Source organism: Notolepis coatsorum, assembly GCF_963971535.1.
Source record: "Notolepis coatsorum genome assembly, chromosome: 11".
In the NCBI taxonomy this organism is placed as follows: Eukaryota; Metazoa; Chordata; class Actinopteri; order Aulopiformes; family Paralepididae; genus Notolepis; species Notolepis coatsorum.
In genome coordinates this window covers 131,159,290-131,231,378 of record NC_140175.1, presented here as the reverse complement: position 1 = coordinate 131,231,378, position 72,089 = coordinate 131,159,290, and the positions used below count along the sequence as shown (strand labels likewise).

The 72,089-nt window shown below is 41.7% G+C and overlaps 1 protein-coding gene across 1 annotated transcript; it reads right to left on the bottom strand.

Moving 5' to 3' along the window:
* Positions 1 to 11,664: 11,664 nt before the first annotated feature.
* On the bottom strand, positions 11,665 to 64,394 carry LOC311237575 (uncharacterized protein). Its single transcript, XM_084325527.1, has 3 exons — positions 64,133 to 64,394; positions 38,872 to 39,004; positions 11,665 to 14,990 (listed from the first exon to the last, which is right to left on the bottom strand). Exons 2-3 carry the CDS (start codon positions 38,990 to 38,992, stop codon positions 14,104 to 14,106), a joined length of 1,008 nt encoding a protein of 335 aa, XP_084181653.1. The 5' UTR covers positions 38,993 to 39,004; positions 64,133 to 64,394; the 3' UTR covers positions 11,665 to 14,103.
* Between the last annotated feature and the right edge of the window lie 7,695 nt (positions 64,395 to 72,089).

The window sequence follows — 72,089 nt, the reverse complement described above, 5'->3', positions numbered from 1 at the left end:
TGGTGGTAATGCCAGTGTCTGCTTTCTGTTGGATGAACTCATTCAATGGGGGAGGGGCAAGTCCATGCAGAACCTTGTACATGAAGCAAGTATATTTGAAAACTTGGAAATTCTCGAAAATTAGCATGTTATGTTTTTCTAAAACATTACAGTGATGAAATGAAATTGGTTTCCTATCAAATACTTTTATGGCTTTTTTGTAGAGTAATTATATTGGTGTAAGAGTAGTGACATATAAAAGAGACCAGTTGATAAAACAGTAGGCCTACTCGATGTGTGATAAAATCATTGAATGCAGAAACATCCTTGCAGCATTAACTGGCAGGCAGGGCCTGATCTGCCTGAAGTTTTCGATGTTAAACTTGACTGTTTGTCACTTTCTTCACATGACTTTTTGAAGGTCAATGTAGAGTCCAATGTGACCCCAAGATACTTGAATTAATGTACAATGTCCAGCTCCGCCTCTCCCAGAAACACATTAGAGTGAGTGACCTCTACTGGTGACTTTGTGAACATCATACACACTGTTTTCTTGGTGTTAAGTGAAAGACATGCTTTTGTTAGCCAGTCTTGAATGAGACATGAGACATCAGTGAATGAGATTCACGTTTCCTCCCAACCGCGAGTAGGCCTAGAAGCGCAGAAATGGAGAATGCAAAAAAAGAAAGGGTGGAGCTGAAAAAGCTAGAATTAAAAAACTAAAATTGCTAGTAAAAGACGCAGAACAATGTTCTAAAATTACAGACATGTTTACCCGCTGCTGCTGCTAATGATGATGAAGTTCAAGTGGAAGGAACCAACAGTAACATGACAGGTGCATGCAGTAGCCTAGTGCATATTCTACTGTTGGTGTCTGCCGGTTCATGAGGGCTAGCTAGCCTATACTAGCTCTTGCAGTGATTTCAGTCATTCTATTACAAGACAATGTGCTTTCCGTATTCCTGATTCCTTACAGCACGTGGACGTAAATAGTTGTGACTCGTGACGTTTTTTCTCTGACTAAAAGTTTAGTTAGCAATGTTAGGACTAGTGCCCACCACAGCATCAGAAGCTAAAGTGCTAACCTAGAGAGCCAATCAGAACCTAGGACGGGCTGCAAATTAATCGGCTACTAATATTATAATAGTAAATACTAAAATAAAATACTATTATGTTCCCTTCCAAATTTTCATGTTGATATAATATTGGTAATCTAATTGATTGAATTGATTAGTTGCCATTTTACATGCTTAAATAAGATGTACCTTAGAATTCCCAACTGTTAGCCATGTTCTCGATCTGTATATGATTAGTCTCATCTACATGTTTGTAAATAACCACAGCTAACTAGCTTAAGCTAACAACTAGGTCAACTACTACCCCGTAGTTAAACATATGTGATTGCATATAACAGCTAACTGCTACAGCTAAGTTGGTAGTTAGCCTATTCCATTAATGTTGAATGTATTTATGAAGGTTGTTGATGGTGGTTGGCGCTGATTAGCAGACATGATTCCGTCAGTCTGCCACAGGGCAGCTGTGTTTGCTGATGCTGCTCACAACCACCAGTAGTGTATGACTGTGTGAGTGTGAATGCTTGATGGTTTCTGTGAAGCGCTTTGTGGAACAATGCTGATATACAGTTAAGAATGAGTAATTCGCTTTTGGTTTTTAAGAAAAATTTGTAAAGCTATTTTTGAAAACTACAGGGGTGAATAATACTGTTTTCTTTTGCTATTTTCTTTTAGAATACTGTTTTGGAGTCTTAATTTTTTTAATCTTTTTTTTTTTTTATCCACTTTTTCTCCCATTTTCTACATTTTCTCCCATCCCAATTTCGTATCATCCAATTCAACCCTCCCCTGTCACGAACGCTGTTTCTTGCCTCCCACAAGCCGGCTGCAATGTGGACTAAGTCATACATAGCACAAGTCCCCTCCGGTACTTGAGGTAACAGCAGTCGCATCTTTTCACCTGCGCAGCTCGATCTCTCAGTGGCGAGGAGTAACGCGTGGGAGGCTCACGCTGCCCCCGACACTTCCTGATTCTACTGCACAGGCACACCAACCGACCTGTAGGAGTCGCTGTCCACAACGCCCAATCCCCACCCATCAGTTTCCCACCCCCTAATACGGCCAATGTGTATTAGTATGAACGACCAGCTAAACTGAAAGCAATGTGGAGCGCTGGGCTCGAACAGGCGAGCCCAGCGTCTCCAGTATTTGTGGCGAGCGCCTTGCCCACTACGCCACGTAGCCGCCAATTTTTTAAATATTTGTTAAGAATATAGGACAGGCATATATAAGCATTATGCTTCAGTCTGTACCTTTTCAGTCACTGTAAAATCAAATATTGTTAAATGATGGGGTATATTGTATTGTGTGAGATGATGACTGAATAAACTACTACTACTACTACTACTACTACTTTGGGTGTTTTCAAAAGGCTGAAAAACGCTGTATGAATTCAAGCCATTATTATTAATTGCTGATGTTCTTCTTATGCAGTTGACTCTGAGGAAAGAGAGAGCGCCCAATCCAGCACAGCTGACCCTGAGGGGAGAGAGAGCGCCCAGTCCAGCACAGCTGACCCTGAGGGGAGAGAGAGAGCCCAGTCCAGACAGACAGACAGACAGAGAGAGAGACAGAGAGAGAAACAGAGAGAGACAGAGACAGAGACAGAGACAGAGACAGAGACAGAGACAGAGAGAGAGAGAGAGAGAGAGAGAGAGAGAGAGAGAGAGAGAGAGAGAGAGAGAGAGAGAGAGAGAGAGTGGGGGGTCTTTCAATGTTGATTAAACGGCAAGCAACTAATGTCATGAGTGCCAAATTAAAGGACAATAAATCCAATCTAACTGAAATTGTGTAGCACAGACCTTTCTATTAGGGATGCTCGATATTGGCTTTTTTACCGATACCGATATACCGATATTGTCCAACTCTTAATTTCCGATACCGATATCAACCGATACCGATATATGCAGGGTTTCCCGCCCCAAGAAATGGAATAATTTCAGGTAATTAACATTACATATCTCTTGTTGTGGAATTAACACAACATTATGCATACTTTTGACAATAAATAAAATCAGAATTGGTTCTTACTTGCTTGCCTGGGTAAATAAAGGTTATAGAAATGTAAATAAAATATTATTTCTTTAAAACCGATACCAATATTTTTCGATATCACATTTTAATGCCGATATCGGCCGATAATATCGGTAGGCCGATAATATCGGACATCCCTACTTTCTATGGATCAAAACCTCAATATTATTATGGTGTAGTTAATACTTCATGTATCCTTAATCCCTAGGCTAATGAGGCACTAAGATGTTAGTAAAAAAAAAACATATGCCAATGACGGGAAGTAACGGTATATGTATGTGTGTGTCTGTGTGTGTGTGCACTGTGCATGAGTGCACATCTAGGGGCGGTGTGTAGATTTGGTCTCCCTGATGTTGACTCCTTAGCCACAGCCTTGGGTTGTTTAATACTGGACAAGTGTTTCATAACGCCCGTTGTGTGGGCCGGTTTCGGGGCCGGTGCGTGGGCAGGTGCGTGGGCCGGTGTGTGGGCTGGTGCGTCTGAATGTCCCGGGCTGAATTTGTGTCCCAGTCCGCCACTGCTGCCACACCACGTCACTCCCAAATAAGAAAAACAGCTCAAAAATGTATTTTTGACTGTCGAAAACGAAATAAAATACTGCATTCCGCCTGCATTATGAATTTATGATGAGATAGTAACGAAATAGTAATGCACAGCCACTTGGACAAGTAACTGCAATCAGATTACTGGCTTTTAAAGATTAACGCGTTAGATTACTATTTTCGGGGAAAAGTAATCAGATTACAATAACGCATTACTTAGTAACGCGTTACCGGCATCACTGCTCCGTCCACAGTTCTGTCTTTGGATGCCATGAAGGCGTTTGACAGACTAGAATGGTCATACCTGTGGAAGGTACTTGAGGTTATGGGTCTTGGAAAGAATTTTATTCATATGATTAAAGTCCTGTATGCCTCGCCGTCGGCAATGATACTGACAGGCAAAAACTGTTCCACACTTTTTCCAGTCTCCAGATCTTCTAGACAGGGTTGTCCTCTGAGCCCAGGACTATTCACGCTTTCCCTCGAACCATTGGCCCAATTTATTAGGCAATCGGAGGACATCGTCCCCATAATGGTCAATAATACACCACACAAAATTGCTCTCTATGCAGATGACCTACTGATTTTTATGGATGACCCCTCCCGGTCGGCCACAAAATTACTGGGAATAATCGATGACTTTGGTAAATTGTCAGGCTTTAGGATTAACTGGAACAAATCAGCCTGCCTACCTCTTAATGAGCTGGCCAAGGCGGTGCGACTACCAGCTGATATCCCCATAGTGGAACATAAATATTTAGGCATAGAGATATTCCCCACGCTAAGTCAAACTACTAAGTACAACTTCACGGGTACTTATGATAAAATACGCCAGGATCTAGACAGATGGTCGTCCCTTCCTAACTCCTTACAAGCCCGGGCTTCCATAATCAAAATGAACGTCCTGCCCAGGATAAATTATGTTAGCTCAATGCTCCCCCTGCCCCCTCCAATAGACCACTGGCGCAAGGTACAATCGATGGTATCTAAGTTTATCTGGAATAACAAACGACGAGAATCAAAAGAGCTACTACTCAACGTAGGAAACAAGATGGGGGCCTCGCAATCCCTGATTTTAAGCTTTATTTCTGGTCCTTTTCACTGAGACCTCTGATGTGCTGGCTAGACCCTGTAGATGCTGTATCTTGGCGCTCCTTAGAAGCGGCGGCGGTCTCACCGCTAAGATTGCAGGATGTAGTGTACTCCACTGTCCCTATTGCGAAATGCCGACTGAGGTATGGACCGATCATAACTCACGTGATCCAAACATGGCGGAATGTACAGAAGTCGTGTGCGGTTAAATGCCCATGGCACCTGGACTCTCCAATTTTTAATAACCAGCAACTACTTGTTGGGCACAAGCGGTTAGTATTCCTCAATGGCAAAGGAGGGGAGTTCATACTCTGGAGGATATTTATGATAAGAACGGCCTTTGTGCGTTTCAGGACTTAAAATAATTTTATGATCTTCCCGGCGAGTCTTTCTTTCTTTACCTTCAACTAAGGTCAGCGCTGAGGGCGCATGGCGTGCCGTGGGCTCAAGCTTTGCAACCACACCCCTTTCTCAGGCTCATAGTGGACAGGACGACCTCCAGAGGGTTTGTCTCAGACTTTTATACGCTCTTAATTCAATCCACGTATAAAAATTTATCATTGGATACAATCTGGCGTGGGGATATCCCGGAGTTGGACCCCGAGTTTGACTGGGATGATGTTTGGGCAAATGTGGCATTGTCTTCCCGCAACCCCAATCACCAGCAAATTAATTTTAATTATATTCATAGGACCTATCTTACACCTAGGAAGCTATTTGCTATGGGACTGGTAACAGACTCTCGTGCACTTTGTGCTCTCAAAGGGCCACTGGCACTTATATGCATATGTATTGGGATTGCCCACCAGTGGCCCGCTTCTGGAGGTCAATAACGGACAAACTTTCAGATCTGTGTGGCTTAACTATCCCATTCACAGCTGTTACGCTACTCCTGAACGATATAACAACACTACCCGCGTCCGTACAACTAAAAAGGGTTGTCCTAGCGGGCGTCACAGCAGCGAAGAAGCTAATAGCATTGAGATGGAAAGAGCCTGAGAAGCTCACAGTGATTAACTGGTCCCTAACACTGTTGGATGTGATTTATCTTGAGATATCCACGGCGCGGGTGATTGGGGTGGGGCAGGCTGGGATTGACCTGTGGTTCGCAGCAGCTGAGAAGGCCAGGACCGCCGTGTGCGGCTGAGCGGGGTTGGGGTGCTTGTTCGGGGGTGTCCGGCGGTCTCGTGGGAGGGGGAGGAGGAAATGTCTTGTCTGTCTTGTCTTTTGCTGGAATCTTGACTTTAACTGGGGATTTTATTGGGGGGGAGCTATTTAGCTATTTCTTCACTATTTGGACACTTTTACACGGTTCCTGTGAGTCTATGGAACACCTCTGTAGGTTTTTGTTTTTCATGAAGGTTCATTGTTTTGTTTTCTAGTCGTGTACTCAAAAGCTGCATTTTCTACCTCAGGACCTTAGGCCGTTTTGAGGCGGGGCTCCAACCACTGTGTGACCCGGTGGCATCTGCCACATTGTTATGCAGCTGGGAGATCTCTGACATCACTGATATGCACATTTTGTGATAACTCAGCTCGGTGAGGGTGAATGTTGTGAGGTGAATTGGAAGAGTGGGCCTTTTTGAGATTTAGAGATATACGTTTTATTAATATAGGGCCACACGGCCGGGAAACGGTGCTGAATACTGGGAAAGGCCATTTATTAGATAGTACCCCTTGAAATTTAAAAGGTTGAACTCTGTTTTCTTTTTTGTCCTTATAATTTGGTATTTCTGTATTATTATTGTTTCTGTTATTTTCCTGTGAAGTTCTGTGTATTGTTATTGTGGTTATTGTGTTGTCTTGTTTCATGTAAATAATAATAAAAAAATTTGATCAAAAAAAAAATAACTACTTAGAGTCACCAGCCCTGTTACATTTGGTGCCCTAGGTGAGTTTTTATTACATTTATTTGAATAGGGACAGTGCACATTATTCAACAGTAATGAGACAAAGTACCACCACTGTAAATGAGACGCTGAACACTAAAAAGACGGTGGGACTCTCATGTCGGGGTGGGAGCACCTCGCTACAGTGTCAGCACTCTGTTGGATGTTGGGGGGAGGGATCGATCGCGATCAGTTAGGACCGCCGGCGATGAAGACAGACAGACAGCGGCCCCCAGGTTCCTGTTAGTGTTGAGGGGAGGCTTAACCTCCTGGAGCCAACCATCCAATAAAGATGTATCTTTGTACCCCGGTTGTGCATTTGATTATTTAAGGGCTTTGACAAACATCACTTTCTTCTGCTTGTGGTGTAACCCACTTTTTATTACAATATTATCCCAAATCAGCTTACTGTTTCCATTTGCTTCATTGATTATGCCAATAAAAACAGATGCCTTTGCCTGTGTCTCAGTTATTTGGTCACCTTATTTCTTAGGGTTGTAAACCTACATTTGTTGTGTTCCATGTTGGACTTAAGGGCTATGTTTAGGGCATGATCTCTTTCTCTAATTGACTTTCTTATATTTTCATTTATCTAAGCTCTTTTGGACACATTTGGATTTTATTTCTAAAAGCTGTCCATTGTAGATTTGATAGTGGAGAGGAACAGGTGACAGTTTCTACATCAGTCCCTGATAGTATGTCACTCCAGTCAATTCCATGTATTGCTGCTTCAAAGTGACCTTGGTCAGCCTTAGGGATTCTGAGGTAGGTCTGCTTTTTGGTGGTAGTCAGATTAAATAGATTCTTAGACAGTTTTCTAGATACAAGCGTTAAGGTCAGATAGGCCAGTGACTAAATGTAATGATTTAGTAATCCTCTCTGGCTTGTTACTAAACACTAGGTTGATTTGGGTCTTATCCTAGTTGGCCCTTTAATCATCTGAACAAAATCTAATTTCATTGTAAAATGTTTGAGGGCTTTTCTACCACGTTTATCCTCCCAGTTTATGTTGAAATCTCCCATCAAAAGTACTTCTTTATCAAAGTTGCACTCTCTAAGTATGGTGTTCAGCTGGTCAGAAACTATAGCTTTGGAATCTGGTGGTCGGTACAGCCCTAGGAGGGTAAAGGACATTTGAGGAGACACATTCCTCATCTGAAAAGTGGATCTGGGTACAGTGGATGTTATCTTTAACATAAAACATCACACCTCCCCATCTCCCTTCAGGTCGCTCTAAATATATTATAGCCAGGGCCCCGTTCCCCGTACCTGGCTAACTGAGTTAGCCGGATAATTTCCAGCATAGCTTGAAATTTCTAAATCACCATGGTAACAGATCAGAAAGTTTGAACCTGGTCCGGAGCAGGGTTAAGTTCAGTTAGCTGGATAACCTGCATGGCCACGCCCTCGCAAAGAAATGCCAGCTCGCTTCCTGAAATATTTCTCACAGTCTAGATCCCATTATACCATTCTGAATTATGTTTTTGTGCTTCGTTTTCCTAGAGGGGGCTTTTGAAATGTATAATAATAGAACTAAATGCTGATAATAAATCATATTCAGCCAATAGATTTACTTTGTCCTAAATAAAATAATGCACGTCATATACGGCGCTCGGAGTCGCGATACACGCTGCATGTGGTTATTTTAATAACGGCGCATTGCAAATGTGAATCCCGCGGGGATATTTTTAATGAATGAAACCGGCCGTTTTGGCTCTGATTAGTTTCATATATTCTCCGCTGTATATTTGCTTAACGGAGCGCCCGGATTGTGTTTCATTCAAGCATAAAATTGAAGTGTCTATGCGTGGATTGTGGTCTTTGTGGATTATGAATTACGAGGAATCTGAGGATTGTTGAATTGTATCATCACTCACACGTTATTGTGATATTGTAACTGGGATTAAAATGTCTGATGAGATGCGCTGTTTGACGGATTTGAGCAATTGAATGAGCCGTTGACGTCACATTAATGCATTTGAGAATAAAGAGATAAAACTTCATTCAAAAGAAAAATATTCGAAACACGGGTCTCTTGTCCATTGACGGATACACAATGGATATATCCCGTCTGGCACAGTGGTGCAACGGCTAGTCCTCACTCCTGTCAAGCGGACGACCCTAGTTCAAAACCCCGCGTTTCCAATATAATTTTTTTGGAATGTAATATTAATGAATATACGCAAAAGTAGCCTAGTTTTAAGTTAAAATATTATAAATCTACATGCATTGAGGATGTCATTCTTTATATAGCTCTCAAAGTGCACCAAATTTAAGCATTTACATTGAAAAAACAAAAACAAAAAATAGAAAAAGGGGGGGATTCGAACGCGGGTCGTCCGCGTGAAAGGCATAAGGACCAACCATCAGACCACGGTGCCAGATAAATAAAACATCCACCATACATCCATCAATGGATAAGAGAGCCGTATCCTTATTCTGAGAGTTGAACTAATTATTTTCGCTAGCAAGATCTCATTTGATTATTCAATCCATAAGCCTACTGCCAGCAGGCACGTTTAAAGAAATATAATCTGATTGATTGGGGTAATGAGTAGAGTTGTTCCGATACCGATACCAGTATCGGAAATGCCGCCGATACTGCCTAAAATGCTGGTATCGGTATCGGCGAGTACCCTCTAATGTTGCGCTCCGATACCATATGACGTAATTTATCAACAACACTGCGGACGTTGGGCTCTGTAGATATACCCTACTCGCTGAGTGAGCATTATAAAACAAACGTGTGCTTAATCGACCGTGAATTAAAGTGTCAATTGCCATTTTAACAGCAGAGCAGATATTCTTAAAATGCCATCGTCCCGGCAGAGCGCTGTTGACGGGGAGCTCTGATGTTATTAGCATTAGCTGAACAGCTAACCGAAAGCTAGCATTAACTAATGTTAAAGGTTTAGCCATAGCGTTACCTTGGCTAAAGTTGGGGCTATTCATAATCCAGCAATAATGGCTGCAGACCTGCAAGCAAAGTACAGCAAGTTGGCAAAGGAGTATTCCAAGTTAAATCACAATGTCACCAGTAACGTTAGTTTTTCCATATACCGGTAGCTCTGATGCTAGCTAACCTAGCTCACGGTAATTGCACAATTGCACGTCGCGTACACAATTAATGACATGTTGCGGACAGCCATATCGGCGACAATGTTTAGCTTTTAGTGCCAAATGATAAGAGTCTGAGGCGGAGTCTCAAAAGAGAATGTTGAATATTTATTGTGCAAAAATCACAACAACAGAGCCTCTGCTACTAAACGGAGCCGTCTTGTGGAAGCAAGTGCAGCAACGAATAATGTCCATGTGGAACTAATGTGCCAACAACCTTTCCGTGGGTGAACTCATTGAGATAGTTTTCAATTACTGATACTAATACTAATCTATACAATCACCTGTTGTTGAATAAAACTTTATAGTTATTACTAAAAAAAAACAGTATATAAACAGTAGCTGTATTAAAAAAAAAAAAAAAGTTTTATAATTTATATAATTTTTTTTTTTTTTATGTATGCACTGGTATCGGATAAGTATCGGTATCGGCCGATACCCAAAGCGTAGGTATCGGAAAGGAAAAAATGGTATCGGAACATCTCTAGTAATGAGGGACTTAAAATTTGCCTATAGATTATGCATTTAACTTGTCGGCGAGGCTATTGAGCCGTACTGCATTGTACCCATTCTGCAATCTGTTAATAAAGTTTTAAATCAATCAATCAATCAATGCCGTTAGAAAATCAGGATTTCTGCGATCGACATCTGCTGTCTTTTCAGCTGAAGCGGCCGCGCGCAATTATCCTGAGTCTCAAGTCTGGTTCAAATGAACGAGACTGAATCAGCGTTCGAGGAACAGGAAAATCCCGGATTCAAACATCGGGTTAATTGAATCTGGATAATGGGACTCTTGATCGACTTAGTTGAACCAGGTACGGGGAATAGGGCCCAGGTAGTCAGAGCAGCAGCTGGGGAGTCATCATGAAGCCAGGTTTGATTCTAAGAGTAGTTGTTTAATCCGTTCACTTTTAGGGGTGATACTGCGTATGTTTAGGTGTCCCCCTGGGAGGCCTTTAGGCTTGGCATGGGGGTCCCAGACCACTCTGGCATGATTATCAGACTACATTTTTAAAGTTTTTTTAATTGCTTCTTCATATTGACAAAACAATATAATAAAAAACAATCTGGACATCGTGCAAAAAAAATTCCCAGCTTTTACTTGTGAAAATGTCTCAAAAACCCCTCTTTATCATCAATGCATATAGATACACCATAAACTCTCTTAATGCCCCATATCTCTAGTTTCAGAGTAAAGGTTCATGAAGTCATTTTATAAATATATATATGCAGCTCATGTATCTCCATTACATGAAGGTGGAGGTAGATGTGACCTAAATAACTATGGACCAAACTGTCCTGTCTATTCAATGTAATTTCTAAGACGACACTTCTAACCAGAATTCAAGGTTGAACCGTTTTAACACTATTTTCCTAATCCCCCCCCCCCCGATTTTAGATTCTACTTTTCTACTGGATTCTACTTTTGCTTCATGTATTTTGTCTCAACTTTTTACCTGGAGCAATCTTTTCAACTGAATGTACATGTTTGACCTTGTAAGGGATTGTTTATAAAAAATAAAGAGAAAAAAGTAATTTGATTTATTTCTCAGCAACTCATCAGGATAAATGACAATGAAGTTTTGAATTATCACATTTTACAGTTCAGTCATTTAGCTGAGGCTTTTATCCAAAGCGACTTACAGATTGTGAACAGCATGTCACCAGGAGGTACATCGGTGGCAGCTAAGGGTCAGTGGCCTTGTTCATCAAATAATATCAATTATTTGTTCCATCATCAGAAAGTAAACAATTTTTTTTTAGATTTTAATTGATTGAATTGAAAGTAGATTCCAACCCTATAACTGTTTTGATAGGTTCATCAATGCTACAGCCATTACTCGTCAATATACACAATAACGACAAAATAGTTAGTAACAAGCAGTTAGATGGTAGAAACACCACTAAAGATGATAAATTCATATAAATAAACATCCATTCAGATTCAGACAACTTTATTGATCCCGCGTGGGGCAATTCATATTTGTAGCTTCACGAGTAACAAAAACAACAAACAAAAACAAAACATCTCAATGACAGCACGGCAACAACAACATTCCATGCAATGCACAATCCAGTAACAGTAAAAACAGACAACTAAGTGTAAAAGGCTACTTAAAGTGACTACTGTCTTTAATAGAATACCAATGAAGACAATACATGGAACATTACTCTAAAATAAACACTTCTTAGGAATGTTGACAATATGTGTGACATTAGTTCAATACATCACTAGTGTCCACATAAAAATCTAGAAGTCAACACCAGAAGCAGTTTCCCCTCCAGTGTGTACACACCACATGTTTGTTAACTAGCTTGGCTTTTGGATGGTGCCCCCATACTGAGGTCAGAAAGTTCCTATGATCCCAGTATTTAAAACACTAGAACAATGTGTGTTAACTCTCATACCAATGACATATTGTCCCAGGAACATCCACACCGTCTGTCTCACTCCTCAGAGCGACAGAAACTCAACGGTTGTCGTCAGTGAAAACCGTGTCTATGCTACTGCTTCTCTCTGAGGCTTCTAGGTCAAAAGCTCAAATATTATTCTTATGATTGTTGATGGACTGATAGCTGTAATGACGTACTGAAGCGTTTAACACTTGGCCACACATTCATTATGAGTAGGGCTGTCACGATTTGTCAACCCAGTCGGCAAGTAAATTTCGTAGATTTGCATATTCATGATCCATGCGTCGTATTGTTAATTGTATGTGCCTTTTGCGGTGGAAATGGCAGACGTTCAAAGTCATAACATGCGCAACGTGTAATCTAACTAATGCAGTGAATCACGTTCAAAATAGAATTAACTTCTCTTCGACCACTAATGGTGATTCTGCCGAGAGCCAGGACTCGACAGTCACATAACTTCCGTGTTTCGCTCCAGCTGGAAGGGAGGGGCTGCTGAGCCTTTACAGTTTAGAAGCAGCTTGGCAGCTTTGGACATTTACAGGGGCCAGTTTCTAATTGCAGCCTCCCGTAGGTGCTCTTTGAGAGCGGTTTTGAAGGTGGGTAGGGATTCACAGTATTTTACGGCTGTGGGTAGGGCGTTCCACATTGATGTGGCATAATTGCGAAACGTGTTTAGTCCCTTGTTTGAGCCGAATCTGTGTTGAACATGATTTGCGGAACTCCCTCTGGTGTTGTGGTATTCACTGACCTTTGGGAAGTATTTCGACATGTACATGGGTACCTTAGTGGTGTAGTGTATCTTGTAGACCAGGCCCATTGCTGTACTCATCTACTCTAAGCCATTCTAGGTTGTCAAAGTGGGCAGAGGTGAGGTGGGTTCTAGGAGTAAGGTCAAGTAGTAGTCTGACCAGTTTGTTTTGTGATGTTTGTAATCTTGTTTTTAGTGCCTTTGAGGTGCTTTGGTACCATGAGGTGCAAGCATAGTCGTAGTACCCTTGAATGAGTGCTCCTGCCAGAGTCTTCAGGGTATTCTTGTTTACCAGAGAGGAGATCCGGTACAAGAATCTAGTTCGTTGGTTGACTTTTTTTTATTACATTGGTTGCCATTTTGTCACAGGAAGGATTTGCCTCTAGGATGGAACCCAGGTATGTAATTTCATCTTTACTTGTGACAATATTGTCACCCTGATAGTTGATAATAAATATTTCACTTCATTAGCAAAAATATTGTAACATCATTAAGCCTGCTATAAGCTATTCTCCCTCTCATGTGTGTGCATACATTTACTATATGCTACTCTTTTTCACATGGATTAGGCTAATTAGCTTTAACAATCCTGATTCCTGAACGCCTATTTTATTCAAAAGGAGGATATTGATTTAAATATGTATATAGCCTATTTATAAAAAAAATACATTTTAATCGTATCTCCTATGCTGGCACAAGCACACAATACATATAATAATTCATGGAAATATACCAAAAAGCTATTTATGGCCGGTAATAATCTCTGGCTGGTAGTTCTTTTAATTTTTTAAAGCTAAAAAGGACGAGGATACTCATTAAACATTTTGAAATATTCAATTAAAATTGATTTTTCTGGTAAATTAATGGTTAATGATGAATCAACTAATAGATAAAATAATCAACTGATTAATCGATAACAAAATAGTCGTTAGTGACAGCCCTAATTATGAGTGGAACTCTTCTAACACTGGCTACAGCTGTAGGGGTTCTCTCCTCTAAGAACATGCAGGTGATTTGACAGGTTTGACATTTCCCTGAATCTTCACTCCCAAGTGAATTTTCTCATGTTTTCTGAAATATGCTAATGTGCTGAATCTCTTATCACACAAACCACACTGATGTGGCTTCTCTCCTGTGTGAATTATCTGGTGTGTTTTCAGATGAGACAGTCGACTAAAGCTCTTCTCACACTGGTCACAAAAGTAGGGCTTCCATCATGTGTGAATTCTCTGGTGTTTTTTCAGATTACTCAGATGAGTAAAGCTCTTCTCACACTGGTCACATGAGTAGGGCTTCTCTCCTGTGTGAATTCTCTGGTGCGATTTCAGACTAGACAAAAGACTAAAGCTCTTCTCACACAGGTCACAGGAGTAGGGCTTCTCTCCTGTGTGAATTCTCTGGTGTATTTGCAGATTACCCAGTCGATTAAAGCTCATCTCACACTGGTCACAGGAGTAGGGCTTCTCTCCTGTGTGAATAATCTGGTGTGTATTCAGATGAGACAGTTGACTAAAGCTCTTCTCACACTGGTCACAAAAGTAGGGCTTCCATCCTGTGTGAATTATCTGGTGTGTTTTCAGATGAGCCAGTCGACTAAAGCTCTTCTCACACTGGTCACAAAAGTAGGGCTTCCATCCTGTGTGAATTCTCTGGTGTCTTTTCAGACTATGTTGCTGAGTAAAGCTCTTCTCACACTGGTCACAGGAGTAGGGCTTCTCACCCGTGTGAATTATCTGGTGTGATTTCAGATGCTGTTGAAGACTAAAGCTCTTCCCACACTGGTCACAGGAGTAGGGCTTTTCTCCTGTGTGAATTCTCTGGTGTGATCTCAGATGATGTTGAAGACTAAAGCTCGCTCCACACTGGTCACAGGAGTGGGGCTTTTCTCCTGTGTGAATTCTCTGGTGTGTTTGCAGATTACTCAATTGACTAAAGCTCTTCCCACACTGGTCACAGGAGTAGGGCTTTTCTCCTGTGTGAATGCGTTGGTGGTTATCGAGGGTCATCTTTGAACTGAAGCTTTTTCCACACTGGTCACAGCAGAGACCTTTTCTTCCATCCAAGCCTCTTGGTTTCTTCCCAGGCCTGACCGGACAGCTCTCTGGATGGAGAAGTGTCAGAGGAAGGAGAGATTTGGTGATTTTATTCAGCTTTAATTTCCATGTAAGAGGTTTATAATGGTACGTAGCTGGGTTTTATAGTTTAACCTCTTAAGCCAGACGGGTCCGGTACCGGTCCCAAAATGACATAATGTCAAAAATCAATCTCTAGACTGTATGACACAATGTTTCGTTTTTTCCCTTCAAATGTATTCAAGAGTAAAGACCATAATCCTGTCAAAACAGCAGTCAGTGTATATTTTCAACAATACGTTTGTTTACCAATAGGGTAAAGTGTTATTAGTGAGATTTTAGTTTATGGAATAGGTTTTATAATTTAGCGAATATCCGCCATTTTGAATGAGCTAAAACTACCTTTCCCAGCCGATTCCAGCTTCCTGCAAGCAAATTACTTATGTAATACTTGTGATTTTTTTTGTATTTCTCTTATTTCCCTGGATTCTCCATCACAAGACTGAACGCTATTGGCATAGTGGAGCGCAGTTAGTGTGTCTACCTTCTGTGAACATTTAGCAACAATCCCCGTTGCCATCCGATCCAAAATGGCGGAGCCATATCCATTATAAGAATGGAACTGTACATACAGTAGATTTCATTCTTGGTTCTTCCTGGACGCCTGGTGATACTAAATCAAAATTTAACTCTGGCATTGGAAAGAGTAGATTTGGCCCGATCCATAGATGTGCAAGTTGGCTATAATAAGGTAATTTATAGGCCTGATATTCTATAATAATATTTCAAATTGCCGTCGACTAAAGACGCACTTCTTCAACCATTATCTGAATTAAAAAAAAAAAAAATCTAACCTTAACTAACCGTACTGTCATGCACTTGTCCTAATAAACTAACCTACACTGTAGCACTCAACACTTTGATGAACATTGTTGCTCAGCTGATAGAGTTGTGCCCTTCCTGATGGCTTGTCGTACAGAACTTGTAAGTCGCTTTGGATAAAAGCGTCAGCTAAATGACTAAATGTAAATGTATAATAATATTTCAAATTGCATGTGTCCGGATGGCAGAATTCAGTACTGTATCTACAAAACCTTCTGTTTAATCATATTCCCTTTATTAATCTCCTTATGATTTTTTGTACACGTGATCTCAAGAAGGTGCTGAACGAGCTCAGTGGCAGTTTTTCATGTCTGGTCATTTTTAGCATAGTGTTATTCACTGTCAAAGACGCAAAGAAAAATCATAATTTATATTCTCCTTTGTTTCATCACAATTTACTGAAGCCTAGTAACAGACACAATATTTCTGACACTGGGAATACATTCCCTGAGATCCATAGATGTCCCTAGAAGAACATGCGAATGGACCTTGTAGAAGTGGAGCAATCTTCCATTTACTTAGGTATGTATTTTCAGAAATAGGGCTTAACAGGTTAAGAACACAGTGCAGTCCAGAGTCGTCTACAGTTCTAGACTTAAACCACTTTGTTTAAAGCACCAGTTAGTCAACAGTTTCTGGAGAAGGAGTGGTTACATCATGGCTATGGTTAAGGTCCGTTTAAATTTAGTCCGGGACTAAAGCCCCTTTAGTCTCAGGTTATGACAGATTTAAGTGTCACCTTATGGATCAAACCTTATATCACACTATGGGTGGGAATCACCAGTCTCATCACAATACGATTCTTTGGACAACGATACGATATTTGCAGATATCACAACGTCTGCCACGATACGATACGATTCGATTTAGGTGCCTGCGATCGATATGAGACGATATTATATGCCCATTTAACACAATCAGTAACATTTAGATCAACTCAAAAAAGGCAACGGAAATATAATTTTATTTTTATTTTTGAGCTGTTCGACATTTAAATGAAAAACAATCTATTGTTTTTAATACAAATACCTCCTGTTCACTGTAAAGTGCCACGTTTTGATATATTGAGCTTTAAACTTTAAGTAAACATTTTTGGAACTCGCAACACACAACCTAAAACCCCTCCTTCTCCCAAACCGTTCCTACAATTGTTTTATGTTGCATGATGATCATGAATACATTTATTATGTATTGTATGTTATATCACGCTATGGGAAATGTCATATATCTGTAACGATATATCTCACTATATAGTATGTTTTCTGTAAATTAGATGAAACATATTTACAAAATGACCACATAATCCATGACTACTTTTTAATAATCCTTGAGTGTAAACTAAATAAAAATTAAAGGCACTTAAGTCTCTTAATATGGCTAGGGCTCAACAGGTCAAGTGTCACCTTATGGATACAATCTTATATCAAGCTATAGGACATTTCATATCTCAGTAACAATATCACGATATAGTACAATTTCTGTAAATTGGATGAAACATGTCTACAAGATAACCACATAATCCATGACTACTTTTTAATAATTCCGAGTGTAAACTAAATAAAAATTAAGGCACTTTGTCTTTTCTCCTTTTATATGGAAGAAACGTATGTCAGAACCTATGCTGAATACCTCTTCACCTACGACTGAACTCCTGTACATGGCACCGACACTAGGGATGCAACTAAAGATTATTTTGTTATTGATTCATCTAAACCAGTGGTTCCCAAAGTCGGGGTCGCGACCCAAAGGTGGGCCGCGAGCAGCCACGGATGGGCCGCGAGATGATTTAAAAAAAATAAAAAATAAATACATTTTTTTTTTTTTTTGTCAGGCCACTGAACTTAGAAGCAGGCCAGGACAGTGTTTCTAGTTGTATTCTAAAATTCTATTCTATAGTATTCTAAAATGTGACTATATGGTTTTATATTAACTTAATAAATAAACAAAAACGAAAAATCTACTTATTTCAACGAACATTTCAAACTAAATAACAGATTATGCACATAAAACGCTGAAAACAACCGAAGCAACAATAGTATTTTAATGAGGCTATTATTATTATCATTATTATTTTGCAACAAGTTAGCCCTCTCATAAATAGCACATATAAATGAATAACTAACTTGAACTAACTTAATAGGATTGAAGTGATATTTGGCTTAAAAAATCGGTCGCATGAAAAAAAAAAAAAAATTAAAAAAAAGCCAGACGATGTGCATTGGGCCGCGGCTCTCTGACGCCTTATTTTCTGGGCCCCGGCCTGAAAAGTTTGGGAACCCCTGATCTAAACTATTGTTTTACCAGAAAAACAACAATCGATTCTATTTGCAATTCAATATTTCAAAATGTTTTACTAGTATCCTTAGGTCACATGGGTAGTTGCCTCTTCGACACCACCTACTGAATACCCAGAGTAGGAGATGAGCCATGAAGTATATGTCTGTAAATGCAGATGCAGCGGATAGTGTGGATTCCTACTAGGGATCGGTACTGAACCCGGTACTTTTAAGGGTTACAGACCGAATTACGTCGGTACTACCGAGTACCAATTCAAGACCAGATGAGGTCAGAGTAGGGCCCTATGGAATCCGCAATTGCGGATTCGCGGAAATAAGATATTAACCTCTTCCACCTGTGCGGTCCGGTACCGGACCGTAGATGACATCACGTCATAAATCAATCTGTCTAGAGACTGTATGACAGTTAGTTCTTTCCCCCAGATGTATCCAACAGTAAACATCCTAACCATGTCACAACAGCAGTCAGTGTATATTTTCAGCAATACGTTTGTTTACCAAAAGGTTAAAGTGTTATTAATGAAATGTGAGTTTAGGAATTGTATTCAATAGATCGCGAATTTCGACCGGAAATAAATCCGAGCGGCCATTTTGCTGTAGTCATTATGATGAAGGAAAGACAGGGCTTTCAATGAGCGTTGAAATTTCGAAAAACTACATCTCCTAGGGTTCTCCAGCTTTCAGGAATCAAATGACTTCCTGATTATTATTTTTTATTTCTCTTATTTCTATGGATTATATACCACAAAACTGAACGTTATTGGCATAGTTTGGAGCGCAGTTGGTGTGTCTACCTTCAGTGAACATTTAGCAACAATCTGCATTGCAAACAGATTCAAAATGGCGGACCTGTCGCAAAAATAAAAAGCCGACTGTATTTACAGTAGATTTCATTCTCCATTGTTCATGCACGCCTGGCGATACTAAATACAAATTGAACTCTGCCATTGGAAAGAGTAGATTTGGCCCGATCCATAGATGTGCAAGTTGGCTATAATAAGGTAATTTATAGGCCTCATATTCTATAATAATATTTCAAACTGCATGGGTCCGGATGGCATAATTCAGTACTGTATCTACAAAACCTTCCGTTTAATCGTCTTCCCTTTATTCATTTCCTTCGAGTTTTTGTACATGCGATCTCAAGAAGGTACTGAACAAGCTCAGTGGCAGTTTTTTATGTCTGGTCATTTTTAGCATGGTGTTATTCACTGTCAAAGATGCAAAGACAAATCATAATTCTCCTTTGTTTCATCACAATTTAAGCAAGCCTAGTAATGTAGACACAATATTTCTGACACTGGGAATACATTCACTGAGGTCCATATATGTCCCTAGATACCAAGAATATGTAAATTGACCTTGTAGAAGTGGAGCAATGTTCCATTTACTTTAGGTATGTTAGGCGGATTTACAGAAAATAGGGCTCCGGGCTTAACCCTTTGGGTGCCGTTAACGTAGAACTATGTTTTTCTCACTATTTCTTTTATTCGATATTGCCATTCATAATTCACACCTTGTGCATGCTGTACTGAATGTGTCTGAGCTGGCAGATGGTCTTATACTATAACGCCTTCGGCCGCTATTGCACTCCATTCGAAACGATGTAGTTTCTTTTCTCTACCGAGCTGCGGTGTGGGGGCGGGTCCTAAACACTCCGGCAAAACATGCGCTTGTAGGGATGGCTTGGGACAACTGGCCCCACCCGCCCATTCATGTGCAATGCCCAATAACGTCTGAGACAGGATCGCTGTGGATAACTGGAATGGCGATCAGATAATTGCATTATTTTGTTTTCATTACATCAGAGACCAGGTAAGGACTCTATATATCCAATCTTGCGCTGATCTGATATTATTTTCTCCCGCGATTGAAGGGCCCATTTCATGTATGCACGAGGAGACATAATAATGATAATCTAGCGATTATTTCAGGAAAATTCGATAATCAACGTGATAAGTGGATTCCACTAAAACGCTATTTTCGCAAATTTTTCCTGAAATTAGTCAGAAGCCTAACCCAAACTATATTCATATTCAAAACGGTATAAAGGGGAAATGTACGGATGAAAAAAGAATCTGTTTTTTGCAAGTTGACCAGAAGCAACTCACTGACAATCTACGGTGTTATTAGATCCATAGCTATTAGGGGTGTAACGGTACACAAAATCCACGGTTCGGTACGTACCTCGGTTTTGACGTCACGGTTCGGTATTTTTTCGGTACAGTGAGGGGGGATAAAAAGAAAATGCTTTTCATTTATCTATTTATTTAACTGTATTAAACAATATAAAACAAATTGGCCATAATTGACTGAGCAAACTAATGCTTACTGCTGTAACCTACTAATAACACTTAAGTAAATCTGAAGATTATTATATAGCAGACAGATGCCTTGGAGTTTAAGTCGTGGACAACTGTAGCGTGTGCTTGTTTATACATAACCCCTTTCATGACTGTGATGCTTGAATACAAGGGCAGGGCTTGCATCACAGCCATGAAAGGGGCTAGTTTATAGAGCTGGTGGTATAACTTGCTGGTTGAAATACGGACGAGGGAATGAATTAATGAAAACTGTATTAACAGATTGCAGAATGGGTACAATACAGTACGGCTCAATACACACAATTGTTAAGGGGATGCAGACCAGAGAAAGACGTTTGTCTTGTTTACATCAGGGTCCCCCATTTTCAATTCATAGTGCTAGGTAGCGGGGCTATATTACTTTTAACATGTGCTTAAACCCAGTGTTCTCGACAACGGAGTACGGTCGGAGATCTGCTGGTATAAAAACACATATGGCGTTTGTTATTGCGTTGGCCCGGTCTGAATTAATAGCGAGATGCTTGAATGCAACGGGGAGCTGGGTTTGCACTAGGATCCGTTTCTTCCTTGTACCAGTGATATTCACATTCGGGTGATGCCGTTTCAAATGAGTGATAAAGTTCGCAATAAAGTTGAACAATGACATGGCTCTGGCTTGTCAGTTAGTATTGACTGGCCATACTAAGGCTAATATGCTATGCTGAATTACAGCTCTCGTTCAGTGTAGCTGCGCGCTGCGTGGAATGAACAAACAACATCCGGTTAGTTGTGCACGTTATATTAGGGCCGGGGGATTTAAGTTCTGCAAAAAGGTTCCATACCGTTGCAATCGCTCGGTGCACAGCGCGTACTGTACCGGAGGACCACATTGAGGCGGTACAGTACGTATCCGTGTACCGTTACACCCCTAATAGCTATAATATAAAATATAGGTTTAGCTCAAGATTCAAGATTCAATCGTTTTATTTCAAACCACAGTGTTAGTTTGGCTACATTTACCATTGTCCGGCAAAACAACATTTGAAAATAAATGAAATGGGAAAAGAGGAACCCCCCCCCCCCCCCCAAAAGTTTAAAAATAAAACAGCCAAAACTATACACTGTTTGAAAAGGAGATGGAAGAAGCAAAGCTTATATGTTTCCATCCCCCATCAATAACTATATACTTCAGCAAGTATGACACGATTACCAATACATATAATACCATACAATTTGCAAATACTTCAACTACACACAACACAATCACACATGCACACACACACACACACACACACACTAGACTATACTCTCATGTCACCCTTCAAATCATTCTCATATAATACGTTGGTCTTCCTCCCTGGTGTATTTTGTGAACACCATCATTTTGAATTTCCTCTTTAATATATTTATGGATTGACTGGATTTAATCTCCTCCTCCAGATTATTCCACAAGGTAACTCCACACAGAGAAATACACATAGCCTTCCTGGTTAGTCTTGAAGATTGCTGTTCCAGTTTGAGTTTCCCTCTAAGGTTATATCTTTGGAGTCCAGCTCTCTCACAGAACAATTTCTGTATCTTGTCAGGAAGGCTGTGGTGAATGACTCTGTACATGAACTGGGCAGTTTTGTAATCCACCAGGTCCATTAATTTCAGAACTGAACGTTTTAAAAACAAAGAATTTGTATGTGCTTTGTAGCTCTCGTTTGTTACAATCCTAATTGCTCTTTTTTGGAGCATAACCAAAGGAAGTAGGTTGGTTTCATAGGTATTTCCCCACACCTCAACACAATAATTCAAATAAGGAAGGACCAAAGCATTATATAAGATAACAGAAGATTGTTGGTTCAGCCAATACCTTGACCTCCACATAATACCCACACTCTTTGAAATCTTTGTTCTTACATGGCTTATGTGAGGCTTCCAACAATTTTTTTCATTTATGATCACTCCTAAAAAAGTGGTTTGCTGTACTCTTTCAATAACGGTATCATCTATCGTAACTTGGATCGGTGTGTCATAATTACGATTTCCAAAAATCATTCGTTTTGTTTTGTTCAAGTTTAGAGACAATCTGTTTTTGTCAAACCACTTTTTTAATTTGACCAATTCAGTCATGGTTTCATTCAGAATCTGTTGTAAACTCTCACCAGAGCAAATCATATTTGTATCATCTGCAAATAGCACAAATTTCATTGTTTCAGATACTTTGCTGATATCATTAATGTACAAAAGAAACAAAACTGGACCCAGAATTGAACCTTGTGGTAAGCCACACCTAATATTCCTGTTTGTTGAGATGGCACTGCCCATTTGTACAAATTGATTCCTGTTACTCAAGTAACTTTTAATCCATTCCAATGCTATACCCCTAATGCCATATCTTTCCATCTTTTTAATTAAAATACTATAGTCAATCGTATCGAAAGCTTTTTGAAGGTCAATAAAAATTCCCAGTACATGGTGTTTTTTGTCAATTGAAGTTGTTATTTCCTCTATTAGCTCAATGAGGGCCATGGTAGTGGATCTATTCCGCCTGAAGCCATATTGGCTATCAATCAGCAATTTGTGTTTCTCAATGAACTCTTCAAGTCTTTTTACATAAATCTTCTCCAGAATCTTAGAAAATTGGGAAAGCAGAGAAACCGGCCTATAATTTGTAAACTGGTGTTTGTCCCCCGTTTTAAATATTGGTAATACTTTTGCAGTTTATCAAACGAGGAAATATTCCCGATTGTAACGACAAATTACAGATATGTGTGAATGGTTCTACAAATCCTTCCGCTACGTTCTTAATCACAGTCATGTCAATATCATTCCAATCCGTTGATGTTTTGTTTTTACAGTTCCTGAGTATGGCCATGATTGCATTTCCATCTGTTGGAGTAAGAAACATGGAGCTTTGATTTCTATGGATTGAGTCTTCTACACCCCCTATCGGACCGCTTTCTGTGATTTTTTCAGCTACACTAGGTCCAACCCCTACAAAGAACTTGTTAAAGCCATCGGCCACTTCCTCCATATTACTAATTTTCCTGCCGTCATCAATGAAGTAATTTGGATACAGTCCACCTTTTGGCCCTTTTCTTATTATGTCATTAAGCACTTTCCAAATACCCTTACTATCATGTTTATTCCTTTCTAGTAAGTTGGCATAAAAAACCTTTTTACAATTCCTCATAATATTGGTTAGTTTGTTTTTATATAGTTTATATTTCAATTCAGACTCATCCGTCCTATTTGTAATAAATTGCTTATACAAAAGGTTTTTCTTTTTACTGGCGTTCATCAGACCCTTGGTTAACCAGGGTTTTGTACAGTAATTTTTCCTGTTACACTTGACTAATGGGCAATGCTTATTATACAGATTCATGAATATATCCAGAAAGGACTCATAAGCAGCATCAGTGTCTTGTTCTAGGTACACAGTTTCCCAATGCTGGGCCATTAACTCATTCTTAAGGGCATTCATTGAACTATCAGTCTTGACCCGTATATATTTGGGTGCAGTGTCTGTTCTATTCTTTTTGTAATTAACTTCATACACCGTAAACACAGGTAAATGGTCCGAAATGTCATTGATTAATAATCCACTAATGGTGTTACCAAAACTGTTACAAAATATGTTATCTATTAGAGTAGCGCTATGGGAAGTTATTCTACTGGGTCTGATAATGTTTGGAAGCAAACTCATACTGAACATTGAATCAATAAATGCTTCTGTTGTTTTATGATGCTTGGCCTTTAATAAATCAATGTTGAAGTCACCACATAAAAATAAGTCCTTTTGACCGTGACTTGAAAATAATGTCTCCATCCACTCGGTAAATTCTCCAGCGTTCGTCCCTGGCTCCCTGTAAATACAACTCACAATAATGTTTTTTCTTTTTTCCATTTGGATTTCAACTGTTACACATTCAAATAGATCGTCCACGGCCCTTGACATATCGTTAACCTTTTTACAGCACAGATTAGTATCAATGTACAATACCACCCCTCCTCTGTCTTTGCTGTTTCTATTTACCCAAAACATTTCATAACCACACAAGTTAAAATCTAAGTAATTGTCAGGCTTCAGCCAAGTCTCAGAAATAGCTATAATACTGAATGGTTTTTCAAATTCCTTTAGATAACTTTTTATGGAATCAAAGTTTCTGGGAAGGCTTCTACTGTTAAAATGAATCAGTGATATGTTGTTTGCCACATTGATCTTACTGTTGAATTTACTGGCGGTGTAATATTGGCATTCGTTATTTGACATTGTAAAAAAATTGTTGTCCGGGTCTATTTCATTGACCTGTGTATGGGATTTATAGTCTGTGTACTCAAAACTGTCAAATTTAGCTTCAAGGCAATCAGAATCAAAATCAATAATGATGGGAGTATCGTTCTCTATGTCATCCCCTTGCGAGGACGGGCAATCACTGTCATCTGCACTGGCCATGATGTAAAACTGAACCAATGCACATGGGGAGAGTAATCAGGGAGCGTCTCTGACTAGTACCGAGACCGAGAGTATAGCCTACACACTTCACACACACAAAACAAAAAGGAAAATAAAAAATAAGACTGCTTGGTTACTAAATGAACCAGCCATGGCTTAGGTGGTCTAAATCTTACCACCACTTCTGCTCAGTCTGAATCGATAAAAGGAAAGGAAATATAGCTAAACGAATGACGCAATATAATGCTCAAATTAGGTTTAATTAAATTAAATCAATTTAAATTAAATCGCCCCTTTATAGGCTGAGCTCATACAGCTTTGAAAGTTCGGGACAAGGACTGTCATTTACAGCTTTGAAGGGAAACTTTAGTAAACACTCACTGAGTCAGGAGGACGAGTACACTTCAGGTCTCTGGTTTAACTTGTTGAATTTAGGGAAGAGTTCGCTGATGTTGGCAGCAAGACGGCCTCTGCCTCCTCGTGAGAGTTGAATTTCTTCCATTTGCCATCCATCTTTACTTCAAGTGTACTGCCGCGCAGGGCGTACTCGAACCCCCTTTCCCGCAGTTTCTTCTTTACGGTGATGAAACTTCGGCGTTTGTCATGCATTGCCTTGCTGTAGTCGGGAAAAATATAGACACGATTTCCCATGTAAAGCAAGTCCTTCTTCTCTCTAGCAAGACTCATGATCCTGGCTCTATCCTGGTACCTGTAGAATTTAATGAGGATGTGCCGATGTCTGGGGTTGGTGTCTCTCTTGCTGTGACTCTGGTCCCTCTGGCTGTCGGATCCCGCGCCGCGTCTGTTCCTTGCGGCCCCGTCGTCGTCATCTTTGGACTCCAGCCGACCAATTCGGTGTGCCGTTGCAATGGCCAGGGGCTCCGGAAAGTAATTTTTCCCCAGAAGCTCGGGAATCAGTAGCGACATAAACTGGGTGACGTCTATACCCTCGCGGCCCTCTGTAATGTTCACAAAGCGCAGATTCAGAGCCCTGCTCCTGTTCTCAGAGTTCTCTCTCTCTGTGAGCAGATAATCCACCTTTTTTTCGAGCTGTTTTATGCGCTTCATTTGATCCTGTGTATTGTCTTCAGTGGCACTGACCCGTGTCTCCAGCTCGGATACGTGATCCCCCAAAGTGTCCAGTTTTGTCTGGATTACATCCAGTTTGTTGTATATGGGGTCCACCTTAGAATCCAATTTGGTGCTGAATCCCTGAATAGCCCTCCACAGTGTCTCCAGGTTGATTTCCACCGGCACTGCCACCTCCATCGGGCTCGTCATGACGCCGATTGATTACAGGTGAGCTCGGTGTGTGTAGGCCGACAGCCGACGCGCCCCTGTCAAAACACTGGCAGATGCAAGAAAAAAACACCGTTTTGCTTCAGACAAGGAAGACTATTGAAGTTCAAATTAATTCAGGATCAAAATTAAAAGAGTGAATGTCAAAGTTTGGCTAAAAGTTCATCATATTCGACTGAGCATTTTCGTGCTGCCTCACACCGCCACCATCCACAGACACAGCTGTCTCCAATCAGTGACCCCCCCTCTACAAACAAGGTGAGCGTTTACATGGGGTTAATGGACGGCAAGGCCAGATGCACTTCCCGGAAGGGGCGTGGCACTGAATGTGTTAAGAGGTTAACACGGAATTCTTCCAGCACACCGACAAGCTGTGTAGCCAGCTACCGTTAGCTTGCCGAGGTTCCAGCACACAGACAAGCTGTGTAGCCAGCAGGCTGAATGCTCCGCGACGCTGGTTGAAGTGGATCTAGGTAGCCAGCAGGCTGAATGCTCCGCGACGCTCCCGGTTGCTAACGCCGGTCCCCGGCTGGTGCTGCTAACGCCGGTCCCCGGCTGGTGCTAACCAGCTAGCCATCGCTCCCGAGAGCTAACGCCGGTCTGTCTGTCGAAGACCGAGGGAACCGCATCAGGCTTCAGCTGATTAGTGGTCTTCTGGACAAACCTTCCACCCCCAACAACATAATCCGAGGCAATGAAGTGTTCTCTGGGGATCTTCATTCCCTGTCCAACAGGCTGATCACGCCGCCTGAGTGCAGCCAGCCTGAGCCAACATGCCAACAACACTGTTTTTTTCACAGGTAGTTTGTGGAAATTAACCAACTTTCCTCTCTCTCACATGGTAAAATTAGTTTGAACAGCCAGGAGCAATACAAACAGAACCACCGCGGTCCCGTTGTTTTGTAGGCAACATTTTATTTACCGACTGACCCATTCACTATAGGCAGCTAACCAGCAGTGTATACACCAAACAAGCCCCATGACGTCAGCAACAAAATGGCCGCGCCCATAATGATAAATGCTTCAAAAATGCACATAACAAATCGTTTTTTCTTAGAAACTGCTTATTTTTATAACGTGATTTTTTCTGTGGCTTATCTAAATACTAATGTGATGATATGAATATGTATTTATCGCACTGCTTCATTTCCACTTTAAGTTAACTTATTCTAGTCTTACCAATAGCAATAGATTTTAGAACACCTAGATTTATCTATAGTGTTGTGAAGGGCCAGATTAAAGCTGAGAATCTACATTTATTGTTTTATATACCTTGTATATTATTTATATATACACGGTATATCCCTTTAAGCCTGCGTTTGAATCATAGTAATTGGGGATGCCCCGATCACGTTTTTTGCCACCGATAACCGATCGTCGTGAGCCATATCGGCCGATACCGATCCGATACCGATCGTTTTTGATTAAAAAGAAATTAAAAATTATTTTATATCATTTTTTTTATATATAAAATATATATTATATAATTAGACTTGTACTTGTATTATCTGCGAGACATCGCCACCACGCAACAAGTCAAAATGCTCGCTATCTGCAAACCGCGCCACTGTCTGTGTCAGCGTTTCCGTTAGGCGGTAATTACCGGTATTTGACCGGCAAAATCTGGTGAAGTCCGACATATCTAATCTCTCCGGTCATAATGTCCGGTGAAAATAATTCCCTCTAAACACAATTAGATTATTTGAATTGTATTAAAATAGGCTAAAATTAAATAGCCTATGCGATGAACGAAACAATCATTACATTTGTCGTTGCTTCACCAAGCAGCCGGTCAATGACATCCTGTGTCAGAGAGCTGGCAGCTGATATATTTACGTGAAGCATGGCTTGGCAGGGTGCAGTACTCAAATTCAGCCATTGGCAATTCAGCTGTTGGGTGGGGGCGCTGCTGACACCGCTGCTCTGCTCTGTCTGCTCCTGCTCCATGCTTCACGTAAATATATCAGCTGCCAGCTCGCTGACACAGGATGTCATTGACCGGCTGCTTGGTGAAGCAACGACAAATGTAATGATTGTTTCGTTCATCGCATAGGCTATTTAATTTTAGCCTATTTTAATACAATTCAAATAATCAAATTGTGCTTAGAGGGAATTATTTTCACCGGACATTATGAGCAGCAGCACCAAGTCGTTGGGAGGTGGAGATATACATCACGGCGCAAACCCACAATAATGTTGCCGTCTCTCTGCCAAATTTCTCAGTTCTTCGCTTGATATAATTAATACAAATGTCCAATATAACGGAATTCGTTAGCTCATAAAAATGTGATTATAACAGACTGCTGTTTATTAAGGTCGGGCAGACTGCCCACCGACACCTCAAGTCGGCAGCAGCACGCAGTCTCGAGGGACTTATTTTATTTGGAATATATTAATGACTGTATATACGCAAAAGTAGTCTAGTTTTAAGTTAAAATATTATAAATGCCTTGATGATGTCATTCTTTATATAGGCCTATCAATTGTTTTTAAGCTCAATAAACTCTGACCGGAATTTATCCCATTTGTCCGGTAGATTGAAATCTACCGGACACTCAGACCTGCAAAAAAAAATTCTAACGGAAACCCTGGTCTGTGTACTCTAGTAGCCTCCAGCTCCAAAAAGGATTCTCCGGCGCTGCAGCTGGGCCCTATTGGTATAACGTTACTACTGTCACATTCAGCAAGCCCTCAGCTCGAATACGCATTCAATCGATGTTATAAGACATTGATATCAGGAGCTATCTGTAGCTACTGCTAGCCGGCTAGATGACGTTAAGACAACTATTTAGTTCAATCGGACATTTCGTTTTGAACTGTGAACTAACGTCAGCTAACGCAAGCTAACGGAGATATCAACATGGACTACTAGACTTCCTGGGGCATTTGTTGATATCCGGAGCTATCAGTAGCTAGCCGGCTAAATACCGTTAGACAATGCCTACTAAAAGTGAATAGTTGACTGGGTAATTTTGTTTAAACAGTAACGATAGCTAGGTAGCTAACGTTAGCTCAGGTCGAATGCACTATCTAGACTCAGCAGAGGAGGTCCGCCTCCTCTGTGTTTACAAACTCTACACGGGTACGGGCGGGGCTAGGGAGGAGGAGCAGTTTGCAGGTCCTGTGCGTCTGAGACAAGCGAGTGAGATATCCACTTGATCAGTTTCCGCGATCGGCGAATATGACTAATTATCGGAATTCCCCGATCGCATATTTATACTGATTATCGGCCGATAACGATCGGTGGCCGATCGATCGGGGCATCCCTAATAGTAATATTCACTTTCCTTATGGATAATGCCCCCCGACGGTGGCGCCAGGCAGTCTCGCACTCAGACAGGTTCAAGGGCGAGTCTGGGCAAGTCAGGACATGCCCTTGGCAGCGCATTGATTCCGGGCAAGTGGTTAGGTTTGGCACTAGAGAGCCACTTAAGTATATATATGGCGGCAGATCATCGTTCATCCACTAATGTAGTGAGAAGCAGTTCGTCTAACAGAGCGTTGAGAACCACGTGTGAAGTGAATAGTAAAAGTGTCAGATTTAATGCAGTAACGTCAAGTTCGACTTAGCTTAATGTGAAGTAAAGAGTCGTTAATTATTGTGTATCGTGCCAACAGCAGTTCGTTCGTGTGCAGCATTACCCAGCAGTTCGTTCGTTTAGCTAGTGGACCTTAGCCAGTGCGCGTGGACTAAATACATTGGTACCAGCACACGAGGAGGCCTAGTCGGAGAACCTACTGGACATGTGCACAGGAGAACCGACGGCGGCGATTGCAGAACCAGTATTGGTTGGATTATATTGATTGTGGAACGTACTACCCTTGGAGAAGAGCATCGTTAATCTCCACTGTCGTTTGGATTTAACCACCTTGAGGATCTACATTCGGGCTGGCCTCATGGACCGAGGCTAGCTGGCTATCATCATTGCTATCGTGCAATTGGATTACAGTTATTGCTTTGATGCTGAGCTTTGGATTACAAGGACTGGATTCTGTACGTGAACCCCCTTCTTCGTCAATTGATCAGACTGAGTATCCGAACATTACTCTCTCCTCCAGAGCTTACATCTCTGGGAGGAACCTCCTTGTCTGCAGCGGTACCAGCGTTTCCCCTTATAATTGCCATCCTACGCCAGGCGGCGTTAGCCTAGTACCCCATCGTAGGAATTATTCTATTCCCATTGACTTATGCTACTGACTGACTTATGCATATTCTTCGCCATACAAGCGCGACCCTAATTCTCATATCTGTACCATTTACTGCATAATAATAAATACCCTCAATGATATTTCTTTGTCCCGTGCCGTGTAGGGATGGGTACCTTTCACATTTGAACCGATACCGGTACCGGTACCTGTGAATCGATACCGGTACCCAACGGTACCTTTTTTTGGTACTTTAGTCTCAAGAAATTTAATTTACCTACCTCAGTCGTAAAAAAAAAATCCAAACTTCAAATAACTACAATTTCGACAGTTTTCGGCTTGTCATTGCTCCGACTGCTTTGTTGTTGAATCAAGTCAAATGCTAGGTAAGCATATATTGTGCGTGTGAACGTTGACATGAAAAGAAAAAAGTATAAAAAAAAAATAAAAAAAAAATCGGTTTCTCACTTGATTCGATACTCTGTAGTACCGACGTGTTTCGGTTCGGTGCCTCAAAAGTACCGAATTCGGTACCCATCCCTAGTGCCGTGTTATTATGAGTGTCTGCCATATTTAGATGTACTGTCTGGCCAGTAATACTAAGTAATAATAATGGATTGGATTTATATAGCGCTCTTCTCTGACCGACTGTTGCTCTGACTCAGAGCGCTTCACAGAGTCCATTATTCTTTCATACACAGTCATACCGGTGGTGGTAAGCTACAATTGCAGCCAGAGCTAGCAGTGGTTTAATCTATCACAATCTTTAATACAGTCAGGGTTTTGTAACCCCTCAGTTACATATAGCAATAGTAATATAACGTTAATGCAACAAAACGAATGCCTTGCTTTGTAAATCATAACATGGTTGCAGTAGCGTATGTCGTTGTGTTGACTGTAACGGACATGACAATAACATCGATTCTAACATTTTCAAATCGATGCAGTTGAATTTTCCCCTTAGGATCGATGCATTGCGATACATTGTTACACCCCTAGGGCTGGGCGATATAACGATAATTATCGCGATATATTTTAATAATCTTATATAAAAAAAATATTGAATTTTTTTTTCTGATCTGCAACAGGTCAGTTTTAAAACCAGAGACAATGGACAGACTTGTCTTTCTTGCCTGCAACTTAAAGTAATGGCATTGCTTGTCCAAATGACAATACTGACCGAATTGAGATATATTTTTCTCTTTTATTTTGTTTGCTTTCTAATTTAAAATACAGTTTGAAACCGTCTGTACACAGTAGGCTATGTGTGCTAGCAGAGCTAGACTCCAGTCACGAGTCACGGTGGTTTGTCCACCAAAAAAGCGCCAAAAGATCGAAAATAAACTAGCAGAGCCAGAACTGTTCAACTCCCCTGGAGCCACAGCCAGCAGAGAAGCTGGTTTACTTTAGCTTTCAAACCAGCTGCAGCCTGAGAACTGGAGTGTGAGGGGATGTAACACTAAAGATGGCGGCAACGACAAAGAATTGCTGCAAAATAAACATACATCTGTTATATATATATATAAAAAATTAAAAAAATTAACATTAGCTTTTTTTATCGTTTTTTTATAGTTATCGATATCGTTATAGCGTTATCATTTTTGGCCATATCGCCCAGACCCTACACAAGTCACTGGCCCACTGTGCGTGTGTGTGTATGCTAACTTGGCTAGCGTTATCAACAGCAGAGGTGGGTGAAAGCGGTGTGACGTAATTGGCAGAATCGACTGTCAATCAATGGTCTACCTGACACGGAAACTCATAAACAACGTTTCTGTACTGGAGGTGTAAAGTATTTCAATAGGCAACCCTGAAAGGATTATTTTTCTAGAAGAGCAACACTAGCCAAAACATAGGCATTGTATGCATAAAAGGGGCAAAAGCTAAAGTTAAGTGACTTACTTTTGTAGCAGTAGTTTGATTTGATAGTTTATTTGATAGGGACAGCACATGTTACTGAACATCAAGTACAAAATACAAAATGTAAACATGCAGGGTTGTAGCAAGAGCTAATTTACACCAGGAGACAGCAAAACTCTTTCAATAAATAAATAGCCTGCTTAGGGTAAAGCATTGTGACAATCAATGATAAAAACAATAAAAACAAGAAACAAGTTACATAAACTAAATCAGATTAAAAATGATCACAGTTCTGGTTTGCCTTAAGATGCAGTTTAAGAGGAGTCTTGAACATGGAGTATGTGGGGCACTCTCTAATCACAACTGGTAGGCTATTCCAGTAGTTACCACCTTTAACAGAGAACAGTTTTAGCAAAGGTAGTATACCGAAAAGGCACCTTACAGTAGGGCTGGGCGATATGACGATATTATATAAATATCGGGTACAGTTCATTAACGATACACTTTTTTAACGTATCGTGGATATCGTGATGTTTTGCCCAAGAGGATTGTGTCGCGTCAATCTGGTCCACCCCGTTCAAACTTTTGAACAACGCCGCTCCCACACACACACTACTGCATCAAAGTTAGTACGTATGATTAACAAAGGCATTCGTTTTGTGGCATCAACATTATATAGTTACACGTTATATAGTTACACATCAGCGTATTTACCCAAACATAGCAACGTCCAATGACGACATAGATAGCAAGCGTTACTGTTCATATCTCAGTCCGTGCCGAGTTGTGCGTGCCCATTCTGCGGTCTGTTAATAAAGTTTTCAATCAGACAGATGTATGGAAAGGCTTTTATTATAACATTTGTTGCAGTAAAATCATTATGCCTCGTTGTCATGCTGCGGTGCGCTAGTAATCACTCGTCGGCTGAGGTGAGCTGTTGTTGTCGTTGAGCTGAGCTCTCGTTAAAATCAAGGAGGGCATTCAGGAAGTAAAAAAAGAATAGCGCTGCTTGCCGATTGGTGCTAAGAACAGCAGGGCGGGTACAAGCGGTGTGACGTAATTGGCAGACTCGACTGTCAATCAAAATTATTGTTGCCGGCTGAATGATTGAACGAATGAACGTTATTAACGATTGCAGAATGGGTACAATACAGTACAGCTCAATACAACAACAGTGGACTGACTGGAGGATGAAGACCAGAAAAAGACTTTCGGCTTTTTTACATAAGGGTCCTCCATTTTCAATTCATCAAAACATTTAGAGACATACAAATATACAGTAGTTTCATAAAAATGCTAAAATCCTATTGATTGATTGATTGATTGATTTAAAACTTTATTAACATATTGCAGAATGGGTACAGTACAGCTCAATACATACAATTGTTAAGGGGATGCAGACCAGCGAAAGACTTTCGTCTTGTTTACATCAGGGTCCCCCATTTTCGATTCATCATATTTCATATCTAAATTATATAATATCTCATTGCTAAATATATGCAATATATAATCTAATAATCCAATAATCTAAATCTAATATATAATATAAAAATGCTAAATGCATGGGTATTTTATTTTGTCTTTAATGTTAGCTTGCAAACTCAAATACTGTCTTGGTAAGCCTCATAATGAATTGTTTGGGGAAAAAAAGAAAAACATCGTGATGCGTATCGTGTATCGCCGAAAGGTCAGAAAATATCGTGATATCATATTTAGGCCATATCGCCCAGCCCTACCTTACAGTCCCCTCTACTGAGGGCCCTGGTGGTAATGCCAGTGTCTCCTTTTTGTTTAATGTCACTGCCTTTTTTATTAGGCCTAGTTGTTGGCTTCAACTTTGCCACAGTAGGCATTAATCACTTAATAGTTCAAATGTCTGTGTCCCATTCCAGTTTGCACACGCAGATACACACACACGCACACAGTGGGCCAGTGACTTTGGTGGTATGTGCTATTGCACAGATGTGTGTCCCGTTCCCATTTGCACATGCACGCACAGTACAAATAAATATTAAAATATTAAAAAAATATATATATTATGAAATATTTTCACTGTGCTCCTAAATATTTTTGTGTGCTCCTAAATTTCTTTGTGTGCTCCTAAATGTTTTCATTCAGTGCTCCTTGGGAAAAAGGTTAGCGTAGAGCCCTGGGGGGGAAGTCGTTTCTGATTAGGGGTGCACCGATATATCGGTCGGGTATCGGTATCGGCCGATAAGTGCCTTGTTGACTGCTATCGGCCTATCGGCCGATAAGCTCAAATGTGCCGATAGCAGTCGCCGATAACTAACCATCCATTTGTGTAGCGTCAAGACAAAAAAAAAAATTCACTCGCGACCTACCTGCACAACGCCCGCCGTCCGCCCCACACACACACAAGCTACTGCATCAAAGTTACTATTTATGATTAACAAGGCATTCGTTTTGTGGCATTAACGTTATATAGTTAGTGTTACACGGACAATAACATCAGCATATTATTATTACCCATAGCAGCAAGGCATTACTCCGAGTCCGTTCATAGCCGGGAGGCAGACGACTAACGTTACTGGTGAAAATGTGATTTACGTTGGAATACTCCTTTGCCAACTTGCTGTACTTTGCTTGCAGGTCTGCACTGCAGCCATTATTACTGGATTAAGAATAGCCCCAACTTTAGCCAACGTAACGTTATGGCTAAACCTTTAACATTAGTTAACCCTAGCTTTCGGTTAGCTGTTCAATGCTAATGTAATAACACAACCAAGCGAATCCATCAGAGCTCCCCATCAACACCGCTCTGTCGGGAGGATGGCATTTAAGAAAGTATCTGCTGTTAAAATGACACAAACATTCGTTTTGTGGCATTAACGTTATTATAGTTAGTTACACGTTCAATTACATCAGCATAGTATTTACCCGAAGATAGCAAGCAAGCCGTGCATAGCTCGGTTACATTCCGTTGCTCATTCCGTACCCAACTACACATTCTGCAATCTGTTAATAAAGTTTTCAACCAGACAAATGTATAGAAAGGCTTTGTTTTATTATAACATTTGTTGCAGTAAAATCATTGTGTCTCGTTTGGCCATCCTGTGGAGCGCGCTGGTCGGCGGGCACTGCCGGGCAGCTAACTTATTAGCTTGTTGTGGTTCTGAGTTTGACTCGCATTCTCACAAGCAGATCAATGGCGGCATGCCCCGAAGTAGAAAAATGAATATTCGCTTGGTGGTAAGCAGGAGGTGGGTGCTAGCGGTGTGGCGTAATTGGCCGAATCGACTGTCAATCAAAATGGTTCCATTGCATTGGTTGAAAGCTCTGGTTGAGAGAATAGTATCCCGCTGCAGGCCGCCAGAATGGTTCCATTGCATTGGTTGAAAGCTCTGGTTGAGAAAATAGTATCCCTCTGCAGGCCGCCAGACGATACTGGGAGAGGGATCAGTGATACCATAAACATATTTCTTGATGTTTCCTTTTTTAAGTAAGTAAAGAGGCCTACAAATACAAACACACATACAAATATACAGTAGTTTCATTAAAAAAATAAAAATAAAAAAAAAAAATATTAAAAAAAAATAAAAATACTTATTTTTTGCCACAATTATCGGTATCGGTATCGGTATCGGCCGATTGTGTTAGTTGAACAATCGGTATCGGTATCGGTGGCCAATTTTCATATCGGTGCACCCCTATTTCTGATTATTGATTACCAATAATGGCATTCGTTATTGCAACATCATACGCTGACGAGAGGCTTGGCTATGAAAGCAAGGCCCAATCGGGCTGTAATTGACGTCAAATCGCTCTTACCTGTGGCCGGTTGGATTCCAAAAAAGATTTCCCAGTTATTGATCGCCATCTGGTAGATCGATATGTCCATTGGCTGATGCTATATTCCTTTACTGCATACTGTACGCATGGTTTGGTGCAGACAGTGGCAATGCTAGCTCACCGGCTAACGACGTCACTGGCGTGCCGGCTGTTGTGGAGGGGGGGGGCAACCGCGGGGGGGCGGGGACGCTCTCTCGTTGTCGGAACACAGTGTGAGAAGAGCATTTATGCGGGTGAACACCAGAAAGGCAGCTGGCCCAGATGGGATAACAGGACGTATACTTAAGTACTGTGCTAACCAGCTATCCCCAGTGTTCACCACCATATTTAATCTATCCCTGGCTGAGTCCGTGGTCCCTGACTGCTTCAAGGTTTCCACTATAATACCGGTACCAAAGAAATCCTCCCCAACAGGTCTCAATGACTACAGACCGGTGGCACTCACCTCTGTGGTCATGAAATGTTTTGAGAGGCTGGTTAAGGATTACATTTGTGCCTCCCTCCCCAGTGATATGGACCCTTTGCAGTTTGCATACAGGCCAAACAGGGCCACTGACGATGCGGTCTCCCAAGTACTGCACAGCACCCTCTCTCACCTAGACTGCCAGAAGGGGGGCTATGTGAGACTGTTGTTCATTGACTACAGCTCAGCGTTCAACACCATAGTCCCCACCAGACTGGTGGACAAGCTGATCGAGCTGGGTCTGAGCTCCGCTCTGAGCGCCTGGATACTGGACTTTGAGTGAAAGGCCCCAGGCGGTCAGGGTGGGGGGTCAGACCTCAAACACCATCACCCTGAGTAACGGGTCCCCCCAGGGCTGTGTTCTGAGCTCCCTGCTGTATTCACTATACACACATGATTGTGTGGCCAAGTTCAGCTCCAACTCCATAGTGAAGTTTGCGGACGACACGTGGTGGTGGGGCTGATCTGACGACGACGAGAAGGCCTACCGGGAGGAGGTTGAGGCACTGGAACGCCTGCTCCTGAACATTGGTAAAACCAAGGAGCTGATCGTGGATTTTAGGAGAACACCGCAGGGGACACACACACCACTGAGGATAAACGGGCCTACCGTGGACAGGGTGAGTAGGGCTGACCTTCGAAGCTTTTTTTGGCAATCGAAGCTTCGGGGCCGAGCTTCGATTTTAATTCGAAGCTTCGAAAAAAAATATTTTCTTTTAATATTTTTTTTTATATATTTTTTTATTTTTACTTTTTTTTTATCTTATGTTGTGAGACTTGTACAGCACTTTCGTAAACTTTGTTGTTTTTAAATGTGCTCTATAAATAAAGTGGGTTGGATTAATTAATTAATTAAGTAGCCCCTTTCGTGACTGGTTTCACTCGGCTGTGTGATTTAATTCAAGGTGGATCGCTGTTGTCGTTTGAACTTCAGATTTCATGGGAACTACCAATCCCCCAAATCAAGAATGTTTAAGATGAATGAAGTAAGATTTTGATTATTTGAAATATGGCCTGTGTAGACTAAACTATGCACAGAATTATGTCAGTCTACAAGGTCCGGATTCTACATGGTCCGGCAATGTAGACCTTGTAGACTCCACTACAGACCAATTATCAGTGAATGTTCATGCATTTTTAAGAAGGGCAACTTCCACAAAAAAACAAAGAACTCACCAAAACATCTCAGTAGCACCTTATCTAAATGTTATATTTCATATATGGAGATTCATATTTATTTATGTATTGCATGCATTTCTACATTTTATTTCCTATTTTGTTTATTCATCCCAGTATCTTTCTTTCTTATGTGTGGAATTCTACAAGGCGCGCCCACACACACACACACACACACACACACACACACTTACATTTAGTCATTTAGCTGACGCTTTTATCCAAAGCGACTTACAAGTTCTGTACGACAAGACAGCAAGAAGGGTACAACTCTATCAGCTGAGTAACAATGTTCATCAAGTGTTGCGTGTTACAGTGTAGGTTAGTTTATTAGGACAAGTGCATGACAGTAAGGTTAGTCACGGTTAGATTTTTTTCTTTTTTCTTTTTATATATATCATTTCAGATAATGGTTGAAGAAGTGAGTCTTTAGTCGACGGCGAAAGATTGGACGGGATTCGGCTGTCCTAACTGGGACACACACACACACACACACACACAAATCGAAGTTAAAAAAAAATAATTAAAAAATTTTTTTTGGAAAATATATATATATATATATATATATTTTTTTTTAAACTTCGATTTTTTTTTTAATGTTCGAAGCTTGTGCCATCGAACGAAGCTTCGAAGTATTTAAGACAGCCCTAGTGAGCAGCTTCAAGTACCTGGGGGTCCACATCTCAGAAGACCTGACATGGACAACACACATAGACTCAGTCGTAAAGAAGGTGAAGCAGCGCCTCTACCATCTGAGTTAAGGAAGTATCGGGAAAGATACTCCAGTCCTTCTAATATATATATATATTATATAGCGTGGATCGGAACCAAACGGCATTTGATAATCTATATATGCATTTATGCCTATATCTCACGTTCTAGGAATTACTGCAGAAAACGATAAAAACTATTTATACTCTAGACGGTATTTTCGTATGAATGAAAAAATAAAACGTTCCTACATCCTGAACGATAGATAATCGATGTTGAATGGGCCATAGTAATGTCAATTTAGCAATACAATTTAAAAAGTTATAGCCCTGCAAAGAAGGTGAACATCTCCATAGACTTACAGTGCTGGCAGAGAATGGTATAAGCTGATCAAACTCTGTGGCAGTTAATGTGTTAAGAGGTTAAAGTCGACACTTATAAAGTCATAATGTGTTAAGAGGTTAAAGTCGACACTTATAAAGTCATAATGTTTACAGATTAAAGTCAACATTTCCATACTTGTTTCCATGCAGTCCAAACAGCTCTTCTCCTGGTCCACTTGTGACGGTTTCATGCAGTCCACCAAACAGACAGACGGTTCTCTCAAACCAAGGTGTGAGAGGCTACGAGGGGTGGTCATATTCAGACCAATCTTGGGGGAATGTAAGGAAAGAAATATCAGTACATTTTACATTCATCCTAACAAACAAAGGTCTAACTTTTCAGTTGGAATTAATCAGGAACACAGAAAGCCAAGCAAGAACCACCAGTCCTTAACCAGCTATAAATAGGTAGCTCTCTTTTCCTAGGATAACAAATTGGAAAGGAAGGAAAATCCTGACAGGAAGATTTTCATAAGAACTGAAAAACACATGGGTGTATATATAGACAGAATGGCCCGACAGGACAACAGCTATCTGGAGGGAGATAGTGATAGAGAAGAGTGTCAGTGGAAGGAGAGAATGAGAATTGGTTATTTAGTTTTATGTAAGAGGGTTACAGATTTAACTATGGTATTATAATAGAGGAGATTCTGGCCTTTCAAATGATGCCTCACTTGGCCCTATAAACCCATTTCTACATTCATATTGCATGTGTACTGTCCGGATGGCAAAATTCTGTACTGCATGTACAAAAGCCCCTGTAAATTATCTGCCCATTGTTCATTTGTTTAGATATTGACTAGGCCTGCCGCGATAAGCAATAAATCGATTAATTGCTGCGATAATTAAAATGAATGCAATGATTTTGACGGGCGCGATTAATTGCTATTTGCACGTTTGTTTTAATGAGGCGGAACCAGTGCCCCTTGTCAGTCACTGTCCGTGTTGGGAGGCGGGCCGCTGACGTTACCAGAGTACAGCACGGGAGCTCCGTGGGGCACCGCCACATAGCTTAACTACATTTCTCAATAGTGTTGCTCCTTTTAACCAAGTAGCATTATTTGTAGTGTAACGTTAGCTATTTTTAGACCCAAGTAGTTACTCGCTACTGCCCGGAGAAACTGGACTGCTAAATAAAGATGAAAGATAGAGCTTTGATTCTCATTCCATGCTAACATTAGCTAACAAACGAAATACAACGTATAGCATAGCTACAAGTACAACACAGAATAACGTGAATACAATTACATGCATCATTGTTTACAATGAACGGGTGGGGCTAGTCAAAGGACTGGACACGGGGACAAGTTAAACATGAATTAATTTATTATAACACTCCGGTAGTTTCGAGTCGTGCTGCAGTGCTTACGCACCACAGCTATTCTATTATATACTGCTTTGACGCTTCCTCATCGTTGATTGCCTGTAGTAGCTGCATCTAATGTTAGTAGCTAACGTTAAAACTAACCTAAAGTTAGTTGTTCACCAACAATTTGTTTTATCATTAGCTCAAAAACAGAACCGGACGAGACAAGTTGTCGGCTCATAGGTTCTGCTTAGGATAATCACAACAATACTTCCGGTCCGGTCGGTGGGCTTCAAAATAAAAGTCTAAAACACCGGAAAAGATGGAACGCGGACGACATCAGCCTGCTCTCTGACCAGGTGGAGCAGGCACAGGAACTCCTGTGCAGAGTGGAGACGGAGTGCGCCAAGGTTGGCCTTAGGCTAAATGCCAAGAAAACCGAGGTCATAATGTATAACATCCTCCCGGATCATCCACCTCTAAGGACAACAGGAGGCTCTGCTCTAAAGGAAGTCAGTGATTTCAAGTACCTGGGCTCGTGGGTCAACTCGTCCGAGCAAGACCTTAAAGTGAGGAAGGCACTTGCGTGGAGGGCTCTGAACGGCATGACCAGTGTGTGGAAATCCAACCTCCCCCGTCAAATCAAGCTCAACTTCTTTCATGCAACAGTTGAGTCTGTCCTTTTGTATGGCAGTGAATGCTGGACCTTGAAGCCCACCCTGCAGAAGTCCTTGGATGGGTGCTACACCAGAATGATGCGTGTGGTGCTCAACATCAACAGGGATGAGCATGTCACTAATGCAAACTTGTATGGGGGGGTGCTAAAGGTGAGCGATAAAGTGGCAGTCAGGAGAATGAGGCTGGCAGGTCACTGCCAGAGACACCATGAGATGCCAACCAGCAAACTTGTACTGTGGGAACCAACACACGGGCATCGATCACGAGGACGTCCCACGTTAACCTATGTGGACGTACTCAGGAGAGATGTGGGAACAGAAAGCACCGGCGAGCTAGCCAGATGCATGGAGGATCGGGATGACTGGAAGCACCGATGGAGGGCCCGTCCGAGGACGACCTAGATAGTGGGCTTCAAAATAAAAGTTTTGGGAAATAAATTTCTCAAACAAAATTCTCTAACCGGTCGCAATAATATCGCTTATCGCGATATTTTCGGGGGCAATTAATCGCCCAGCAAAATGTGTTATCGTGGCAGGCCTAATATTGACTATACTTGATCTTACGAAGTAGCTGAATGAACTCAGTGGCATCTTTTAGCTTTTGGTCATTGTCAGCATGGTTATTCACTGTCAAAGATGGGGGGGAAAAAATATTTATATTCTCCTTTGGTTCATTACAATTTATTAGGGCCGTCATGATTCATCAACCATGTCGACGATGAAATTTCATCGACTATGAAATTTCGTCGACTTGTATGCCTCTTGCGGTGGAAATGGCAGACGTTCAAAGTCATAACATTCGCAACGTGTAATCTAACTCGGGGGTTCCCAAACTGTTCAGGCCGCGACCCCCAAATAACGGTGTCAGAGAGCCGCGACCCCCACTATTATAGGAGGTAAAAGACATTTAAAAAAATTATAATATATATTTTTTTATAAATGGAAATGTATGGTTAAAACATGCAAACATTCAAACGCACACACACTAATAAGCATTGGAGGCTTTTAAACAGGGCCGGACTGGGGAAATCATTCAGGCCAGGAAATATAGTGTAAAATATAGACCCAGTCAGGCCACTTTTTAAGCAGGGGGTCTGGGGGTCCCCCACCAGGATTTCTTTTGTTACAAAGACTTAATTTCCTGCATTCTGGTGCAGGATTTTTTTTATTTGTACCCTTTAAATGCCAGTGTTTGTGGTGGCATCACAAATTATTGTTAAAAAAACAGGCTAGCATATATGATTAGCAACCACACTGATTTGATGGATTCTGTTTTTTTGTAATGTCAGATTGAAAAAAAATACAATCTTTCATTCAACTTCAGCCCTGATCATAACACCACATATTATTTTTATAATTCTAACCATTTAAATGCCAGTGTGTGTGATGGCATATATTTGCAATATATCAAATGCAAAGTAGATTTTTCTGGGGGGATTATTACAGGCTAGCATGTGTCAATGATTAGCAACAACACTGATTTTGAAGGATTTATAGTTTTTGTAAGGGTCCCGCCTCCACCAATCACATGCGGCTCCCTTTGTGTGTGTGAGAGCAAAAGAGAGAGAGAGAGATAGTTCTCCAACTTGTGTGAGTTGCAGTGATCTCCTGGTTGTTCCCCATCTAGTAGGGATGGGTACAGAATTCGGTACTTTTAAAAAGGTACTTACCAAAACACGTCGGTACTATAGAGTATCGATTCACGTGAGATACCGCATTTTTTATTTATTTTTTTACCCTTTTTTCTTTTCATGTCAACGTTCACACGTACAATATACGCTTACCTAGGATTTGACTTGATTCAACAACAAAGCAGTCGGGGCAATGGCAAGCCGAAAACAGTCAAAAGTGTAGTTATTTGAAGTTTGGATTTTTTTTCGCGACTGAGGTAGGTAGATTACATTTTTAGAGACTAAAGTACAGAAAAAAGGTACAGATTCACAGGTACCGGTACCGTATCGGTTCAAATGTGAACCCATCCCTACCATCTAGGTTATCTAACTATTGCGCTGCTGCAACTAGAAACACTGGCCTGACCTGCTTCTAAGTTAGGTAGCCTGACTGCAAAAAAAAAAAAAAAATTGTTTGAAATCATCTGGCGACCCACACTTGCGAACCCCTGATCTAACTAGTGCGCAATAAATCACATTCGCAATATAAATAACTTCTCTTAAACAACTATTCGTGATTCTGCCTAGAGCCAGGACTCGACAGTGGGCGTTCGCTCGCATTTGATGTTTCATGTCAACTCCAGCTGGAAGGGAGGGGCTGAGCCCGATACCCCCACCTTCAATTTTAAAAGCTATGACAGCCTGTGACAACTCCTCGTGAGTTGCGCTGTTTCTATGTAAACTCTGTGAGCAACGGTTTTAATAAATGCGTCCAACATGCTTTATATCCTCGCAATTCCATTCATGTATGCCCACGTCACGGTAAAAACCTTAACTAAAGTTAGCTGCTAACTAAGCTAAATAGCTCACAGACTCAGGAGAAATTAGTTTCGTGGAGTTCCAATAGTGAGGAATGGGGCTGAGCCTGTCTCTCTCTCTTTACGTTCAATGAAGTAGCCAAACGGTACACTATAAAAACTAACTGCAGGGCTGTACGCTAAGCTTTTTCACTAGGGGCACACTTGCCCCTGAATGAGAAATTTAGGGGCAAAAAATATTTTTTTATGGGCACATTTTTTAATAACAATTTTACCATTATTTATATCGATTGTTTTTGATTTAAAAAAAAATAAATTTTATATAATTTTTTTTTAATAAAATATATATATTATATAATCATACTTGTAGTTGTATTATCTGCGAGACATCGCCACCACGCAACAAGTCAAAATGCTTGCTATATGCAACCAGCTCCACTGTCTGTGTACTCGAGTAGCCTCCAGCTACGGCCAGGATTCTCCAGAGCTGCAGCTGGACCCTATACTGTAGCCTCCGGCTACGGCCAGGATTCTCCGGCGCTGCAGCTGGACCCTATTGACTATATTCAGCGTGCCCTCAGCTCGAATACGCATCGACTCATAAGACATTGATATCAGGAGCTATCTGTAGCTACTGCTATATAAGACAACTCCTCAGTGAACTATTTAGTTTAATGCAGGGCAGTACAGTGCGACATATATATCGCACGTGCTACAGCAACATCGGTCTGTGCGATGGATGGATTTACTTCAATAGCACTGGTGCGATAGGGATTCGGTTCATATAGATACTTATTTTGAAAATCCTGTAGCGGGTCTCATTTCTGCCCACGCGCAGCTCCAGCTAGGCTCCGAAAGCTAGCAACGTTCAGGTGCATATGATACTCTTATTTTGAAAAAACTCTTGTGACAACTCGACGAGTCATATCCGCCCTATCCGTGCTTTTGCAAGCAGAGCAGCGCGTTGGTGCAGTTGCGCACTCCTACACGTCCCGAAATAAGTCTGTGGTGTTTTTTTTTCTCGCAACGGGTCAAATGCATCTACATGCTTTGCACCGTCGCCATTCCTTTATGCGCACATCGCCCGAAATTAACGTTTATGTACCATTACAATCACTACAACGTTAGCAAGCTAACAAGCTAATCCTGATCAGAGGCAGAGCCAGCAGACACAGTGTGGACTGGGGAAAGGGAAATGGGGGGGCACTCTCTCCCCTTCCCTGTTATGTGTGTGTGTGTGCGTGCGTTTGGAAAGACGATGAAGTCACTAGTCAGAACTCAGGACAGGAGTATATTATAGTAAACTGAGGATGGACAGATAATGTTGATATTCAAATATAAACAAGTTTCGAGAGGAGTGGAAGTTTGAAGACAGACTAGACTACAATATGATGCGGGGGTGGTGAGTTGAAACAGTGTGTGTGAATGAATAACTTTATTTAACAGATTGCAGAATGGGTACAGTACAGTACGGCTCAATACACACAATTGTTAAGGGGATGCAGACCAGAGAAAGACGTTTGTCTTGTTTACATCAGGGTCCCCCATTGTGTGTGTGTGTGTGTGTGTCCCCCAACCGACCACTTCTATGTTTCAATAAATTATTTGCATTTAAAACTATTAACGCTGACTCATTCCTTCAGTCCACTCAAAATTATGCTAATATTCCTTATGTTGTTTATGATATTAATTGAAAATAGCATATGAGTGTATCATAGTAATAATAACACATGGCGATATACTAAATGACAGCCAAACATGGCACTGCAACTAAATAACACAAATACAATAGGCACATTTGTGACTGTTACAAATATAACACGTTTTATACTTGTGCTACAAGATTTTGGCCTGTGCTACAAAACTATCAACCTCTGTAGCACCAGTGCTATGTGCAAAAAAAGTTAACGTACAGCCCTGTTTAATGGGACGTTTCGTTTTGAACAGTGAGCTAACACGAGCCATCATGCACTAATAGACTTGCTGGAGCATTTGTTGATATATCAGGAGCTATCAGTAGCTAGCCGGCTGGCAGGCTCACCGAGGTCCCAGTGTCCCACTAGAGACTAGTGTTTACAACAGCCACGGGTGCGGGAGGGCTGGAGGAGGAGCAGCAGCAGACGCCGCAGCTCTCTCCGTGTGTCCGAGTTCAGTTCAGCTCACTATAGGAGGTCGAACGCGTCGAAAATATGAAGCAATACTAACTTTACTTTTCTTCATAGCTAAATCAGACAGTCAGCCAGTCTATCAGAGTGAGTGCTCAGTCGATTGTTCCCGCTGATCATACCTGCTGAGTGCTCACTGCTCAGCTCGCGTGAGTGGCGTCATCACACGCCTTGGATAATTTAGGAGGGAAATGCGAATGAAAGGCTTGAAAGCACTACTCGCAAGCCCGCCCCCAGATAATATTTACCAATCGCAACGGCCAATTAAAGGGGCAATTCGCGACCATCTCGTCGCAGTGTACAGCCCTGAACTGGATAGTTAAATTATATAATAAATATTGTAAAATCATTAAGTCTGCTATAAGCTATTCTCCCTCTCTCTTGTGTATGTGATTTACTATAGGCTACTCTTTTTGACATGGATTAGGCCAATTCGCTTTAACAAGCCTGATTCCTGAGCCTATTTTATTCAAAAGGAGGATATTGATTTAAAGGGGAACTATCTTATAAATGGCCTTTTTCATTGTTTAGCATTGTTTCCTAGCTATGTGGACTTATATTAATATGATCTATGTCTCTAATTCTCATATTGGCGCATTCTTCCAATTCTCCTCACAATATTCACCCTCACTGAACTGAGTCATCTGAAAATGTGCCGATTTGTGATGTCAGAGAGACACCGCTGCATGTTAATGTCCCAGATGCCGCACAGGCCACAGTGGTTTAGGAGCCCAGCCTCAAAACGGCTCGAGATCTTGAGGTAGAAAAATGCTGTTTTTGAAGACTTGATTAGAAATACAAAACAATGAATTAAAAAAAATATATAATTACAGAGGTGTTCCATAAACTCACAGGAAGTGTAAAAGTGCCCAAATAGTGAAAGAAATAGTAAAATAGTTCCCCTTTAAATATGTACATAGCCTATATATAAAAAATACATTGTAATTAGGGATGCCCCGATTGCCTGTAGCTGTTCCGCAACCGTTCCTATTTCCGGGGTAGGCCTGATTGGCCCCGACAGGCACGTGACCCGCCGCGGCCACGCCCCGCGGCAGCCCCAGGACGTGGCAACGAGGCTGCTGTGGTTCACAGGCGCTTTCCGCCTTCAATGCCGCCCGCAGCATTAGGAAGGAGTTCGCGGCGCCTTTCACATCGCAGTCATCAGTACTATGTACTAATGTATTAATGTACTAATGTACTAATATACAATACAGCTCACTTTTCCCACTTCAATGACAGAGCCGCTGTTTAATAATATTGTCACGGCGGAGCTCCGTCGCGGCAGCATTATGTAGCAGTAATCCCCCCTTTTTTCCAAATGGACAACTAGCTCAATTGGTAACGCTGCATGGCTGTGGATCCTATGGTCCGTTTGTGACAAGTTCGATTCCCTTAAAAAAAAAAAAATGTAACGTGCATTGCACTATAGCGTATTGTATATTGTATGGTACAGTAACGGTCTCTGGAGCGCAACAGTAAGAAGCATTTGCACTGCAACGCATACACCTTACTGTAAATTGTACCTCATCCCATTTCTGCTTTGCACTATAGCGTATTGTAGCAACGCATACAATACAAGCAGAAATGGGATGAGGTAAAATTTACAGTAAGGTGTATGCGTTGCAGTGCAAATGCTTCTTACTGTTGCGCTCCAGAGACCGTTACTGTACCATACAATATACAATACGCTAGTGCAATGCACGTTAAAAAAAAATAAAAAATTAGGGAATCGAACTTGTCACAAACGGACCATAGGATCCACAGCCATGCAGCGTTACCAATTGAGCTAGTTGTCGATTTGGAAAAAAGGGGGAGATTACTGCTACACAATGCTGCTGCGACGGAGCTCCGCCGCGACAATATTATTAAACAGCGGCTCTGTCATTGAAGTGGGAAAAGTGAGCCGTATTGTATATTAGTACATTAGTACATAGTACTGATGACTGCGATGTGAAAGGTGCCGCGAACTGCTTCCTAATGCTGCGGGCGGCGTTGAAGGCGGAAAGCGCCTGTGAACCACAGCAGCCTCGTTGCCGCGTCCTGGGGCTGCCGCGGGGCGTGGCGGGTCACGTGCCTGTCGGGGCCAATCAGGCCTACCCCGGAAATAGAAACGGTTGCGGAACAGCTACAGGCGCCCCGATCATGTTTTTTGCCACCGATACCGATCATCTATGAGCGATATCGGCCGATACCGATCGTTTTTGGTTTTGTTATAGCAGCTGGCAGTATTATACTGTAGGTCTAACACAGGCATTCTAAAAGTCTGGACTCCGGTCCAGATCGGGACGAACCACAACTGTCTCTGGAATCTGAGCAAATGATACTTTTCATATGTATCATCTGTATTATCTGCGAGACAATGCAACGAGTCAAAATTCTCCGCTATCAATAATGCAAGCAGCATCTTTGCATGTCCGACTCCACTGTGTGTGTGTGTGTCTGTCTACTCTGCTTTGGTCCAATCACATTCGCCCACCCAGTCTGCGAATCAGAGGCAGAGTGGGGCGGGTCTTCACGGAATGCTTGTTGTCTCTTCAGCGAGCTGGGAGTGTACCGGGGGTTGCTCAATGTGACGGAGTGGTCCGTCTAGGGATGGGTACCTTTCACATTTGAACCGATACCGGTACCGGTACCTGTGAATCGATACCGGTACCCAACGGTACCTTTTTTCGGTACTTTAGTCTCAAGAAATTTAATTTACCTACCTCAGTCGTAAAAAAAAAATCCAAACTTCAAATAACTACAATTTCGACAGTTTTCGGCTTGTCATTGCTCCGACTGCTTTGTTGTTGAATCAAGTCAAATCCTAGGTAAGCATATATTGTGCGTGTGAACGTTGACATGAAAAAAAAAAAAAAAAAAAAAAATTGGTTTCTCACTTGATTCGATACTCGGTAGTACCGACGTGTTTCGGTTCGGTACCTCAAAAGTACCGAATTCGGTACCCATCCCTAGGTCCGTCTCGTCCAGCCCTATGAATTTCATGACTATGTGATCGCCTTAGCCTTCTGACTATCACGGTTATACGCACGGGTGCTCTCTAAAGTGGTTTGTGTCAGCAGCCGTTTGTTTTCAATCTGCCTTTTTCTTTTTACTCCGCGGTAAGCTTAACGAACTCTCCATGCTCCTCTGGGTGATGGGACTTCCAAGTGTCTTATTAAATTAGTTGAAACTTTTTACATTGCTTCCCCCACAAGGTATTTTATCCTGGCATACATTGCAGATGGCATTTGTTGCATCGGTCTCAGACACTTTGTAATAGTTCCACACCAGACATGTTTTAGGATAGTTAACATGCGACAATGACACCAACTCCGCTGAGAATTGGCTCAACATATACTGTAGGAGCAACAATACATTGGACCATGTCTACACCAACATATACTGTAGGAGCAGGGAGCGAAATTAACTTTTTGACTCACCGGCCAGTGGCGGGTAGATGGGAAGAATCTACCCGCCAAGCATATTTCTTACCCGCCAACTTTTTTTTGATAACATTTTTTTTTATTATTATTTTATATATATTTTTTTTTTAATAAAATATATATATTATATAATCATACTTGTGGTTGTGTTATCTGCGAGACATCGCTACCTCGCTGTCTGCAAACAGCTCCACTGTCTGTGTGTATACTCGAGTGGCCTCCAGCTCCAGCAAGGATTCTCCGGGGGTGCAGCTGGACCCTAAACGCTACATTCAGCATGCAAAAGAATTCTCCGGCGCTGCACCTGGACCCTAGTCAGCAGCCCTCACTCATGCGATGTAAACCAGGGACTCGAATACGCATGTTGTTGTTGTAGGACATTGATGCCAAGAGCTATCTGTAGCTACTGCTGGATGGCGTTGGGACAACGCCTCAGTGAACTATTTAGTTTACTGCGACATTTCGTAGTGACTAGTTACCTAGCCAACGGAGGTATTATGCACTGGACTATTGCTGGAGGATTTGTTGATGTCGGGAGCTATCCGTAGCTAGCCGGCTGGATAACGTTACACAATGCCTTGTGTATTAAACTAAGTGAATAGTTGACTGGGTCATTTTGTAACGGTAGCTAACGTTATCTCACGAAGGTCCCACACTGACTAGACTAACGTCACGGTGAGGCAATAGCCTCTGTTTACATGCAGGCATACAGGGGTAGGAGCAGCAGTGCTAAGTGCTAACTAACGTCACGGTGACTCGGAGGCAATAGCCTCTGTTTACATGCAGCATACAGAAACAGGTGGGGAGGGGGTAGCAGCAGCAGTGCGCGGTGCGCGCTTCATGTCTGCTGAGACAGCGAGTGAGAACTCCGCTAAAGAATTTGATCATGATTTTCGGTTTTCACATGACTATTTGATTGAGCGCCACACGGCGATCAGACGTCTCAGTGGGAGGCGCCAAACGTAAAAACTGAGCGCAAATGGCGGGTGGCGCTCTCTAGTTTCGGCCCCTGTGTAGGAGCAACAATACATTGGACCATGTCTACACCAACATATACTGTAGGAGCAACAATACATTGGACCAGGTCTACACCAACATATATACTTCCTGTGTATCACTTGTGCCGCAGACTCAGATTCCCCTAGGTTAAAAAATAAATACGCAATTTAAATCAGAAAATGGTCCATGTTGACTATTTCTGACACGTTTTTTTTCATTAACTAAAAATAGACAAAAATATCATCCGTTTTCGTCAACTAAATCTAGACTAAAACAAAAAAGACAAAATTGAGACAAAGACTAAGACTAAAATGCTCAGATATTTAGTTGACTAAAACTGACTAAACGAAAAATAAATGAAGATGACTAAATATGATGAAAACGAAAAAGGAGCACTTGACACATGACTAAGACTAAAACCAAAATAGCTGCCAAAATTAAGCAAGCTACTGATTGATGGCGAGCTAGCACCCTTTTCCCATTACTGCCACACTGTAATTTCTAGGGCTGTCTTAAATACTTCGAAGCTTTGTTCGATGGGCATGGGATTCGAATATGAAAATAAATTTTTAATATATATATTTAGGTGCAAAATCAACTCTGCCTCTCTTTGTTAACTACAACAAGCAATGCCGTTTGTTATTCAAGATGAGGTCGGACTCGGCACCGACAGATTTGTGTTCATTGTTCATTCACAGCTCCAGATACAGAGGTACCAGCTAAGATAACACAGTAACACTAGCTCCAGATACAGAGGTACCAGCTAAGATAACACAGTAACACTAGCTCCAGATACAGAGGTACCAGCTAAGATAACACAGTAACACTAGCTCCAGATACAGAGGTACCAGCTAAGATAACACAGTAACACTAGCTCCAGATACAGAGGTACCAGCTAAGATAACACAGTAACACTAGCTCCAGATACAGAGGTACCAGCTAAGATAACACAGTAACAGTAGCTCCAGATACAGAGGTACCAGCTAAGATAACACAGTAACACTAGCTCCAGATACAGAGGTACCAGCTAAGATAACACAGTAACACTAGCTCCAGATACAGAGGTACCAGCTAAGATAACACAGTAACACTAGCTCCAGATACAGAGGTACCAGCTAAGATAACACAGTAACAGTAGCTCCAGATACAGAGGTACCAGCTAAGATAACACAGTAACACTAGCTCCAGATACAGAGGTACCAGCTAAGATAACACAGTAACAGTAGCTCCAGATACAGAGGTACCAGCTAAGATAACACAGTAACACTAGCTCCAGATACAGAGGTACCAGCTAAGATAACACAGTAACACTAGCTCCAGATACAGAGGTACCAGCTAAGATAACAGTAACACTGGCTCCAGATACAGAGGTACCAGCTAAGATAACACAGTAACACTAGCTCCATATACAGAGGTACCAGCTAAGATAACACAGTAACACTAGCCCCAGATACAGAGGTACCAGCTAAGATAACACAGTAACACTAGCTCCAGATACAGAGGTACCAGCTAAGATAACACAGTAACACTAGCTCCAGATACAGAGGTACCAGCTAAGATAACAGTAACACTAGCTCCAGATACAGAGGTACCAGCTAAGATAACACAGTAACACTAGCTCCATATACAGAGGTACCAGCTAAGATAACACAGTAACAGTAGCTCCAGATACAGAGGTACCAGCTAAGATAACACAGTAACACTAGCTCCAGATACAGAGGTACCAGCTAAGATAACACAGTAACACTAGCTCCAGATAGAGAGGTACCAGCTAAGATAACACAGTAACACTAGCTCCAGATACAGAGGTACCAGCTAAGATAACACAGTAACACTATCTCCAGATACAGAGGTACCAGCTGAGATAACACAGTAACACTATCTCCAGATACAGAGGTACCAGCTAAGATAACACAGTAACACTAGCTCCAGATACAGAGGTACCAGCTAAGATAACACAGTAACACTAGCCCCAGATACAGAGGTACCAGCTAAGATAACACAGTAACACTAGCTCCAGATACAGAGGTACCAGCTAAGATAACACAGTAACACTAGCTCCAGATACAGAGGTACCAGCTAAGATAACACAGTAACACTAGCTCCAGATACGGAGGTACCAGCTAAGATAACACAGTAACACTAGCTCCAGATACAGAGGTACCAGCTGAGATAACACAGTAACACTAGCTCCAGATACAGAGGTACCAGCTAAGATAACACAGTAACACTAGCTCCAGATACAGAGGTACCAGCTAAGATAACACAGTAACACTAGCTCCAGATACAGAGGTACCAGCTGAGATAACACAGTAACACTAGCCCCAGATACAGAGTAGAGCCATATGGAATCCGCGATCACGGAATCGCGGACGGAATCGCGGAATTGAGCAATAAAAATGGAATCCACTATATAATAAAAAAAAAAAAAAAAAATTACTTTTTTTTTTATGTTGTGGGAGTTGTACAGCACTTTGTTCAACTTTGTCAGTGCTGTAAAGTTTAAACCTTTTAAAATCTTAGACAAACAAAACACTTTGCTTTCATGAAATATTGTAAGCCGTCATTTGAGGCTTTATAAAAGCAGCACAATGAACACAAATCTGTCAGTGCCGAGTCCAACCTCATCTTAAATAACAAACAGCATTGCTTGTTGTAATTAACAAAGAGAGGCAGAGTTGATTTTGCAAAAATATATATAATTTTTTTATTTTTTTTTAAATAATCAAATTTTATTTTCATATTCGAATCCCATGCCCATCGAACGAAGCTTCAAAGTATTTAAGACGGCCCTATTAAATGGACTGTTATATCTTATTAAATTGTAGACATTTATTCATTCCCACTTATTAGACACTATTTCTGATGGTAAAATGAGCGTACAAAGCAAAATACAGAATTCTGAAATATTCAAACGGAAAAAACGGAATTTGGAAAAAAATAAAATGGAATTTGGAAAAAAATAAAAACGGATTTCATATGGCTCTAATACAGAGGTACCAGCTAAGATAACACAGTAACACTAGCTCCAGATACAGAGGTACCAGCTAAGATAACACAGTAACACTAGCTCCAGATACAGAGGTACCAGCTAAGATAACACAGTAACACTAGCTCCAGATACAGAGGTACCAGCTAAGATAACACAGTAACACTAGCTCCAGATACAGAGGTACCAGCTAAGCTAACACAGTAACACTAGCTCCAGATACAGAGGTACCAGCTAAGCTAACACAGTAACACTAGCTCCAGATACAGAGGTACCAGCTAAGATAACACAGTAACACTAGCTCCAGATACAGAGGTACCAGCTAAGATAACACAGTAACACTAGCTCCAGATACAGAGGTACCAGCTAAGCTAACACAGTAACACTAGCTCCAGATACAGAGGTACCAGCTAAGATAACACAGTAACACTAGCTCCAGATACAGAGGTACCAGCTAAGCTAACACAGTAACACTAGCTCCAGATACAGAGGTACCAGCTAAGCTAACACAGTAACACTAGCTCCAGATACAGAGGTACCAGCTAAGCTAACACAGTAACACTAGCTCCAGATACAGAGGTACCAGCTAAGATAACACAGTAACACTAGCTCCAGATACAGAGGTACCAGCTAAGATAATTTAACCACTAAACCCTGCATGGACTATAACGCATATTATGATCTGCACCTTTGTGTATACAGTTTACTTTTAGTCATATTTTATATTGCCTATATTTATTGTAACTTATATTATGACCAATAGGGTATACAGACTCATATGCAACTCTGTGTATAGTTTATTTTATAAAAATTGTATATTCAGATTAGCGATGCACGATTTTGGGAAATAATCTAATTGCGATTTTTCTGACAGATATTGCGATTGCGATTAAATTTGCGATTATAGTTTAAAAAAAATAAGCAGGGGCAAGGCGCTCACCACGAATGCTGGAGACGCTGGGTTCGCCTGTTCGAGCCCAGCGCTCCACATTGCTTTCAGTTTAGCTGGTCGTCCGTACTAATACACATTGGCAGTATTAGGGGGAGGGAAACTGATGGGTGGGGATCGGGCGTTGTGGACAGCGACTCCTACAGGTCGGTTGGTGCGCCTGCGCAATAGAATCAGGAAGCGATGGGGTCGGAGCCCCTCCAAAGCCCAGACCCCTGAAAGATCGCGCCGCGCAGGTGAAAAGATGCGACTGCTGTTACCTCGAGTATCGGAGGGGACTCGTGCTATGTATGACTTAGTCCACATTGCAGCCGGCTTGTGGGAGGCAAGAAACAGCGTTCGAGACAGGGGAGGGTTGAATTGGATGATACGAAAAAATGGGAGAAAAAGTGGATAAAAATAAATGAATAAATGAGCAGCCCCACAGAGGTTTATTGTAAAATGCGGCTTGCATCTGGCCTATGCTGTGGGTCTTTTCGGGAGTCTGAAAATGTTTATTTTTTCCTGGGAATCGATACCGGTACCTTTTTTCTGTACTTTACTCTCCCTCTCTGAAGTCTAAACTTCACAACACACAATCTAAAACCCCTTACCTCCCTCTCCCAAACCGATCTTGTATCTCAATGGGACTTCCTGGTTAAATTTTTTTTTTTAAATAAATTAAAAACAATATTTTTTTTTAGCGATTTGCTAATTGCATCATTCCAAATGGCGATTTCGATTAATCGTGCAGCCCTAATTCAGATTACATTTGTTTATTGCTTATATTTATTGCTCTCCTATTACCCTGACCATACCTGTACCTAGGGCTGGGCGATATGGCCTAAATATGATATCACGATTAGAGATGTTCCGATACCATTTTTCCCTTTCCGATCCGATTCCGATACCTAAGCTTTGGGTATCGGCCGATACCGATATTTATCCGATACCAGTGCATACAAAAAAAAAATTAAAATTATATAAATACTTTTTTTTTTTTTTTTTTTGACAGATACTGTTATACTGTTTTTAGTAATAACTGGAAAGTAATGGTATTTATTCAACAACAGGTGATTGTATAGATTTGTATTAGTATCATTAATCAATGAGTATGGGCTGCAGCACTGCAGATATACCCTACTCCAATGATCCACACGGACATTAAACGGTGTTGCACTCGCTACTCCGTGGCTCTGCAGATATACCCTATTCAGTCTGTAAGCTAGTGGCAGATAGAACGTTCATGTTGCGATTTTTGATGCAAAATAAATATTCAACATTCTCTTTTGAAACTCCGCCTCAGACTCTTATCCTTTGGCACTTGCTGTACTTTGCTTGCAGGTCTGCAGCCATTATTGCTGGATTATAAATAGCACCAACTTTAGACACGGTAACGTTATCAAGCTAAGCTAACTGACCTAGCTCGTCTTCCCGCATTGACATTTGATAACGTTAGTAATAGTCAGCTAACGCTAGTCAGTAGCTACTTAACTTAAATACATATATATGGATCTTTTGCCAAACGCACATTTTATTCCACGATTGGGCCTCTCATCCACACGTAAAGGGTGTTTTCAGAGACATAAACGGAGACTTTCTTAAACGCATTTTAAAGTGAAGATTTTCCAAAATATCCGTTCAGTGGATCCGTGCAGCCACTGTAAACGCATAGTCTAGATAAACGATGACGCCACAGCTCACTACGCATGCTCAGACTGTTGTTCCATCCATGGCAATACAATAGGCGCCCGTAGCCTTGAAGCGCACAGAGGCAATAAGATGGACAGCGCCTGGTGCTGAAATGTCATTCAAACTATCCTTACTTGCGACGGCACGTGAACAATACAATGCAATTAATGAATGTCTTGTTGTAATTAGTATATATATAGTTTGTGATAAGGCAGGGCTCTACAGTGAGACCATATTGCTCGCATATGCCCCTAAAAATATGTGCGTGCGAACATGCAAAATCAAGTACTCGCACGGAGTGCGAGTGGGGCCAGCGAGTGCAGAGTACAGCCTCTCATTCGTCCTTTTTTTCTCCGCTGCGAGAATCGTTAAAAAACTACAAGTCCCACAGTTCACAGCCGCATAAACGTTCCAATCACAGTAGTTTCCTGTGGTCACGCGACTGGAAACCGAAAGTAATGATCAGCGGCTGCCTGTAGGCTGTCTGAGTCAAACAATAATACAGCCATGTCGAAGCCCATTCATTTTTATTTTGCGCGAAAGATACCGGAGAATGAGAAGTCAGGCGAGGCAGCTCATGTTACAGAGGTGATGGTTAACGTTAACCAAGATACTGACGCTAGCCAGCATGCTAACGAAGTTGGCCAAGCTAGCGAGGCTACACCCACTGTAGCACCCAATGAAGCCACTGTAGCTAGCGAAGCTACACCCACTGGAGCCGGAGGGAAGACATACAAATTTAACGTGAATTGGCTAAACATTTCCCCATGGCTAGAGTTCGAAAACAATGTCATGTTTTGTAAATATTGCAAAGTAGGATCGATGCATTGTTACACCCCTAGGCCTAACAAAATTAATAGTTGGTTTCAGGTTGCCGACCGACCCTGCCGATTTAGGTGCGACCCAATATATTTTATGAGTTTTTAGAAAAAATTATAAAAAAAAAAATCATATTTTTTTTTTTTTTTTTTTTTTTTAATAAAGTTTCATAGAAATCTTAGTCAAACATTTAGTATTATGGATATTAAACATGCTGGCAGAGTACATGCATCCATGTTGTTGTGAACATTTTAATTAAATAAAGAAATTCCCTATCCATAGTCGCCGTGGGAAAGAATAAAATAAAAAAATAAAATAAATTCCCTACCTACCCATGGCCAAACTGACAACCAACCTGAAACCAACTATTAATTTTGTTAGGCCCTATGTATATGTGTACAGCTAACTTGGCTAGCGTTATCAACCGCAGAGGTGGGCAATGGGTCCAGCTGTAGCGCCGGACGGCCAGAGTGCAAGCGGTGTGGCAATAGGGTCCAGCTGCAGCGCCGGACGGCCAGAGTGCAACGGTGTGACGTCGTAATTGGCAGAATCGACTGTCAATCAATGGTCTACCTGACACGCAAACTACTGTACTGGAGGTGTACAGTATTTCAATAGGCAACCCTGAAAGGATTATTTTTCTAAAAGAGCAACACTAGCTCCCCCCTCTACTGATGGCCCTGGTTGTAAAGCCAGTGTCTCCTTTTTGTTCAATATCACTGCCTTTCTTATTAGGCCTAGTTGTTGGCTACAACTTTGCCATAGTAGGCATTAATCACTTAATTAATAGTTCAAATGTCTGTCCCATTCCCGTTTGCACAGGCAGATACACACACACGCACAGTGGGCCAGTGACTTTGGTGGTATGTGCTATTGCACATATGTGTCCCGTTCCCGTTTGCACATGCACGCACAGTACAAATATACATTTATTTTTGAAAAAAAAAATAAACTCTGTTACTCGACATATTTTCACTGTGCTCCTAAATATTTTTGGGTGCTCCTAAATTTCTTTGTGTGCTCCTAAATTTTTTCATTTAGGAGCACCTGTGCCCCTAGTGAAAAAGGTTAGCGTAGAGCCCTGTAAGGACTCGCCATATTTAGTTTCAGAATCCGTTGAATACATTGACATTGTATCTCTCCGTCGCCCAGTGCGCAGAAGTAAAGCATTAAATCGTGACATATCTAGATTGGTTGTTTCCTCTGGACTGCATCTAATCCACCGCTATATCTATCTATTTATTATCTACTGTATGCATGTCAATATAGCCAATGGAAATGCTAGGAGTGGTGAAGTGGGCTGGGTGAACCAATCATTTCTCTGTCGTCCTGACCGCTCGTACCACCATGGTATTAGGGATATTGCTTATCGCCACCTGCTGGCCCGCATGCTTGTTGGAGCAATTCATATGCGTTTATGTGTTTGTGTCTGGATGTGGATTTTTTTTTAAACACTGGTGTGGACAGGGATTTTATTTTAAACAGAGCCTGAGAATATCCGTTTGGCAAAAGATCCATGTACGTGAGGACATGGCCTTAAACGTCGCAAACTAATCTTGTTGGCCGTTTTCTATTTCTCCTCCCTCGGTCTCTCTCTGCCTGCGCGAGCGGGCTGTGCTCTTAAACACAGGGAGCGAAATTAACTTTTTGACTCACCGGCCAGTGGCGGGTAGATGGGAAGAGTCTACCCGCCAAGCATATTTCTTACCTGCCAATATATATTTTATATATACAATTTTTTTTTAAATAAAATATATATTATATAATCATACTTGTAGTTGTATTATCTGCGAGACATCGCCACCACGCAATAAGTCAAAATGCTTGCTATCTGCAAACAGCTCCACTGTCTGTTTTGGCTGTGTTGCTCTTCTAGAAAAATAATCCTTTCAGGGTTGCCTATTGAAATACTGTACACTTTCCTACTGTACACTTTTCTGATTAATTGAAATGGGGGACCCTGATGTAAACAAGACGAAAGTCTTTCTCTGGTCTGCATCCCCTTAACAATTGTGTGTATTGAGCTGTACTGTATTGTACCCATTCTGCAATCTGTTAATAAAGTTTTCAATCAATCAATCACACCTCCAGTACAGAAACATTGTTTGAGTTTGCGTGTCAGGTAGACCATTGATTGACAGTCGAGTCTGCCAATTACATCACATCGCTTGCACTCCGGTGCTGCAGCTGGACCCATTGCCCACCTCTGCTGTTGATAACGCTAGCCAAGTTATTATACACACAGATACACAGTGGGCCAGTGACTTTGGTGTAGGGGTGTAACAATGCATCGATCCTAAGGGGGAAATTCAACTGCATCGATTTGAAAATGTTAGAATAGATTATCGCAATTTTAATGTGTACACGTTATGTTATTATTGTCGTGTCCGTTACAGCCAACACACCGACATACGCTACTGCATCAACGTTATGATTAACAAAGCAAGGCATGCGTTTTGTTGCATTAACGTTATATTACTATTGCTATCGATAAATCTAGGTGTTCTAAAATCTATTGCTATTGGTAAGAGAGACTATAATAAGTTGGTGTCTCGGAAAACGAGAGCCCTGATCGCGGAGTTTCAGGAAGTAAACAAGAAAAATGAGGGCTTCCGATTGGTCATTTGCTTTATTTCCCATGAAACCAGTCACTTCACTCTACTGTGATTGGACCGTTGGCTTGAGTGCAATGTGGGACTTGTAGTTTTTTAACGATCTCGCAGCGGAGGAAAAAAAAGACGAGAGAGGCTATAATCTGTATTCGCACAGCGTGCGCGTAATTGATTTTTACCGTTCGCATACAAATATTTTTAGGGGCCTGCTTATGAACTACACGTCTACACGCCACACGGCGGGCAGCCCTCTAAGTGTCATGCGCCAAAGGTAAAAACAGACCGCCCCTGGCGGGCGCCGGGCGGCGGGCTTTAGTTTCGGTCCCTGCTTACACACACTCAGTCACACACACACACACACACACTCACTCAGACAGCTCTGCTCTCGACAGCACCCGTGTGTGCGTGTGTGTGTGTGTATGTGTGAGTGTGTGTGTAAGAGCACAGCCGGCTCGCGCAGGCAGAGAGAGACCGAGGGAGGAGAGATAGAAAACGGCCAACAAGATTAGTTTGCGACGTTTAAATTCCTCAAAAAAAGTCTGGGTCTATTTTACTAAAGTCGATGCTGACAACGCTCGTTGCCACAAGTGCAACAAGACATTTGCCAGTAATGTATAAGCGCTGGTACTTGTCAATGTGGCTGGCGGGGAGCAGCTAACGTTATAGCTCCGAGTAGAATAATGGCCGACAATCCGGAGGTAAATAAACGAACGAGAGCTTCTGATTGGTGGTAAGAAGAAGAGGTGGGTGCAAGCGGAGGGACGTAATTGGCAGATCGACTGTCTGTCTCCGAATGTAACGTGACTACGTCACAGCCAAGAAAGGGAGCGCTGGATTTGTGTAAAACTCCCTGTTCCTAAACCACACGCTGTCAGACCACAGTACTGGCAAAACGGGAGGAGGCTATAATAAAAACAAGCGCCCTTCATCCAAATCCACCCACAACGGATTTCTTTTAACCAAAAAATGTATTATATATTATCGGAGCTATTAATAACGTTATCGGGTTTATCGGGATGACGTCATAATTGCTGATTTCGGGAGCATATTACCAAAACCCAGGTAATTTCGAGCCCTTAATGAATCAAATAGAGTCTGCCATGGCTACATGCTAACGCTAACGTTATTGCGCAACTGTAGGAAAAACCTGGCGGCGATAAGGGAATCGAAAGTCACGGGAGCCACACGGTTCCAGGCATCGGCCAACCGGTTTTCGATTCCCATCTCTAGGTGCAGATGGCCTTACTGGAGGAGATGAAACAAGTGAATGAAAGGAGGTGCAGATGGCCTTACTGGAGGAGATGAAACAAGTGAATGAAAGCAGGAGGTGCAGATGGCCTTACTGGAGGAGATGAAACAAGTGAATGAAAGCAGGAGGTGCAGATGGCCTTACTGGAGGAGATGAAACAAGTGAATGAAAGCAGGAGGTGCAGATGGCCTTACTGGAGGAGATGAAACAAGTGAATGAAAGCAGGAGGTGCAGATGGCCTTACTGGAGGAGATGAAACAAGTGAATGAAAGCAGGAGGTGCAGATGGCCTTACTGGAGGCCAACCTCCTCCTAGAAGCATCAGCATAGCCTCTCAAGTAAAGTGAAACAGTGGCTGAAACGCGCCACAGTTGAGATGTTCGGTCATTATTAGTAAGGAGCTGAATAAACGCATATGTCTCTATACATAGAGTCGCACCAGTTTCTGACCTAACGTCTGACCTGATAAACTATCATTACACATGGGCAAAACAGAATCCATTCTCTTCGGTTCAAATAACAAACTCAGCAAGACCGACAGCTTCTCAGTTACAGTGGGTGACAATATTGTCACAAGGAAAGAAGAAATTACCTACCTAGGTTCCATCCTAGAGGCTAATCTTTCCTGTGACAAAATGGCATCCAATGTAATAAAAAAAAAGTCAACCAACGAACTCAATTCTTGTACCGGAGAATACCCTGAAGACTCTGGCAGGAGCACTCATTCAAGGGTACTACGACTATGCTTGCACCTCATGGTACCAAAGCACCTCAAAAGGCGCTAAAAACAAAATTACAAACATCTCAAAACAAACTGCTCAGACTACTGCTTGACCTTACTCCTAGAACCCACCTCACCCCTGCCCACTTTGACAACCTAGGATGGCTTAGAGTAGACGACAGAGTACAGCAACTTGCAATGGGCCTGCTCTACAAGATACACTACACGCCCAAGGTACCCATGTACATGTCAAAATACTTCCCAAATGTCAATGAATACCACGATCATAACACCAGAGGGAGCTCCACAAATCATGTTAAACCCAGATTCGGCTCAAACAAGGGACTAAACACGTTTCGCAATTATGCCACATCAATGTGGAACGCCCTACCCACAGCTGTAAAGGAATGTGAATCACTACCCACTTTCAAAACCACTCAAAGAAAACCTACGAAAGACTGCAATTCGAAACTGGCCCCTGTAAATGTCCTAACACAACTAGAGATGTTCCGATACCATTTTTTCCTTCCCGATCCGATTCCGATACCTAAGCTTTGGGTATCGGCCGATACCGATACTGATCCGATACCAGTGCATACATAAAAAAAAATATATATATATATAAAATCATTAAACTTTTTTTTACAGCTACTGTTTTATATATACTGTTTTTTAGTAATATAGTATAATAACTATAAAGTAGTGCTGTCAGGCGATTAAAAAAATTAATCTAATTAATTACAGGATTTGTAATTAATTAATCGCATTTTAATCGCATAACCATTTTATGCCTGATATTCTATATTCTATAATCATATTTCAAATTGCATGTGTCCGGATGGCAGAATTCAGTACTGTATCTACAAAACCTTCTGTTTAATCATCTTCCATCTATTAATTTGCTTAGATTTTTCAGGTCTGGTCAACTTGTGTTTCAACTTCAACTTCAACTTGTTATTCACAGTCAAAAGTAAATTTGGTTCATTACAATTTACTCAAGCCTAGTAACAGACACAGTATTTCTGACACTGGGAATACATTCCCTGAGATCCATAGATGTCCCTAGAATCAGATACCAAGAACATGCAAATGGACCATATAAAAAAAGTCTGTAATGTGTATTCTACGTTCTTATGGAATGAATGAGATAAAAAAAAAAAAAAGTTATTAAAAAAAAAAAAATGTAATTAATTTTGAGTTAATTTTCATAACGCGATAATTTGCTGTGTAATTAATTAATCTAATTAATGCGATAAACTGACAGCCCTACTATAAAGTAATGGTATTTATTCAACAACAGGTGATTGTATAGATTAGTATTAGTATCATTAATTGACAACTATCTCAATGAGATCACCTACGGAATGGTTGTTGGGACATTGATTCCGCACGGACGTTATACGTTGTTGCACTCCAGAAAGCTCCGGTAACTTCAGCTAGTAGCAGAGGCTCTGTTGTGATTTTTAATGCACAATAAATATTCAACATTCTCTTTTGAGACTCCGCCTCAGACTCTTATCATTTGGCACTAAAAGCTAAACATTGTCACCGATATGGCTGTCCGCAAAATGTCATTAATTGTGTGCGAGAGGTCGATCAGTTAGCCACATTAGCGTGAGCTAGGTTAGCGTTAGCTAACGTTAGATGGAAATACAAACAATGTAACGTTACTGGTGAAAAAGTGATTTACCTTGGAATACTGGACTGTGCAAACTTGCTGTACAGACCTGCTTGCAGGTCTGCAGCCATTATTGCTGGATTATCAATAGCCCCAACTTTAGCCAAGGTAATGTTAAAGCTAAAACTAGTTTTCGGTTAGCTCTTCAGCTAATGCTAAATAACACCAGCAAGCGAACACAGAGATCCCCGTCAACACCCCTCTCTCGGGACGATGGCATTTAAGAAAGTATCTGCTGTTAAAATGACAAACAGCATTGACACTTTAATTCACGGTCGATTAAAAACACGTTTGTTTTATAATGCTCACTCAGCAGACCGCAGTGTTGTTGATAAATGACGTCATATGGTATCGGAGGCTAGACTTTCGCCATACTCGCCGATACCGATACCAGCATTTTAGGCAGTATCGGCGACATTTCCGATACTGGTATTGGTACAACTCTAAACACAACCCCCTCCAATGTACAGTAAATGGTCAATATACCAATGTACAGTTTTGCTTGTACAGTTGTACAGTGTGTGTCCACCCCCCACCGCTCCTACCCACCCCCCCCAATGTACAGCCCCCCCCCCCTCCTACCCAACCTCCTCCAATGTACAGTTTCTACGTCAAATATATATTTTTTTTTTTGATCCACTTTTTCTCCCATTTTTCTATATTTTTCTCCCATCCCAATTTCGTATCATCCAATTCAACCCTCCCCTGTCACGGACGCTGTTTCTTGCCTCCCACAAGCCGGCTGCAATGTGGACTAAGTCATACATAGCACAAGTCCCCTCCGGTACTTGAGGTAACAGCAGTTGCATCTTTTCACGCTGCCCCCGACACTTACTGATTCTACTGCACAGGCGCACCAACCGACCTGTGGGAGTCGCTGTCCACAACGCCCGATCCCCACCCATCAGTTTCCCACCCCCTAATACGGCCAATGTGTATTAGTACGGACGACCAGCTAAACTGAAAGCAAATGTGGAGCGCTGGGCTCGAACTGACGAGCCCAGCGTCTCCAGCATTTCGTGGCGAGCGCCTTGCCCACTACGCCACGTAGCCGCCTCTACGTCAAATATATATACTCTTTTCTGGACTCTTTGTATCACAAACAGTACTGTATTTGGAAATCTGGTATGTCATAAATGTATAGATGTAGCAGTACTGTCTATCTGTATGTCGTGTATGTCATATATGTTATGATGAATTGAAAATGGGGGACCCTGATGTAAACTAGACGAAAGTCTTTCTCTGGTCTGCATCCCCTTAACAATTGTATGTATTGAGCTGTACTGTACTGTAGTCTGTACCCATTCTGCAATCTGTTAAGTTTTCAATCAATCAATCGTCACGTGTTCAGTTGAGCAGCTTAGCTTGTTAGCTTAGCTTGTTAGCTGCTCCAGCTACCTCTGGTCGAGGCCCAGTCTGGTGGAAAAGTGGCTGAAACGCTCCACAGTTGAGATGTTGGGTCATTATTAGTAAGGAGCTGAATAAACACATGTCTCTCTATACAGTCGCACCAGTTTCTGACCTAACGTCACATGTTCAGTTGAGCAGCTTGGCTTGTTAGCTTAGCTTGTTAGCTGCTCCAGCTACCTCTGGTCGAGGCCCAGTCTGGTGGAAAAGTGGCAGAAACGCCCAACAGATCAGATGTGCGGTCAGTAGATGAATAACAGCAGAGTTCACTGTAACTAAACGGAGAGGTGGACATGAAGCTACCTGTGTCTCCTGTGTTGTTCTGAACGCAGTAGAGTCCAGCAGCGTTCTGCTGCTGCAGCTGGAGCTCCGTCGTGTAACTACTTGTTAGAAGCAGCCGGACTTCGGGCTCGTTCCCTCTGGAAGGTGGTGACAGTAAACCAGGAGACACTTCTCTCGAGGACGGCGCATTTATTTGGGTTTGCATGGTTGACAACAGCTCTCCATTCTTAATGTTATTGACTAAAGTTACAGACAAAGCAAGCTCTACCGTCCCGCTGCACGCTGACCGGTGACCGCGCATATATCCCACAATGCATCTGGACCCGCGCATGCGCTGTGAGGGCCGCTCAGCTCACTCTTAACATACTGGAAGCTTGGGGGGAAACATGCACTTTTATAATCACCAGAAAGGCTTTCGAAATAGTGAAATGCCATGTTGGCCTCAATATTTTCAAAACAAATTATATTAAAAGGTTATGAAATGAACAAGAGTGTGATAAAACATGTAATAAAAACGGAGCTCAACGCATACATTTGATCGTAGAAATCCGTTTGTTTCCCCAATACCAAGATGGCGGCAGTCTCGTTGACGTCAGAGTGTCTTCGAGAATACTTGCTTGAATGAATGAATGAATGAATGAAAACTTTATTGAACAGATTGCAGAATGGGTACAATACAGTACGACTCCATACACACAATTGTTAAGGGGATGCAGACCAGAGAAAGACGTTTGTCTTGTTTACATCAGGGTCCCTGTTGTGTATGTCACAAATGTAACAGTACTAAATACCTGTATGTCCCTATGCCCAGGGCCGCCTCAGGGGGTGTGCGAGCAGTGCGGTCGCACAGGGCCTCGCGGGAAGGGGGGCCTCGCAAAAAATAAATAAAAAAACAATATTTTTCATTTTTTTTTTTTTTTTTTTTGCGAGGCCCCCCTTCCCGCGAGGCCTTTTTCATCACAGACCTAAAATCTAGTTTTGCTTATATGCTTATATATTTCACATTAGACACGTTTGTAGAATGTGTCTGACTTGTTCCTGCCTCTGCGGCTCTGCAGACTGCAGTGTTCCGGTTTCTGCGGCTTTGCTGCTCTACAGATTTTAGGATAGTGTTTCCGGGCTCTTCTCGGACACACGAGGTACAGGGATGATCTAATTCAGCGCTATTCAGAGGAGCGAGGCGAGTGGATGTCTTTTCAAAAGAAGGAGAAGAGAACTTGTGAGCAGATAAATCTGTTAGGCAGCAATACGCCGAAAGGTGTCCAGTCTGCCGGAAAGTACTCGAAGAAGAAGAAGAAGAAATTACACCGTGGGCCAAGAAAGTCTCCTTCCAACTTTACCATTGGCGCCGCGTTGATACTGCGTTATGGTGAGTCAACCTATGATTATATTCCCGCCGTGGACCTGACCTATCTCTCTTTCTCTCTCTCTGGAGCCAAACTGGTCGACTAGCTAATATAGTACTACTAGTAGCTAACGGTGTGTGCCTGGTGAGAGCACCTGGCTGTATGTAGCCGCATAGCTTGCAGAACGCAGAAGCAAGCTATGCGGCTACATACAGCCAGGTGCCTGATTGAGCTAACTGTTAGCCAGTTAGCTGTTTAGCGTCAGCTGGGAACGTTCGTTTGATGCTATCAGTTAGCCTTGAGAATAGCAGGCCCTGGCACTCTGACTACGACATCATCTTTGACAGAAGATGTAGTCGGGCCTGCACCATGACACTTCTTCAACCATTATCTGAAATGATAAAAAAAAAAAAAAAAAAAAAAAAAAAAATCTAACCCCGACTAACCTTAATGTCATGCACTTGTCCTAATAAACTAACCTACACTGTAACACGCAACACTTTGATGAACATTGTTACTCAGCTGATAGAGTTATACCCTTCTTGCTGTCTTGTCGCACAGAACTTGTAAGTCGCTTTGGATAAAAGCGTCAGCTAAATGACTAAATGTAAATGTAAATGTAAATGACAAGGCTCTGGCCATAGCTTATTTGTCCCGACAGCGAGAGGCCTTTCGTCAACGTGGAGACCTGTGTTGCGGCCTTTCGCCCTGCGTTCCTTTTGTGCAGGTAAGATTAATGAAAATGTCATGACATTACCCCACTCTTCCTTCCTTCCCCTCCCGAATGTTTTGTTAATAACGATGTTTTTTTCCAGGCAAAACATATGCTACTTCACAACATTTGGAGATACGACATGTGCTGTGTGTGAATGGTCGTTTGTGTAGCTTGGGTAGCGTTGGGCCGTTGGCCAAAGCTGTGTGTGGCCTGGTGTCACAGTACCTGGCTAGCCTATTTAGCTGATGTCGGCCATTGGCTCCTTGCTGCTTTGGTTTCTCTGGTATAGACCCTCTTCTTGTTGGATTTAAGTGTTGATCTTTGTCCTTTTGGATCTCTCATACATGCTTTAGTCTCTCTCTAACACACACACACATGACAAACACACATGTTCTCTCTCTCTCTCTCTCTCTCTCTTTCTAACACACACAGTCTGCCTATGGCGGCCTTTCTCGATGGCTAGGCTGTGCTCAAGGATCTTCAGTCACAGTGCTCAGGTATTCTGCCACTGTGTACTCTCTGTTTAGGGCCAAATAGCATTTCAATTTCTTTCCAATGTGTGTCTCTCTCTCTCTCTCTCTCTCTCTCTCTCTCTCTTGGATTTAAGTGTTGATCTTTGTCCTTTTGAATCTCTCATACATGCTCTAGTCTCTCTCTAACACACACACACATGACAAACACACATGTTCTCTCTCTCTCTCTCTCTCTCTCTTTCTAACACACACAGTCTGCCTATGGCGGCCTTTCTCGATGGCTAGGCTGTGCTCAAGGATCTTCAGTCACAGTGCTCAGGTATTCTGCCACTGTGTACTCTCTGTTTAGGGCCAAATAGCATTTCAATTTCTTTCCAATGTGTCTCTCTCTCTCTCGCTCTGTACACTGTATATTGACTGTAGAACGGGAGCTCTCTCTCGCTCTCTCTTTTGCTATATGTTGACTGTATCATGCCCCGCCTCGGGCAGCGCTATAATTTAAGAATATGTTTTGATTTTTTGATTTGATTTGAAGTCTTTATTTCGAACATGCAATGAATACAACAAACAATAACAAAAAAGAAAAAACAACTCAATCTGCATGTTCGAAAAGGAGTAGGAAGAAGTATACACTTATTTAATCCTACCCCTTTTCCACTACTCAAATGAGTGTACTATTTTAAACATAAAAAAGAAAAGAAAAGAAAAAAAAAAAATATATATATATATATATGCAAAACAAAAAAACAAAAACTATATATGTATGAAATAAAATAAAATAGAAACAAAATAAAAATGTAAACACCTGTGACTGTATAAAAAAACAAAAACTATATATGTATGAAATAAAATAAAATAGAAACAAAATAAAAATGTAAACACCTGTGACTGTATAAAAAAAAATATATATATATATATTTTCTTTTTAACCTTTTGGGGGGGGGGGGGGGGGGGCCTCGCGTTAAATCTCGCACAGGGCCTCGCATTTCTCCCAGGCGGCCCTGCCTATGCCATAAATGTCATGTCATATATGTTGTGTATATGTGTATATGTGTATATGTTGTGTATGTCATAAATGTCGCTATGAATTGAAAATGGGGGATCCTGATGTAAACTAGACAAACGTCTTTCTCTGGTCTGCATCCCCTTAACAATTGTGTGTATTGCGCCGTACTGTATTGTACCCATTCTGCAATCTGTTAAATAAAGTTTTCATTCATTCATTCATTCGCCCATTTTCAATTCATAGTGACATTTATGACATACACAACATATATGACATGACATTCATGGCATAGGGACATACATGACATACAGGTATTTAGTACTGTTACATTTGTGACATACACGATATGCAAATATACAGTACTGTTACCCATAGATCCTGTACATTAGGAGGGGGTGGGTGGGTGGGAGAGAAATATACATACGGTGGGGAGAGAATATATACATATGATGGGGAGGGGACTGTACAATAGGAGGGGGTGGGTGGGTGGGAGAGAAATATACATACGGTGGGGAGAGAATATATACATATGATGGGGAGGGGACTGTACATTAGGAGGGGGTGGGTGGGTGGGAGAAAAATATACATACGGTGGGGAGAGAATATATACATGCGGTGGGGAGGAGACTGTCTATTAGGAGGGGGTTTGGGGGTTTGGACATTTACGGTGGCCAGTTTCGAATTGCAGCCTCCCGTAGGTGCTATTTAAGAGCGGTTTTGAATGTGGGTAGGGATTCACATTCCTTTACAGCTTTGGGTAGGGCGTTCCACATTGATGTGGCATAATTGTGAAACGTGTTTAGTCCCTTGTTTGAGCCGAATCTGGGTTTAACATGATTTGTTGAGGTTCCTCTGGTGTTGTGGTCGTGGTATTCACTGACCTTTGGGAAGTATTTTGACATGTACATGGGTACCTTAGTCGTATAGTGTATCTTGTAGACCAGGCCCATTGCAAGTTGCTACTCTAAGCCATCCTAGGTTGTCAAAGTGGGCAGGGGTGAGGTGGGTTCTAGGGGTAAGGTCAAGTAGAAGTCTGACCAGTTTGTTTTGTGATGTTTGTAATTTTGTTTTTAGCGCCTTTGAGGTGCTTTGGTACCATGAGGTGCAAGCATAGTCGTAGTACCCTTGAATGAGTGCTCCTGTTAGAGTCTTCAGGGTATTCTTGTTCACCAGAGAGGAGATCCGGTACAAGAATCTAGTTCGTTGGTTGACTTTTTTTATTACCTTGGATGCCATTTTGTCACAGGAAAGATTTGCCTCTGGAACATAGGTAGGTAATTTCATCTTTCCTTGTGACAATATTGTCACCCACTGTAACTGAGAAGCCGTCGGTCTTGCTGAGTTTGTTATTTGATCCGAAGAGAATGGACTCTGTTTTACCCAGGTGTAATGATAGTTTGTTATCAGCGAGCCAGGTGCAGATTCTGCCTAGTTCAGAGCTGAGGGCTTTTTCAACCTGTAACTTGTCCCTGTCAGAGACCAGCAGGGCTGAGTCGTCCGCGAACAGGAACAAGTTGCAGTCACGAGCTGACGACATGTCATTTGCATAAAATAGGAACAGTAACGGTCCTAGTATGCTTCCTTGTGGAACACCACAGCTCACTGGGAGGGGGTGGGTAGTGTACCGTTTACCTCCACCATCTGTTCTCTCCCTTCCAGGTAGGATTGCATCCAGCTCTAACAATGCAGTACAGCTCAATACTAACAACTGCTAAGAGGATTAAGACCAGAAAAAGTATTACGTCTTGTTTACAAGGGTCCTCCATTTTCAATTCATCAAGTAATTTATGACATACAAGACATACAATTATATACTGACACTTTTATCCAAAGCGATTTACAAGTTGTGTACAACAGGTCAGCAGGAAGGGTACAAACAGTGTTGAACCTGGGTGCTCAGTCTTGAGTGCATAGTAGTATATACATATTAGCATAGTAGGTAGTAATATAGGCAAGGAAGATTATTTACTAGCAAAGTGCATGATAGTACGAAGGTAATTTTAATTTTATTATAATTGAATTATTTTCATTTCAGATATTGATTGAAGAAGTGTGTTTCTCTTTGATGACCCCCTCTTGAGGGCGTGTAGTTAGAGCCCATTGACCGGAGGTAGGAGGGAGCCGTTCCCCTCGCTGCACCAGATGTAGTTAGAGACCATTGACCGGAGGTAGGAGGGAGCCGTTCCCCTCGCTGCACCAGATGCAGGTCAAGGACCTTGAAGCGGATTTGTGCGACAATAACCTGTTAAAGCTGTAGCCCTATTTTCAGAAATACCTAAAGGTACATGCCCAAGTAAATGGAAGATTGCTCCACTTCTACAAGGTCAATTCGCATGTTCTTGGTATCTAGGAACATCTAGGGACCGGGGGTATGTATTCCCAGTGTCCGAAATATTGTGTCTGTTAGGCTTGAGTAAATTGTGATGAAACGAAGGAGAATATAAATTATGATATTCTTTTGCATCTTTGCTGGTGAATAACACCATGAAAACATTGAGGTTCTTCTGATTTCGCTCACTGAGCTCATTCAGCACCTTCTTGAGATCAAGTGTACAAATCTAAGAAATTGAATAAAGGGAAGATGATTAAACTGAAGGATTTGTAGATACAGTAATAAATTATAATCCATTTGAATTATACATACAAAATGTGACCTTGAATTTGACCTTATTATGGCCAAATCATACATATATGGATAGGGAAAAGCTTTCCAATGGCAGTGTTAAATCTGGATTTAGTCAGATAAAAGAGAGATATAATTAGCACTTTTTCGATAAATTCTTATTTTCGGTAAATCTTAAAAACATCTGTAAACAAATGTAGTGCTGAAAATATACACTTTGACTGCTGTTTTGACAGGGTTAAGGTCTTTACTCTTGGCTACATACTGGCTCAATTGGCAGAGTCAGCGGGAGGGAAGCCGGTGGGGTGGTATTCTGGTCGTTGTAAACAGCGACTCCTACAGGTCGGTCAGGGCGCCTGCACAGCGAGGGAGGGAAATGGTGAAGGTAGTGTGACCTCCCACGCGTTACACTTCACCAATGAGAGTCCGTGCTGTCAGGTGAAAAGAGGCTGCTGGCTACTGTGAGGTTTTTGTCCGCTGCTCACCCACTCGCTCTGTTCCTTTAAGATTTTCGGTTAATTAATTGCATTCTCCTCTCCACACGCTTCTTCCTGTAGATGCCGTTTGATTGGTGCTCCCCCAACCACACGCTTCTGGAGCAATGGTCAATCTCATCCCGCAGCTGTCACAGCTTGTCATTAAGCATCCCTTTTGCTTTATATACCCTGATTCCCCATTTAGTGTTGTTGGATCGTTCTGATATATTCTCTGCATTTGCCGTTTCCTTCCGTCGCTGCTTTTCCCTGTGCTTTGCCTCCCAGGACTCTCGAGGAGTATTCCGTTTGGAGAACCTGTTTCCCCGTTTCGAAGCGCTCGCCCTGTTTGATCTGCTCGCTTCACGCACAGCGCTCTGGTGAGTTTTTGCAAGACAGTCTTTGGACTCAATAATTTTTCGTGTGTGTAAAGCACTGAAGAGATCCTGTTTTTCGTTCAGACTGTCTCTCACCCTTTTTGCCTGTTTTGGATATTCACTTGGATTCATTATTGTTTGGACATTGCTCACTGTGTGTCTCACACCGAAGATTCTGTCACTTGGATTTATTGTTTGGACATTGCTCACTGTGTGTTTCACACCGAAGATTCTGTCACTTGGATTTATCTGTTTGGACAAGTCACTTCACCTGTCACCTGTCAGTTTCCAACTGTTCACTGAGCTAACCCGCTCTCTCTCTCTCCCTGTTCCGCCACCACCCCGGAGTACATGCTGGGAGGATTCTGCAGAGCGGCTCTGACGTCACGGACAGATTCCTCAAACGTAACCCCCCCCCGGGAGAAGCTGCAGAGCAGCAAACATTCCTTGCATGCTTGTTTCCCAGTTTGTTTCTGTTCTCCACCAAGTTCTTTCTGTTTACTCTGTAAAATAAACAAGCCCTAGATTTTGGCTAACTCTGAAACTACTCTCTTTGTGCCGTTTGCGTTTGGGGTCGGTGTCAAACCATAACAGTCTCCTATGTATCGGAGGAAGTGTGATAGACCTCACGGCTCCCTAGACCGACCAGTGGGGCGCACATGCGGGCAACAACCAGGTAGGGGAGGGGGGAATTGGCATAACGACTAAATTGGGTTGGGAGGAAAAACACAGAAAAACAGGAGGAGAAAAAGAGGGTTAAAATTAAAACATTAATTTATATGGTCTGTATTGATCGATTTATGATAAAAAAAAAACAGCTTAACATTTAAAGAACTGGTAGGAGAGAGAGGGAAGAAAATAGATAATGGATGGATGGGGTTGTAAGGCAATAGTTCTATATATATAGAGAGAGAGGCATGATATGAGTATTCTAGAGCCCGGACTAATGCCTTGTGATGTATATC

Excerpts from the sequence above, each read along its gene's own strand:
- LOC311237575 (XM_084325527.1), bottom strand. The coding sequence starts at position 38,992 with ATGACCACCCCTCGTAGCCTCTCACACCTTGGTTTGAGAGAACCGTCT. Across the intron at positions 14,991-38,871 it reads TTTGGACTGCATGGAAACAA|AGAGCTGTCCGGTCAGGCCT; the intron begins GTATGGAAATGT and ends TTCTCCATCCAG.